The sequence below is a fragment of the Haematobia irritans genome, chromosome 3 (assembly GCF_050003625.1).
Source record: "Haematobia irritans isolate KBUSLIRL chromosome 3, ASM5000362v1, whole genome shotgun sequence".
Taxonomy (NCBI): domain Eukaryota; kingdom Metazoa; phylum Arthropoda; class Insecta; order Diptera; family Muscidae; genus Haematobia; species Haematobia irritans.
Genome location: NC_134399.1, coordinates 45,308,212 through 45,380,300, shown reverse-complemented (window position 1 = coordinate 45,380,300; position 72,089 = coordinate 45,308,212). Strand labels below are relative to the sequence as shown.

General features: G+C 36.7%; 2 protein-coding genes across 2 annotated transcripts; both read right to left on the bottom strand.

The window, feature by feature from the left end:
- Nucleotides 1–5,560: 5,560 nt before the first annotated feature.
- Nucleotides 5,561–13,590, bottom strand: LOC142230881 (uncharacterized). The gene is made up of 4 exons (XM_075301502.1): nucleotides 9,991–13,590; nucleotides 9,020–9,557; nucleotides 6,143–6,561; nucleotides 5,561–6,025 (listed from the first exon to the last, which is right to left on the bottom strand). The coding sequence occupies exons 1-4, from the start codon at nucleotides 13,588–13,590 to the stop codon at nucleotides 5,561–5,563; spliced, it is 5,022 nt and encodes a 1,673-aa protein (XP_075157617.1).
- A 21,376-nt stretch (nucleotides 13,591–34,966) lies between these two features.
- LOC142230078 (endocuticle structural glycoprotein SgAbd-5-like) lies at nucleotides 34,967–58,579 on the bottom strand. Its single transcript, XM_075300706.1, has 2 exons — nucleotides 58,311–58,579; nucleotides 34,967–35,240 (listed from the first exon to the last, which is right to left on the bottom strand). Exons 1-2 carry the CDS (start codon nucleotides 58,433–58,435, stop codon nucleotides 35,054–35,056), a joined length of 312 nt encoding a protein of 103 aa, XP_075156821.1. The 5' UTR covers nucleotides 58,436–58,579; the 3' UTR covers nucleotides 34,967–35,053.
- Between the last annotated feature and the right edge of the window lie 13,510 nt (nucleotides 58,580–72,089).

The following is a 72,089-nucleotide window of genomic DNA, read 5'->3' as shown; positions in this document are numbered from 1 at the left end:
GCTTTGACATTTCATCATGAATAGACTTACTAACGAGCCACAACGTCGAATTTTCAGTGAATGGGCCCTAGAAAAGTTGGCAGAAAATCCGCTTTTTTATCGACAAATTTTGTTCAGCGATGAGGCTCATTTCTGGTTGAATGGCTACGTAAATAAGCAAAATTGCCGCATTTGGAGTGAAGAGCAACCAGAAGCCGTTCAAGAACTGCCCATGCATCCCGAAAAATGCACTGTTTGGTGTGGTTTGTACGCTGGTGGAATCATTGGACCGTATTTTTTCAAAGATGCTGTTGGACGCAACGTTACGGTGAATGGCGATCGCTATCGTTCGATGCTAACAAACTTTTTGTTGCCAAAAATGGAAGAACTGAACTTGGTTGACATGTGGTTTCAACAAGATGGCGCTACATGCCACACAGCTCGCGATTCTATGGCCATTTTGAGGGAAAACTTCGGAGAACAATTCATCTCAAGAAATGGACCGGTAAGTTGGCCACCAAGATCATGCGATTTGACGCCTTTAGACTATTTTTTGTGGGGCTACGTCAAGTCTAAAGTCTACAGAAATAAGCCAGCAACTATTCCAGCTTTGGAAGATAACATTTCCGAAAAAATTCGGGCTATTCCGGCCGAAATGCTCGAAAAAGTTGCCCAAAATTGGACTTTCCGAATGGACCACCTAAGACGCAGCCGCGGTCAACATTTAAATGAAATTATCTTCAAAAAGTAAATGTCATGGACCAATCTAACGTTTCAAATAAAGAACCGATGAGATTTTGCAAATTTTATGCGTTTTTTTTTTAAAAAAAGTTATCAAGCTCTTAACAAATCACCCTTTATCACAAGTGATTATTCCAATTTATTTTAGATTGGATTTGCGGCTCACGTTTTCTTCAAAATTGTCTTCGCACGAGTTGAAAGGAAATCGTAGACATAAGTTAACGAAAGTACGACAGACGAGCCAGCACTATAATTCTCAAATGATGCCCAATTCTCATACAGATAACATATGATCACAAAAATCATACCGATACCTATATGTCACGAACAGAAACGAAGTTTATGAGTTCGCTCTCCGTTAAAGAAAACTGAAGATTTGAATTGATATTTCTTTAAGGAAAAATTTATTCCGCAACAAGGTACACACGATTTTCATTTTGCGCGTCAGTCGTGTGTTGATTGTTTCTTGGAATGGACGGAGAATACGGAATTACTTTGTTTTGTGTTTTATTTATTCAGAAGTGGCACGTGGTTTTATGTGAAGACAAAAAAGGAATGTATAATTGAAAATAAATGTACCTGCTTTTTGTTCTGCATTTTGCTATATGGTATCATTTATTTTTATTTGCAGTTACATGATGTCTGCATTTGTACATTTGATGGGCACGATGTAAATATGGAATAATTACCTATTGTTGAAATTGAAATAAAATATTTAGGGTGTGTAAAAATATATGATGTTTGCTTGAATGGCATTATAAATACAAATAAACAATGAATTAGTTTATAAATAAATAAAAACAACTAAATAAAGTTAATTTTGTGTTTTCTTTTCTCAAGTGGCGTCCTTTTTTCGACGACGAAAAAAGTTTTTTCATAAAGATCAAAACATTTTAGGTTGTGACCATGTTCTTTTAACTAGAAGAAAAACATTTTGAATGAATCGTGACCATTGTATTTTCATTCAAACAAAATTCTTTTCATCAATATAATAACATTTTAGATGAGGACAATTATATTTTTCTTAGAACCATGTTCACTGAGCTAACATGGTTGCAGGTGAAAATGTTACATGGTCGTCGCAAAAATAGCTCCTATCATATTATTTGTTTGAATTTGTATTCATTAAAAACGCTTTTCTCCTAGTTAAAAGAACATGGTCACAACCTAAAATGTTTTGATCTTTATGAAAAAACTTTTTTCATCGTCGAAAAAAGGACGCCACTTGAGAAAAGAAAACACAAAATTAACTTTATTTGTTTGTTTTTATACCCTCCATCATAGGATGGGGGTATATTAACTTTGTCATTCCGTTTGTAACACATCGAAATATTGCTCTAAGACCCCATAAAGTATACATATTCTGGGTCGTGGTGAAATTCTGAGTCGATCTAAGCATGTCCGTCCGTCCGTCCGTCCGTCCGTCTGTTGAAATCACGCTAACTTCCGAACGAAACAAGCTATCGACTTGAAACTTGGCACAAGTAGTTGTTATCGATGTAGGTCGGATGGTATTGAAAATGGGACATATCGGTTCACTTTTACGTATAGCCCCCATATAAAGGGACCCTCAGATTTGGCTTGTGGAGCCTCTAACAGAAGCATATTTCATCCGATCCGGCTGAAATTTGGTACATGGTGTTGGTATATGGTCTCTAACAATCATGCAAAAATTGGTCCATATCGGTCCATAATTATATATAGCCCCCATATAAACCGATCCCCAGATTTGGCTTGCGGAGCCTAAAAGGGAGGTAAATTTCATCCGATCCGGCTGAAATTTGGTACATGATGTTGGTATATGGCCTGTAACAACCATGCAAAAATTGGTCCACATCGGTCCATAATTATATATAGCCCCCATATAAACCGATCCCCAGATTTGGCTTGCGGAGCCTCAAAGAGAAGAAAATTTCATCCGATCCGGCTGAAATTTGGTACATGATGTTGGTATATGGTCTCTAACAACCATGCAAAAATTGGTCCATATCGGTCCTTAATTATATATAGCCCCCATATAAACCGATCCCCAGATTTGGCTTGTGGAGCCTCTAAGAGAAGCAAATTTCATCCGATCCGGCTGAAATTTGGTACATGGTGTCGGTATATGGTCTCTAACAATCATGCAAAAATTGGTCCACATCGGTCCATAATTATATATAGCCCCCATATAAACCGATCCCCAGATTTGGCTTGCGGAGCCTAAAAGGGAGGTAAATTTCATCCGATCCGGCTGAAATTTGGTACATGATGTTGGTATATGGTCTCTAACAACCATGCAAAAATTGGTCCACATCGGTCCATAATTATATATAGACCCCATATAAACCGATCTCCAGATTTGGCTTGCGAAGCCTCAAAAAGAAGCAAATTTCATCCGATCCGCCTGAAATTTAGTACATGATATTGGTATATGGTCTCTAACAACCATGCAAAAATTGGTCCACATCGGTTCATAATTATATATAGCCCCCATATAAACCGATCCCCAGATTTGGCTTGCGAAGTCTCCAAGAGAAGCAAATTTCATCCAATCCGGTTGTAATTTGGAACATGGTGTTAGTATATGATCTTTAACAACCGTGCCAGAATTGGTCCATATCGGTCCATAATTATATATAGCCCCCATATAAAACGTTCTCCAGATTTGACCTCCGGAGCCTCTTGGAGGAGCAAAATTCATCCGATCCGATTCAAATTAGGAACGTGGTGTTAGTATATGGTCGCTAACAACCATACCAAAATGGTTGCCACTAGAGCCAAAAATAATCTACCAAAATTTTATTTGTATAGAAAATTTTGTCAAAAATTTTATTTCTATAGAAAATTTTGTCAAAATTTTATTTCTAGAGAAAATTTTGTTAACATTTTATTCGGTTCATCATAAAATTTTCATCATTGTCAAAATTTTATTTATATAGAAAATTTTGTTCAAATTTTATTCGGTTCATAATCATGGTTGCCACTCGAGCCAAAAATAATCTACCAAGATTTTATTTCTATAGAATATTTTGTCAAAAGTTTATTTCTATAGAAAATTTTGTTAAAATTTTAGTTCTGTAGAAATGTTTGTCAACATTTTCTTTCCATAGAAAATTTTGTCAAAATTTTTATTTCTATAGAAAATTTTGTCAAAATTTTATGTCTACTTTGTCAAACTGAATTATATACGTATTGGATCGATCTTTTTTGATTTAATATATACCACGTATGAACTTACATACAATTTAGAAGATGGTGTTAGGAGGTTTTAAGATACCTTGCCATCGGCAAGTGTTACCGCAACTTAAGTAATTCGATTGTGGATGGCAGTGTATAGAAGAAGTTTCTACTCAATCCATGATGGAGGGTACATAAGCTTCGGCCTGACCGAACTTACGGCCGTATATACTTGTTGTTTATTTATAAACTAATTCATTGTTTATTTGTATTTATAATGCCGTTCAAGCAAACTTCATATATTCGTACACACTCTATTTTATTTCAATTTCAACAATAAGTAATTATTCCATATTTACATCGTGCCCATCAAATGTACAAACGCAGACATCACGTAACTGCAAATAAAAATAAATGATACCATATAGCAAAATGCAGAACAAAAAACAGGTACATTTTTTCAATTACACTTTCCTTTTTTTGTGGTCACATAAAACCTCGTGCCACTTCTGAATAAATAAATTAACACAAAACACAAAAAATCCGTATTCTCCGTCCATTCCAAGAAACAACAACACACTACTGACGCGCAAAATGAAAATCTTGTGTACCTGCTCAATGTTTTTATAAAATTCTTTTCGCTGCAAAAAAGTTAAAAAATTAAATGGTCACGAAAAAAATGTAAATGGTCTTTATGGCCATGTAATGGTTCTAGACATTTCTATACTCAACCTATAAAAATACTTTTTTCCCTGTAAAAATGTAAAAAAATGGATTGGTCAGGAATATGATTTTCCCGACCTGTTTGGGCCAACTCTTGCCTTGGTCGCACTCACCAATAGTCGAACCGGCACACGTCTATCGATATTAGAACTGCGCAAGTGGATTTTTGCCGCCGGGCTTGATCTGACAACTCACTAAAAATCCAGCAGCAGTATTCGAGACACTAATTTTTGTTTCGATACAAATATAAAAACTCAATAGTTTCAATATTAATTCCCTTTATTTACACTGTAAATTGTATACTGTTTTTAGCTTAGCTTTTGTTAGCTTCTATGAAAATACTAGGATTTAATTCGGCTCCTTTCACAACCACGACAATTTTTCGAATGAAAAAACAAGAGTAAAAAAAGAAACAAAAAAACTTCACTAGAAAAGCGAGAGGGTCAACACGTCCACACGCCGTAATCGATAACTTTTTTGATCGAGCCATAATTAGCGGTCGACGTGACGTGTGGACATGCCGCCCCCTTGCATCACTGTGCAAAGACTTCAATTAAATTAGCAGCAATTCAGTTAAATCGATTTAAGAAAAGAAAATTAAAGTTCATGATGTAAACAACCGGACTTATGTCTAAGTAATTGTAACCAAAAATTTTGAAATTCATGTACTGATTATGATGGAAGATTATACTAATAACACACTGGCCCTCGCTCTAGTTGATTGGTTCAGCCTCGACCTCCCCAAAGAATGATGTCCCAAAGATAGTTCGTTGAACGAAATATCCGTTTGAGTCTTGCTCCGGCAAGCCTAGGTATACGAGCCTTGAGACATCTGCTCCCAACACAATGTTGCATGGGTACGGAATGTAAAACCTGTAGTCTGCCAATTCTGACGGGCCATGCTTCTCCTTAATGGGTCCACCGATTATTTGGACTGTCGGACTGACCATGGCCTCCTCTATTCGCCGTGCCAAATGAATCGTGGCAGTTCTAACGCAGTCATGAACCCCTGACAACTGGACAGGCGTTCAGTACACTTTTTCCACGCCATGGGGAAGCTTGTTGTTGGTGTATAATAACTCGATGAGATGGTCGGGTCTAGAAGTACCCGGACCAAGTTGCGCTCTGTTGGCGTATTGTCGCTTGTCATTATTGCCCAAGCCGTCATTTGAAGCCAACACGTTGGGTATGTTTCCTCTGGCAAATGCAGTAGCGTGTGGTGCAACATAGCACATCTGAAGCACACAGATTTACTACGGCAACCCTCAAGCTCATGTGATAGTCCTAAGCAGTTTTTACACGCAGATTTGCCTGTAATAAGACTTCTTTTCTCTATTGGGTTCATCGCGAGAAAACGGCGGCATCGTCGCAAAGGATGTCTCGAGATACACAAGGGGCACAGATAATCGTCGTCGAAGTTCATCTGTGAAAGGTGAGATACAGCATTTACAATCAAGCATAGGGTTAAAATCAACTAGTTGTGGGCCAGATAAAATGTTTGATTATGACTATTTTATTCTTGTGAGCGTGGTAGAAGTACAAGCTTGTGGACGGGACGGGTAATAATACCGCTTTGAGTTCTAACATCAACCACCCGAACGTGATTGTCCTTCCCTGGATACAGTCTTACTACTCTTCCCAGACGCCAGTCTGTTGGGCCAATCGATTCTTGACGTATTACCACGAGGTCATTAAGGGCCAAATTGTCTTGAGGTGACTTCCACCGAAAACGCTTTTGAAGCTCGGATAGATATTCCGTCTTCCAACGGCGACAAAACTCCTGTTGGATTATCTTCACTTTTCTCCAGCGATTAAGAAGCGCAGTCTTAGAAGGTATTTCCTCAGACTCTGCTGGGGCCAACAACGAAGTGCCAATCAAAAAGTGGCCTGGGGTTAGAGCGGACAAATCTTCTTGATTGTCCGATACAGGCGAAAGTGGTCTCGAGTTGAGACAGCATTCTATTAAAGCAAGTATTGTGGCAAATAGCTTTGGACCATTCAAATCCCCTGGACCTGATGGAATTACTCCGGCGGAGTTACAAGCTGTAACTGACAAAATTATCCCCTGGTTGTCGGTGATATATAAAGGATGTATCAACTTATCATATATCCCAGGAAAGTGAAGGGAAACAAAAGTCGTCTTCATACCTAAAGCGGGAAGAGCCTCTCACTCGAGGGCGAAGGATTTCCGACCAATCAGCTTATCCTCATTCCTACTTAAAACTCTGGAGAGGATGATAGATATTTATCTTAGAACTAGCATCGATTCAAGTTTGTTCTCGAAACGACAGCATGCATACTCGAAGGGCAGGTCTACTGAGACCGCACTACATGAACTAGTCAGCTTTATTGAAAGCTCACTATCTGTCAAAGAATACACAATCGTGGCGTTTCTAGACATCGAAGGGGCGTTCAATAATGTCCATCCGAGCTCGATATTAAATGGACTGACAACTCTGAATGTTGATCCATGTATACTCAGGCTGTTAGACGAACTGCTAATGAAGAGACGTATTTCAGCCACACTAGGACAAGCAAACATACAAAAGTATGTGAACAGAGGCACTCCCCAAGGAGGAGTTCTATCACCTCTTCTTTGGAATGTTGTTATAAATAGCCTTCTGGTTACTCTAGAAAAAGAAAGGATAAAAGTGGTGGCATACGCAGATGATGTAGCTCTGGCAGTCAGGGGAAAATTCCCATCCACAATCAGAGATATTATTCAGAGGGCCCTCCGGATGACTGAAAAATGGGCGAAAGACAATGGTCTTGGGGTAAATCCCGCAAAGACAGAATTAGTCATGTACTGCAAAGATCGCAAAACTCCCACGGTTAGGCCTATTTCCTTAGGGGGTATTGAAATTCCCTTTGGTGATTGTGCAAAATACCTTGGCGTTATTTTGGACAGGAAGCTGAACTTTAAGCTTAATATTGAAGAAAGGGCGAGGAAGGCAACTGTAGCTTTGTACTCGTGCAAAAAGGCAATAGGAAAAAAGTGGGGACTAAAACCAAAAATTGTGCATTGGCTATACACGGCAGTGGTTAGACCTATAATGCTATATGGTGTTGTAGTCTGGTGGCCGGCACTTCAGAAACCGACTGGTTTAGATAAAGTTCAGCGTATGGCGTGTTTGTGTATTTCAGGCGCATTCAGCAAGACAGGAACAAATTCCCTTAATGTCATGCTGCATCTATTGCCTTTAGACATTTTGGCCAAACAGTCAGCTGCAACAACGGCTGTGCGGTTGCGCGAACTATCGCTGTGGTCGGAAAAAGGTTACGGTCACAGTTCTGTCCTCAAAACAATGTCAGATGTGCCTAACGTAGTGGATTACACTTTGGCGAGTCCACTTTTCGACAAAAAGTTTGAGACTCTAATCCCCAACAGTGAGGCGTGGTGCACACAGACCCCGGGGAATAAAGAATATATAGATTTCTACACTGATGGCTCCAAATTGGATGGACAAGTGGGTTTCGGAGTATATTCTAATGATTTGGAACTTCAAATAGCGAAAAGATTACCTAATCACTGTAGTGTTTTTCAGGCTGAAATATTAGCAATAAGAGAGGTGGCGAATTGGCTGAGAAGTAATGTTCCAAAAAATGTGGGCATTAATATATACTCAGACAGTCAACCTGCAATAAAATCCTTGGACTCTGTGTTCCTCAACTCGAAAACGGCCATCGATTGCCGCAAATCTCTCAATGAGATGGCTGAGCAGTACAATATTCACCTAATATGGGTGCCTGGCCATAGGAACATACCGGGGAACTGCGAAGCCGATGAGTTGGCAAGGCTAGGGACTACCTTACATATTCCAGGGGAACTAGAATTTGTTGGTATGCGCCCCTAGCTACCTGCAAGCTCATGCTGCGTGAGAAGGCTGTTATGATGGCAAATGTTCGATGGGAGAATTGCAAGGGTTGTAACGACACCAAGCAAATATGGCCCCATTTCAACTTAAACCGCACACTAGATATGCTAATGTTCTCGAGACGTCAGATATCACTCCTGATATCTGCTATAACGGGTCGCTGCCTGATAGGCGATTTTGCAAAAACTATTGGCGCGAAGTATAATGACTATTGTATGAGCTGTCATGATGCGGAGGAAAAAGAATCAATTAAACACCTCTTGTGTGAGTGTCCTGCATTTTGTGTAAAGCGCAAGCAACTTTTAGGAGCATATAGCTTCAGATTACTGGCGGATCTGGAAAACGTTAACTTAAGCAGTCTGCTAATGTTTTTGGAACAATCTGGTTGGTTCAACAAAGAAAAATAATCAAGAAGGTTCAGCGGTTAAAACTAGAAGTGCCCATATGTAATAGGTACTTTTAGTTAATGTGGTATCACAATGGACTGAATAGTCTAAGTGAGCCTGAATCTTAATCGGGCTGCCACTTTAATCTAACCTAACCTAAGTATTGTGGCAAATTCCTCAAATATGTGGCGTATCTGTCGAGATATTTTCTTGAGGTGTGTTTTGCAGCTTTTAACGCCAGCCTGAGCTCTGAAACAATTTTTCTGAGATTGATCTGCAGCTCTCGGGCAGCTCCGACAAAGTTCCGCCCATTATCTGAATACATTTTATGCGGACAGCCGCGACGCGCCACGAATCGGGAAAACGCCGCTAGAAATGCTGAGGTAGATAGATCTGTAACTGGCTCCAAATGTATCGCTTTGGTGGTGAAGCAGACGAACGAGCAGACATAGCCCTTCATCAATCGGCATTCGCGTCCTTGAAACGTCTTAAGTTCATATGGGCCAGCGAAGTCAACCCCTGCAATGGCGAACGGACGATGGAAGGTTGTCCTATCTTCCGGGAGAGGTGCCATAATCTGTCCCTGCCTTTGATTTCTCGTTACAACACACTGTCGACAATTATTAATGCGGGTTTTCACTAACAATCTTCCGCGAATAATCCAGCACTCTAATCGGCTAGTGGCTAGAGTTAACTGTATCCCGCCATGAAGGGTCAGTGTATGGATAAAATCAATGTAAAGTTGAGCCAATTTGCTTTTGTAAGCCAAAATAAATGGGAGCCTCTGTTCATAAGACAGTGCTGTAGTAGAGCCTAAGCGACCATTCGCTCTCACTACTCCGTTGTTGTCTATGAAAGGGGTTAACGAAAGAAGAGAGCTATCTGAAGGAATCCTTTTCTTTTTCTCAAGGCAACTATATTCCAAAGGAAAATGAAGTTTCTGCGACATTACAATTAAACGTCGCTTTGAGTGAGTCAACTCCGCAGTAGACAGACGACTTTCGAGATGGGTGAACGCTATTTATGAACCTATAAATGTATGCTAACACTCGCATAGCTCTAGCTAGGCATGAAAACCTATCCAAGAAGTTTTCATCTTCTGACGACCTAGCAATATGAACTTTCACCCTTTTAGCATCAATGGACGTCTCCGGTACCTCCTGTGTTGTGGGCCAATACTGTTTTTCTTTTCGTAGCCACGAAGGACCTTTCCACCATAATTCACACCCCTTGATCTCTAAAGGGGTCAGCCCCCGGGTTGCCAGGTCGGCAGGATTTTCTGATGTATTGACATGCCCCCAACCTTTATGCACTTTTTCATGTATTATGGCAACCCTATTTGCCACAAATGTGGTCCAGCAGTGAGACGGTTTTCTCAGCCACGATAAAACTATTGTTGAGTCAGTCCTGGGAAAAAATGCACATTGATGTATTTGTAATTGAGGTAGTATAGCATCAGCCAACTTAGCTAATAACAACGCTCCGCAAAGCTCCAACCGTGGGACAGATAATTTCTTAATCGGTGCTACCTTAGACTTCGAAACAAGTAGATGCGTATAGATATTCCCTTCCACTTCTATTCTAATATATACCGCAGCGGCATATGCTAATTCCGAAGAATCCGAAAAATCATGGAATTCGACTATACAATTTGGAGAATAGTGAACCCACCGTGGAATCATTATCTTATCTATTTCACCGTAATCTGACACAAATCTTTTCCACTTTACAAACGTTAAAGGCCTAATGGGATCATCCCAACCGATTTTGTCGAGCCACATCAACTGCAGCAGAATTTTGGCTTTTACTAAAACTGGTGAGAGCCATCCCAATGGGTCAAATAAACGAGCTATGGCTGATAGCACCTCTCTTTTCGTAAAGCTTTCCTTTTGGGGCAATTTCTCCGTCACAAAATAGAAAGAATCAGCCACCGCGTTCCATCGTAAACCCAACATTTTTGTTGTGCTTTTTTCTCCAAAATCCAAAAATTCTTTACTAAGGAGATGATCGAGGGGCAAATCTTTCAAAATATTAATATCATTGGACGTCCACTTCCTAAGTTGGAATCCACCTGATTTCAATATACCGATCAATTGATCTCGAGCCTCTACTGCGTCTTCTAATGTATGTGACCCCACTAAAGAATCATCTACGTACATATTATATTTCAGAATTTTTGAACCCATAGGATATTTTTCCTTCTCATCTTCTGCTAATTGCAAAAGCGCACGTAGGGCCAAAAATGGCGCACAGTTGACGCCAAACGTCACTGTCTTCAAATGATAGTCGCAGATCTCATCATCCGGAGATGACCTATACAAAATTCTTTGATATGGGACATGTTTCGGGTTGACAATCACTTGCCGATACATCTTAGAAATGTCTGCATAAAAGACAAATTTGAACATGCGCCAATTCAAAATTAATGATACTATATCTGATTGCAACACTGGGCCAGTAAACAGTGCATCATTCAAACTCTTTGCGTTTGCTGAGGGACACGATGCATTAAATACCACCCTCAATTTCGTTGTGGTGCTTTCCGGTTTAAAGACACCATGATGGGGTAAATAAAAATAACCTCCACTATCACTGTCACTTGGTGGCTTCACCATTTCCATGTGTCCCAGGGCCAGATATTCATGCATCACATCGTCATACATTTTCTTGAGTTTCGGTCTACGACATAGCGATTTTTCATTCCGCAGGAATTGACTAAGTGCCACATACCTGTTAGAACTCTTTGACGACGACAATGGATTGTCAGGACGAAAAGGCAAATCTACCATATATCTCCCTTCCGGAGTTCTGACAGTATTAGAGCTATATATATGCTCACAAATCTTGTCCTCATCTGAGACAATCAACTTTTTCGGGACTTCCTCCACTTCCCAAAAAGTTTTCAGTTGGTCATCAATGGACACTCTGGTGCAAAGCGAAACATTGACCTTCCGACGGGATCCCGATACCCAACCAAAAACTGTCTCTTGGGCCACCAGTGAACCGAGAATACCGTGTTCCACTCCCTTGAGTAGAATCAACGGGTATAAATTTCCCCCTAGGAGAATATCCACTGGGCCAGTTCGATAAAAATGTGGATCCGCAAAATCCAAATTTGGAAGCTGATCATTCGCCACATTTCCAAAAGAGTGTGTCGGCACATTGCCGGTAACATCCTGTACAACTAAAGCGTCTATATCAATCGAAAACTTTGGCTGAGTTATAGAGCCAATCTTAAAAAAGGCAATTTCAGAACATTTTGTTAAAAATTCTCCGCCTAATCCCATAATATCTGCAGAAACCGCTTTCGTTGGCAACTTCAACAATTTCTGAATTCTTCTTGAGACAAAAGTTTCATCAGAGCATGGGTCAATAAGTGCTCTAGCTTTATACGAAGCCCCATCCCTTAAAATATTAACCCACGCTGTCGCTAGCATGGTCTTATTTGACACCGAAGTGTGATATGCTCTCACGTTCTCAGACGTCGAAGGTATTTCAGCGGACTGTATATTCTGATTTTGGGAAGATTGAGCCATATCTATATTCGATGTCTCATTTTGCTGTGTCGCCTTAGGGATATGATGCAGAGTATGATGCGAAAAATTACACTTCGAACAAGAATCCCTATTCGAACATTTCGCCACCTTGTGGCCAAGAGTCAAACAATTGAGACAAAAACCATTTTTCTTCGCTACTGCCAACCTAGCTTTGGGATCCATTGCGACAAATTTGGGGCAAGATTTCAAAACATGGTTGCCCCTACACAATATGCACCTAATGTTAGTCTTCATATGGTGGACTTTAAGTTGCTTAGCCTTATCTGTATTGTTGTATATCTGACGGTGAGATGAATCTCCTATCATGTCTGTAACACTCTCTAAAGTGTGAAACCTCTCTATAAGAAATTTACTGAGATCATCCCATTTTGGGAGTTCCATCTTCCTCTCAATGGATTGCTCCCATAATGACAATGTGAGACGGGGCATCTTCGATGAGCATTGAAACACAAATATGGGGTCCCAAGAATGCACGTCTATGTCATACAGCTTGAGAACTGATATACAATTCGTAATGTCCTTGTGTAGTTGTCTGAGTCCACTTGCCGACTCTTGGGTACAATGAGACAAATTGAACAAAACTCTCAACTGATTATTTATCAATATTCTTTTATTTTCATATTGGCTCTTGAGATTCGCCCAAGCTATCTCAAAGCCTTCCGATGTCAATGGGACATTTCTATTGATATCTCTCGCCTCCCCAGCAGTTTTTTGAAATAAATGATATAATTTCTCAACTGGGCTGAGCTTCTTATTGTTTATGTATATCGCGGTAAAGAGATCGCGAAAGCTGGGCCACGCCATATAGTCACCCTGGAACACTTGTGTATCGCATGGCGGTACACTAACAGAAGACGACGGTGTCTTTTGGCTTACAGGTGTTGGGGCAATCTTCAATTTCCATTCACCTATTAAAGTCATACAGTTCATATATTTGGTCTGAGCCTCTGTTCTACTTTTCATAATAGTGGCCTTATTTGTTTTTGTCAATTCTGCATCGGCATTACAGTTCTTCAAAGCGTCTTTCCACTCTGACCAAAGTTCCTGAATTTCATTCCGCTCCGCCTCTATGGTAGTCTCATTGTACTTGCTAGTGTCTGCACTTTTCATTCTAGCTTCATACAATGAAACCTCCTCACATAGACTAAGAAAATCCTCCAATAAACCCATATCAATCGAAAATAAATTGAACACAATCACACTAAAAAACTGGAACCAGGGATTCCTTTAAGGGTCAATAAAATTATCCAATAATCCCAAATAGCGAAATTAATTCCAAAGAAACCGAATTTCAAATAAATAATTTCTCTGACAATTGCATTAGCTTTGTCCAGGTTAAAAATTACATGTCGTGGGGCATATCAATATTAGTATTCATTTAATGCGATATGAATAAATCTATTTGTTCTCATCAAAAATCCTACACTTGATAAATAATCCGCACAAACGAATGTATGGGACAATTCAAATCAATCACAATAAATAGTTGTTTTGTTTTTATCTCCAGCTTATTCAACCCACATATAATAATCGTCGATTCAACTTCTCTAATTTTCTTCTTTTCGCAAGTGGGTACAAATCCACCAATTACTCTTGTGTTTTTCTGTTATATGCCGTTCTCTTAAAATGTGTAAGCTGTCACCTCATAAAACTACGAGACCATTCGATAACAATTAATCTGCACATGTATGTACCTGTGTGCGCCAACTCCAAGAGACAGACAAACAAAACAAACACATTCGTATATATTTATGTGCGCTGCGAAATAGCGGCTGCTGGCTGCGCAGTCACCAATCAAATATGTAAACAACAGAAAGACAAAATGCAAATTGTCAGGGACAAATAACGGATCATCCAATGATATATATGACGAATATCTTCTTCGACAATTTTGTTTCTATTCCAGGCTAACCTCCAAATAAAATGAGGGCTTCCAATAAATCTCAGAGTCAAATCAAACACTTTTCTTGGGCCAATTCGTCATATAGAAACAATGAGTACGTACCTTGAAGCTTTTGGTCGCTAATTTCTTTCGCGGATCGTAAGGACCAATGTTTGGGCCAACTCTTGCCTTGGTCGCACTCACCAATAGTCGAACCGACACACGTCTATCGATATTAGAACTGCGCAAGTGGATTTTTGCCGCCGGGCTTGATCTGACAACTCACTAAAAATCCAGCAGGAGTATTCGAGACACTAATTTTTGTTTCGATACAAATATAAAAACTCAATAGTTTCAATATTAATTCACTTCACTAGAAAAGCGAGAGGGTCAACACGTCCACACTCCGTAATCGATAACTTCTTTGATCGAGCCATAATTAGCGGTCGACGTGACGTGTGGACACGACCATTTAATGGTTTCAAATTCTATCATTTAAATGATAAAACATGTTTGCGGTATTTGAGAACCATTCAAATGCTTATTGCCACCATACATTTTTCTCCGCTCGAAAACTATTTTTACAAAGACAAAATACATGGTTTTCGCGGCAATTACATGCTCTAGATAAGCATTAAATGGATGCGGCAACCATGTCCAAACATGGTTTTTCAGTGCGTGTGCGTGCCATAACTGCTGATTTGGTAAATAAAACTATATTATTATTAAATTAAATTATTTATGCTTTATATTATTTTTCATTTTTATACCCTAAACCACATAGTGGTCAGGGTATAATAAGTTTGATCGGCCATAAAATGTGCCTACCAGAAATATTGATTTTAGACCCCATAAAATATATACCGATCGACTCAGAATCACCTCCTGAGTCGATCTAGCGCTTGGTGTCCGTCCGTCCGTCTGTCCATGTATTTGTTGTTCACAGGATTCCGGTCGCAATTATTAACCGATTTGGATGAAATTTGGTACAGGGAGTTTTTTGGGCACAAGGACGAACGCTATTAAATTTGGAAGAAATCGGATCAAATTTAGATATAGCTCCCATATATATCTATCGCCCGATTTCGACAAATGGGGTCACGTTGCGCGTTTTTTCAAACGGATCGTCACCAAATTTGGCAAAAGGTAATATTTTCCATTGCCCTTCAAGTCTGCAAAATTTCATCCAAATAGATATAGCTCTCATATATATGTATCGCCCGATTTCATCACAAATTTGGCCACAAAACCTTTTTTTTATCAACCGATCTTACTCAAAGTTGGCTAAATATAATCTTCTATAGTACTAACTATATGTGCAAAAAATCATCGAAATCGGTTCAGATTTAGATATAGCTCCCATATATATGTATAGCCCGATTTTCCCAAATTTAGCCATAGAACCCTTATTTATTAACCCATCTTACTAAAAGTTGGCTAGATCCAGTCCTCTGTAGTACTAACTATATGTGCAAAATTTCATCGAAATCGGTTCAGATGTAGATATAGCTCCCATATATGAATAACCCGATTTTGAAAAATTCGCCCCTAATAACCTTATGTTTGACCATACAGGCCTCATTTCTTAACTGTTCTTACTCAAATCTTGCACAAGGTAACCTTTTGTGGTATTAATCAAACCCGCAAAATATTATGCAAATTGGTTCAGATTTAGATATAGCTTCCATATACATGCATCGCTCGATTTTCCCAAATTTGGCCATAGTACTCTTATTTATTAACCAATGTTACTCAAATTTCAAATTTTGATGTACTAGCCGATCGTACTTATACGTACTTGTAGGTCGTACATAAGAATATTGCTCGATTTTTACAAATTTGTATTTATTACCCACACTAATTTGGCGATTTTCTCTTTTTGTATACCCTAAACCACATAGTGGTCAGGATATAATAAGTTTGATCGGCCAAAAAATGTGCCTACCAGAAATATTGATTTTAGACCCCATAAAATATATACCGATCGACTCAGAATCACCTCCTGAGTCGATCTAGCGCTTGGTGTCCGTCCGTCTGTCCATGTATTTGTTGTTCACAGGATTCCGGTCGCAATTATTAACCGATTTTGATGAAATTTGGTACAGCGAGTTTTTTGGGCACAAGGACGAACGCTATTGAATTTGGAAGAAATCGGATCAAATTTAGATATAGCTCCCATATATATGTATCGCCCGATTTCGACAAATGGGATCACGTTGCGCTTTTTTTCAAATGGATCGTCACCAAATTTGGCAAAAGGTAATCTTTTCCATCGCCCTTCAAGTCTGCAAAATTTCGTCCGAATCGGTTCAGATTTAGATATAGCTCTCATATATATGTATCGCCCGATTTTTCTAAATTTGGCCATAAAACCCTTATTTATCAACCGATCTTACTCAAATTTGGCTAAATATCGTCTTCTATAGCACTAACTATATGTGCAAAAAATCATCGAAATCGGTTCAGATTTAGCTATAGCTCCCATATATGTACCGCCCGATTTTTCTAAATTTTGCCATAAACCCCTTATTTATCAACCGATCTTACTCAAATTTGGCTAAATGTAGTCTTCTATAGCAGTAACTATATGTGCAAAAAAATCATCGAAATCGGTTCAGATTTAGATATAGCTCCCATATATATGTATAGCCCGATTTTCCCAAATTTGGCCATACTAAAAGTTGGCTAGATCCAGTCCTCTGTAGTACTAACTATATATGCAAAATGTCATCGAAATCGGTTCAGATGTAGATATAGCTCCCATATATGTATCACCCGATTTTGAAAAATTCGCCCCTAATAACCTTATGTTTGACCATACAGGCCTCATTTCTTAACTGATCTTACTCAAATCTTGCTCAAGGCAACCTTTTGTGGTATTAATCAAACCAGCAAAATATTGCAAATTGGTTCAGATTTAGATATAGCTTCCATATATATGCATCGCTCGATTTTCCCAAATTTGGCCATAGTACTCTTATTTATTAACCAATGTTACTCAAATTTCAAATTTGGATGTACTAGCCGATCCTACTTATACGTACTTGTAGCTCTTACATAAGAATATTGCTCGATTTTTACAAATTTGTATTTATTACCCACAGTAATTTAACGATTTTCTCTTTTTTAATAATGGGCACAACTATCTCCGTATACTAACTCCGTAGGTGCAATATCAACACAGCCACTGTTGCTAGAAGTAGGGGAAATTCCCTATATGTAGGGTTTTTCTAATATTTAGCCTCTTGTAGGGACGTAGGGCCACAATGTAGGACATTTGCATTCAACACAATTTGTAATAATTTTTACATTTTGGTGGCTCTAGAGGAGGAAATTAGAAGCCGGCAAGGCTTGATCTTTAACAATGTGTGGTAAACTTTATTCCGGTAGAAAATTTTGTCAACATTTTATTTCTATAGAACATTTTGTAAAAATTGTATTTCTATAGATTTTTTTTCAAAATATTATTTCTTATTGTTGTTTTTTTGATCTCAGCTTAAATCCATGCATTGACTAAACTACAAGTGTAGCTTAACCAACAGAGGAAAAGTATGCTTGTCAAATTTATTTGGGCAAAGCCCTATAGACTGCAAGATGGTTGGATGTACAGCTGTTTCGGAATTACCACATTCCTCATCAGCATCCTCTACTTGCAGCAGTTGGTTAAGCTACACTTGTAGTTTAGTCAATGCATGGCTTTAAGCTGAGATCAAAAAAACAACAATAACGATTGAAGAGAAGCCAACAATAACAAACAAAACGAAAAAATATTATTTCTACAAAAAATTTTCTCAAAATTTTATTTCTGTGGAATTTTGTCTCAAAATTTTATTTCTATAGAATTTATTGTCAAAATTTTATTTCTATAGAAAAATTTCTCACAAAAATGTGTTTATAGAAACTTTTTCCAAAATTTTATTTTTATAAAGATTTAACAAAAAAGATAACTAATTTGGGTAGAATTCTACCAACTGTGGCAACCGTGGTCGTAATACAAATTTATATTCTAAGTTATATACGTTGCATATTCATGTTTTAAGATAATAAAGTACTTAGAACCATTTTGGTTTTGTAAAATTTTTTAAATTTAACGAAAAATATAGTAGGGAAAATTGTTTGGGAATGTATAGGAAAGTAGGGAACTTTTTTTTGTCATTGTAGGGTAAACATAACATTTTCCCTGGCAACACTGACTATGAGCTATAGTCAGATTGACACAAAGCACCCATAGACATGTACCCCTTAATTTTCTTAAATATGCAACTGCGGTTTATCTCCCAGACCTATATGTTACCCCACCAATGCTTATGATTACTAATTCTGTAATGGTGGTTTAGGGTATGATATAGTCGGCCCCGCCCGACTTTCTACTTTACTTACTTGTTTTATTAATAAAATGTATTTTGTACTTTAATCAATTACATATATTATAAATATGTATATGTAACTACACCCAGAGAAGGAATATGATCACCTCAAACATATTCCAAGAGCAAAATGTTACATTTTTGTCGCAACCATGTTATTTTATCGAAAATTATATATCGGTTTTCGGAAACCATTTTATGTTTGGCGAGAACACAACATTTTTGCGATAAACATGTTACGTGGTCACCATCCAAAAATAATATTTTGCTCTCGAAACATGGTTGAGGTGATCATATTCCTTCTCTGCGTGTACTTCTTCATCTAAGATAATTTGTTAAAAACATATGAATCAATTTTTATTTTATGGGTACTAAATAGGTTTAAATTTACACTTGAATTAAGCGCACATTAAGATTAACATAAGTACAAATCGCACTAAATTAAAGCGCATATGAAATAACATCGAATCCGGTTCGGGATTAATTCAAGTAAAGGGTGATACGGTCAAAATTTGGTCAAGGGAAAACGCGTGTAAATCGGTGAAATCGTTTATTTAAAAAATCAAATTAAATTTCTTTTTCAAGTTCAATTAGTATAAAATTCAGGAAAAATATTCAGTTAGGCTTTCGCTTTTCCAAATCCGAATTGCCGGGCTTCACGCTTGACACCTGCCATCAGATTTTGTACAGCCAACTTGTCCACCTTCTTCGCCGCAGAAAGCCAGTTTGCCTTGAACTGCTGCTCGTCCTTAGCAGTTTTTTTGGTCTTCTTTAGGTTCCGCTTGACAATAGCCCAGTATTTCTCAATTGGGCGGAGCTCTGGCGTGTTGGGAGGGTTCTTGTCCTTGGGAACCACCTGCACGTTGTTGGCGGCGTACCACTCCATGGCCTTTTTACCGTAATGGCAAGATGCCAAATCTGGCCAAAACAGTACGGAGCAACTGTGTTTCTTCAGGAAAGGCAGCAGACGTTTATTCAAACACTCTTTCACGTAAATTTCTTGGTTGACAGTCCCGGAAGCTATGAAAATGCTGCTTTTTAAGCCACAGGTACAGATGGCTTGCCAAACCAGGTATTTCTTTGCGAACTTTGACAGTTTTATGTGCTTGAAAATATCTGCTACCTTTCCCCTTCCTTTTGCCGTATAAAACTCTTGTCCCGGAAGCTGCTTGTAGTCGGCTTTGACGTAGGTTTCGTCGTCCATTACCACGCAGTCAAACTTCGTCAGCATCGTCGTGTACAGCCTCCGGGATCGCGCTTTGGCCGTCGTATTTTGTTTATCATCGCGATTTGGAGTCACTACCTTCGTGTAAGTCGATAGCCCGGCTCGTTTTTTGGCTCGATGCACGGTTGTAGACGATACACCCAGCTTATTTGCGGCATTTCGGAGAGAGAGGTTAGGGTTTCGCTTGAAACTACCGGAAACTCTCTTTGTCGTCTCAGCGGCTTCCGGTTTTCGATTTCCCCCCGATCCAGACTTCCTGCCTGTCGACAAACGTTCCCCAAACACTTTAATTACATTTGTAACGGTTGATTTGGCAACTTTTAGCGATTTTGCCAGCTTTGCGTGCGAGTAGCTCGGATTTTCGCGATGCGCGAGCAAAATTTTGATACGCTGCTCTTCTTGCTTGGACGGCATTTTGACAACTGAAGAGTGAATTCCAAAATCAAAATAGGAGCAACATTCTGATATTCCTATTCAACCGTCGAACGGAACGGACGTGTTTTTTCAATAGCGGATAAACTCATAGTAATAGGTACCTACTACGAATTTCAAGTGTGGTGGGATATTAAGCCACCATGCAGCGAAATTCCAAGTCATCCACTGGGTTGCTAACTTCAGGGCCCAGTGGACGGGTATCGACTGGAGTTATAAATCTGGGCAATGACCAAGAGTTAGGCCCAATTAGTCGACCTGTAGACGGGTCGACAGGTGGCGACACTCTGACAAGTCGAACTTTTTCTAAGGTAACGACATCAAAAGGAGGTAATCCCTCACGAAAGAGATTCAAGGAACGCAGAAATGCTTTGTTTATCCTAAAGAAGTTAGGATCAGTCGACCCAAGCACGTTGTCGCCTAAACAAAGCGATTCCTTAAAATGGGCTCAAGGAATTCTTGAGACTGAAAAAAGGGAACTATCGCCGGATGAGCTGCCATCCTCCAAAAGGGATCAAAGATCGTTTGCCTCAGTTGCTAAAGATAGCCTTGTGATGGCTATCATTAATAAAGGAGCATTGGACGGTATGGTTCCAAAGCAAAAATGGGGGGAAATTGAGAATGCTCTATCTGTCGTCTACTCACAGGTACTGGAAAAGTTTCCCGGCCCAGATCCTCGACACCAAGAGGCTGGTTGGTATCAAGGACGATTTAAGCTAGTCGCATTTGAGGACCAGAGGTCTATAGAATGTTTTAAAGCTGCTCTGATACTAATTGGTGAAGTTTGGGAAGGAGCTGCTCTAGAGTTAGTCGAGAAGAAAGACATACCGGCTAGACCTAGAGCACATGCCTGGATACCTGCAAACCCTTCTGACCCTGAATCTATTTTAAATAGACGGAAACGATGCAATCCAGATCTTCCAACAGCTGATTGGAAGGTTGGCCGTTTGGATGAAGTGGATGGACCAAGACGGCATGCAGTGTTTATATTGAACACTCAGTCTTTGCCACATCTGGCAAAGTCCCAGGGCCGTGTATGTTATGGCTTTCATTATATCCAAATGAAGGTGTATAAAAACGATCAGCTAAAGGATTCAGAAATGGACAAGCCTCTGTCTGAATCAGAAGTAAGCGGATCCTCTTGCGAAGTCGAGGGAGATACCAAAGTTGAAGACATGGATAGATACCGTATGCGTGAGGAGGCTTCTATTGCCTCAGAACTCACCAAAGTCGAACCTATGGTTATTGCGAGAGTCACCGATATCTCTGAAGAGGACATTCTTGATGACTCGATCGAAGCGGCTGATGTGACGGTTGTTGAAAATCTCGATGGTCCTACGGATCCTCCAGATAAATCTTCATCATTGTAAGGCTGCATGTGCTGCCTTAAAAGTTCTCCTGATGAAAGGGGACATAGATATAGTTCTTATTCAAGAACCATATGTTTACAAAAACAAAATATGTGAATTAAGTACTCCGGGGTTCAAACTATTGCAGTATACTGGTAATGATGTAAATCGAGCCTGTATAATTGCTAAAAACGAGCTCAATTTGTTTCTGCTTCCCTCAATGTGCAATACAGACACTGTCGTTGCAAGTTTAGAAATAGCCAAATGCAAATATTGGGTATCTTCGGTCTACATGGGACATGACAGGGAGATGCCTCCATATGCCGTTAAGACCTTAGTGGAGGAGTCACTGAAAACAAAGGCGAAACTCATTATGGGATGCGATGCGAATGCACATCATAGTATATGGGGAAGTAGTGATACTAATGCAAGGGGAGAGTCGCTAATAGAGTTTATTTTGCGTACTAATCTGGTAGTTTGCAACAAGGGAGATGTCCCAACCTTTGTCACTAAAAACAGGCAAGAGGTTTTGGCCATCACCTTGGCCTCGCAAGAACTAAATGAAATGATATCTGAGTGGCAGGTTTTAAGTGAACACAGCTTCTCAGATCATCGCTACATCAGTTTCAAATTTGATGTTCATATCACCAAGATCATATTTCCGCCAAATGTTAGGAAAGCTGGCTGGAATAGGTATAGGGAATCGTTCAATATGATGATACCGGAAATAACAGAGACAAATATGAGAAATGTGCAAGATATCGAACACACAGTGGAGCAGATTACTAAGGCCTTCAACATCTCACTGAAAGCTGCATGCCCTAGAGGAAAGCCAAGGGGGAAACATCGACCACCATGGTGGTCTACGGAATTAAGTAATATGAGGAAATCCTGCAGGAAGCTCTTTAACAAGGCAAAGTCCACCAGAGCCCCTGAGGACTGGGACGCTTACAAGAAGAATCTGAGAGGATACAAGCGAGAACTGAGAAAGGCTCAGCATAACTCTTGGAATGCTTACTGCAGCAGTATTGAGAATACGTCCGAGGCTTCCAGACTACGGAAGGTTCTAGCATCCACCAACTCCGCTCCAGGTTTCATTAAAACATCGGAGGGCAATTGGACAACGTCCAGTAAGGAGACGCTGGAGGTACTATTGGACACACATTTTCCTGGAAATCAGACGGTTGAACCATGTACTGGCGGTGCCACAGTTGCTCAGCGGTCGTTTCCTGTCGAGGAAATTGTATCGGAAACTAGAATAAGATGGGCGCTAAATAGCTTTGGACCATTCAAATCCCCTGGACCTGATGGAATTACTCCGGCGGAGTTACAAGCTGTAACTGACAAAATTATCCCCTGGTTGTCGGTGATATATAAAGGATGTATCAACTTATCATATATCCCAGGAAAGTGGAGGGAAACAAAAGTCGTTTTCATACCTAAAGCGGGAAAAGCCTCTCACTCGAGGGCGAAGGATTTCCGACCAATCAGCTTATCCTCATTCCTACTTAAGACTCTGGAGAGGATGATAGATATTTATCTTAGAACTAGCATCGATTCAAGTTTGTTCTCGAAACGACAGCATGCATACTCGAAGGGCAGGTCTACTGAGACCGCACTACATGAACTAGTCAGCTTTATTGAAAGCTCTCTATCTGTCAAAGAATACACAATCGTGGCGTTTCTAGACATCGAAGGGGCGTTCAATAATGTCCATCCGAGCTCGATATTAAATGGACTGACAACTCTGAATGTTGATCCATGTATACTCAGGCTGTTAGACGAACTGCTAATGAAGAGACGTATTTCAGCCACACTAGGACAAGCAAACATACAAAGGTATGTGAACAGAGGCACTCCCCAAGGAGGAGTCCTATCACCTCTTCTTTGGAATGTTGCTATAAATAGCCTTCTGGTTACTCTAGAAAAAGAAAGGATAAAAGTGGTGGCATACGCAGATGATGTGGCTCTGGCAGTCAGGGGAAAATTCCCATCCACAATCAGAGATATTATTCAGAGGGCCCTCCGGATGACTGAGAAATGGGCGAAAGACAATGGTCTTGGGGTAAATCCTGCAAAGACAGAATTAGTCATGTACTGCAACGATCGCAAAACTCCCACGGTTAGGCCTATTTCCTTAGGGGGTATTGAAATTCCCTTTGGTGAATGTGCAAAATACCTTGGCGTTATTTTGGACAGGAAGCTGAACTTTAAGCTTAATATTGAAGAAAGGGCGAGAAAGGCAACTGTAGCTTTGTACTCGTGCAAAAAGGCAATAGGAAAAAAGTGGGGACTGAAACCAAAAATTGTGCATTGGCTATACACGGCAGTGGTTAGACCTATAATGCTATATGGTGTTGTAGTCTGGTGGCCGGCACTTCAGAAACCGACTTGTTTAGATAAAGTTCAGCGTATGGCGTGTTTGTGTATTTCAGGCGCATTCAGCAAGACAGGAACAAATTCCCTTAATGTCGTGCTGCATCTATTGCCTTTAGACATTTTGGCCAAACAGTCAGCTGCAACAACGGCTGTGCGGTTGCGCGAACTATCGCTGTGGTCGGAAAAAGGTTACGGTCACAGTTCTGTCCTCAAAACAATGCCAGATGTGCCTAACGTAGTGGATTACACTTTGGCGAGTCCACTTTTCGACAAAAAGTTTGAGACTCTAATCCCCAACAGTGAGGCGTGGTGCACACAGACCCCGGGGAATAAAGAATATATAGATTTCTACACTGATGGCTCCAAATTGGATGGACAAGTGGGGTTCGGAGTATATTCTAATGATCTGGAACTTCGAATAGCGAAAAGATTACCTAATCACTGTAGTGTTTTTCAGGCTGAAATATTAGCAATAAGAGAGGTGGCGAATTGGCTGAGAAGTAATGTTCCAAAAAATGTGGGCATTAATATATACTCAGACAGTCAACCTGCAATAAAATCCTTGGACTCTGTGTTCCTCAACTCGAAAACGGCCATCGACTGCCGCAAATCTCTCAATGAGATGGCTGAGCAGTACAATATTCACCTAATATGGGTGCCTGGCCATAGGAACATACCGGGGAACTGCGAAGCGGATGAGTTGGCAAGGCTAGGGACTACCTTACATATTCCAGGGGAACTAGAATTTGTTGGTATGCCCCTAGCTACCTGCAAGCTCATGCTGCGTGAGAAGGCTGTTATGATGGCAAATGTTCGATGGGAGAATTGCAAGGGTTGTAACGACACCAAGCAAATATGGCCCCATTTCAACTTAAACCGCACACTAGATATGCTAATGTTCTCGAGACGTCAGATATCACTCCTGATATCTGCTATAACGGGTCGCTGCCTGATAGGCGATTTTGCAAAAACTATTGGCGCGAAGTATAATGACTATTGTATGAGCTGTCATGATGCGGAGGAAAAAGAATCAATTAAACACCTCTTGTGTGAGTGTCCTGCATTTTGTGTAAAGCGCAAGCAACTTTTAGGAGCATATAGCTTCAGATTACTGGCGGATCTGGAAAACGTTAACTTAAGCAGTCTGCTACTGTTTTTGGAACAATCTGGTTGGTTCAACAAAGAAAAATAATCAAGAAGGTTCAGCGGTTAAAACTAGAAGTGCCCATATGTAATAGGTACTTTTAGTTAATGTGGTATCACAATGGACTGAATAGTCTAAGTGAGCCTGAATCTTAATCGGGCTGCCACTTTAACCTAACCTAACCTAACATTCTACACACACACACACCTTCAAAATGAGGGGTGTTCAGGTTTTTTAAATGCAAAATTGAAAGAAATACGTCAAGTTTATATTGACCAAATTTTGACCGTATCACCCTTTACAGATCATTCTTGGATCACGCATAGTGGGATTTTATTCAAGAATAAAAAAATTGACCTAATCCTTGATTCCACTTAAAACAAGTTCATTTTGGCTCAAATTAAGCGCTAATTGGGTTTAATATAAGCTTAGGAAAATGCCCCATTTATAATGGCTATAGGATTTGTTATTTCACAAAGCCGATACTGACTGAACATGAAGTAATTAATATATTGAACGGGAGATATGAGGATGGCTGGAAAAATTTAGTGCGATATTTGATATCAGCAATTAATTACAAAAATTTGATATTGTCAGAATATTCATAAATACTTTCAATTATAAATATTTTAGTTGTATACTTTGTATTTGTAACTTGGAACCAAAGCTTACATTTTAACCGCCGACTGACGACGCTTTAAGTCAAAGTCGTAATAACAAAATATTGAATTGAATTCATCAATAAAAGATTACCTACTACTACTACTACTACTACTACTACTACTACTACTACTACTACTACTACTACTACTACTACTACTACTACTACTACTATAAGCTTAAATGCATAATGGATTGAATCAAGTGTGGATTAGGATTAAATAGAGCTTCACGAGGCTTGAATCAAGCACTTCCCATACCCAGCAAAAAAATTTGGAAGTTCTTCCAAAGGCACAACTTTAAAAGCACTTCCAGAAGATGCACTCCCAATGATGTTCTTTATTTTAACTACCCAGGAAGTTCTTTTAATACAATTTTTTATAACTCGTTTTTTTCATACTTTTATTGGGTAATTTTAACTTTTTTTGTTTCAAATAGGTTAAAAACAGAGTAAGAATTCAAAAAATGGTACAAATCGATTAAATTTTGTCGAAAAATATGCTAAATCCCATCTGAAAAAATTGTGAATTTTTGAAAATATTTGAGGTCAAACGTTTCTGATAAGCTTTAGAATTCATTAAAAATTAAAAAAAAAAATGTAAAAATTATTTATTTGACAATATATCACAGAATTTTTTTAATTTACATCCAAACCATTGAATTCGGATCACATCTAAAGAAGTGATGCAAATTCATTTCAACGGCTGTTGAAATGGAGGACTTCCGCCCTATGACAAGCCCATGTTAAATTCATCGCTTCTGCGTCAATTTTGCACCACTTCCGGATCCAAAAAGAACATTTTCATTACTTTTTTGGCGACGCTTTTTTTGCTGGGTACTTAAATGAAGCACAAACACGATTGAAAAAAGTTAAGAATTCTGTACCTAATATTTTCGGGATTAAATTAAGAATTTTCTTCTTGGATGTAGAAACCCGTACTTACCGTACTTTTGACACCGCTACGGCTTGAATCAAGTAAACTTTTCTCTATTAATTTTTTGGGTGCAGAGGCAAATTTTTTACTCCGATTTACCTGAAATTTTGCACAGTGAGTAGAATTAACATTCTTAGCGTCCGCGGCAAGTTTGGTTGAAATCGGTTCAGATTTATATATAGCCCTTTTTATATGTTTTTTCCGATTTGGGCAAAAATATCCGCCTTGTCCTTGTAAAATCGTTACTACTAAGTCAAAAAACTGTGAAAATGACCCAAAATGTTTTATATCTCAAATACAAATCTATCGACCGATAACTCATGTACACGCAAAGAAGGAACATGATCACCCCAACCCTGTTCCAAGAGCAAAATGTTACTTTTCACAGAAAACATGTAGCATGTTTGTTGAAACCAGGCAGCGTTGCCAATTTAGCTTTTTTCCCGCTAGATTTGGCTTTTTTTGAAGACGTTTAGCGGGAAAAAAATGCATTTAGCTTATAGCTTTTTTTCTGGCTTTTTTTCATGACCCTTTTAGCTATTTTTGGCTTTTTTATTTTCGGCATGTTCCTATTGAAATATGGATAAAACTTCGTTTTTATCTAATTTCTACTTAAAGTCGAGTCTGAATTTGAAAATTTAAGTTTTCGTTAGCACGTTTTTAAAGCACTGTGATAGCTCATGAAGAAAAAGCTGAGAAAACGAATAAATTCAAATTTGACTCGGAATCAATACAAAAATCATTAGTGTACAAAATCTTTGGAACCGAACATAGAAATAATTAAGGAAATAAAGTTTTGAATGTGGTATTATTTTTTTTAACACCAAAAAAATGCAATAAAAAATTCGTAGTGATAGGATCAAAACAAATCTGCTATTAATGGGATGGATTTACATTTACGAAAATTGGACAACAGTAGGTTTGAGAAATTTTCGAATAAAAGTTATTCATTATAAACTTGCAAGACAGTTATAATGGGGTTTATTCTCTTGGGTAAAATTAGGAGAAGTGTACACGTTCACGAATTTATCATTAATTCAGTTAAAACGAAATATATAGATATTTTCTAATGCAGTCCTATGTGACATTTTCTAATGCAGTTCTATGTGACATGATTAACCAACTGACAATTGCAAGTTCACTGAGAAAAATGTTTTTACAAGGAAATATAAACGAAGGACTTCCAGTAAAAATTTGTGATAGTAATCAAAATGTATCGAGTACGCCAACAGAGCTAATATGACTTAGATTTTCTTACAGTCTCACAGAAATGGAATTAAATTGAATACAATTAAAATATTATGCTTTTTAAGTGAAATAAAGCCTTTACGTTTGTTAAATTTCAATCAAAAATGTGACTTTTGATACAAAAAAATTTAGCTTTTTTCTAGCTATTTTTTTAAATTTTTTAGCTTTTTTTGGCTAGTTTTTTGGACAAATCTAGCGGTTTTTGGTGAAACAATTCTGGCAACGCTGAAACCAGGGCTGTGGAGTCGGAGCCGGAGTCTGAAGATTTTGCTGGAGTCGGAGTCTGAGCAGGAGTCGTAGAAATTTTGCCCGGCGAAACAGACTTTGAAAAACACTTCCTATCTTTGTAACTAAAGAAATATTTCGATAAATTAGATTCCATTAGGGTTTTTATCGAACAACGAAAAACGAATTAATGGATTTCAGACCATTATTTATATAGTGAAATTTCACGGTGATATAAAAAGTAGGTTTTACTAGAATATGGGCTGAATTAATTGAATTGTATTGTCTATTTTTAACATATTAAAATATCGATTTTTGGCCCTTTATGTACTCTTGATAAAGGTACAATTTTAAGGTAATATAGCAGTAGAACCTAACGTTCTATATTTTTTTTTGACAGGCATGTTGAGTTCGAAGATGGGTCATACCGAACAACTTTGTGACATAGTACCTACATATAAACCCATCTTCCGATTTGTTTTAAGAAGTTTTTCCCAGTCTAAAATTTTCATAAAATTTGTCAGAAATTTAGAATTATTTGAGATCCATAAATAAATGCGGACATTTCCCGTCGGCCCAGATTTTGTATGTGGAGATAATTACTTGAGAAATCTCCATATACACCCGATGTCCTTGGAAGCTGTAATTTTAAATTAAACCTTTGCCAACGTGCCATCTGAGCCGGTCTTTTGGGAGAATGTTTGTTTCATCCAAGCCACTCGAAATTCTTTACATTAAATTAATGGCCTCTAATGTCCATAACTGATAGACCATTTATAAATCGATATATTACCATTTTATTTCTATAGAAACAATATTCGTAACTGTACAGCTATTCCTGTCATCTGTTTTTATACCCTCCATCATAGGATGGGGGTATATTAACTTTGTCATTCCGTTTGTAACACATCGAAATATTGCTCTAAGACCCCATAAAGTATATATATTCTGGGTCGTGGTGAAATTCTGAGTCGATCTAAGCATGTCCGTCCGTCCGTCCGTCCGTCCGTCTGTTGAAATCACGCTAACTTCCGAACGAAACAAGCTATCGACTTGAAACTTGGCACAAGTAGTTGTTATCGATGTAGGATGGTATTGAAAATGGGACATATCGGTTCACTTTTACGTATAGCCCCCATATAAAGGGACCCTCAGATTTGGCTTGTGGAGCCTCTAACAGAAGCATATTTCATCCGATCCGGCTGAAATTTGGTACATGGTGTTGGTATATGGTCTCTAACAATCATGCAAAAATTGGTCCATATCGGTCCATAATTATATATAGCCCCCATATAAACCGATCCCCAGATTTGGCTTGCGGAGCCTAAAAGGGAGGTAAATTTCATCCGATCCGGCTGAAATTTGGTACATGGTGTTGGTATATGGCCTCTAACAACCATGCAAAAATTGGTCCACATCGGTCCATAATTATATATAGCCCCCATATAAACCGATCCCCAGATTTGGCTTGCGGAGCCTCAAAGAGAAGAAAATTTCATCCGATCCGGCTGAAATTTGGTACATGATGTTGGTATATGGTCTCTAACAACCATGCAAAAATTGGTCCATATCGGTCCTTAATTATATATACCCCCCATATAAACCGATCCCCAGATTTGGCTTGTGGAGCCTCTAAGAGAAGCATATTTCATCCGATCCGGCTGAAATTTGGTACATGGTGTCGGTATATGGTCTCTAACAATCATGCAAAAATTGGTCCACATCGGTCCATAATTATATATAGCCCCCATATAAACCGATCCCCAGATTTGGCTTGCGGAGCCTAAAAGGGAGGTAAATTTCATCCGATCCGGCTGAAATTTGGTACATGATGTTGGTATATGGTCTCTAACAACCATGCAAAAATTGGTCCACATCGGTCCATAATTATATATAGACCCCATATAAACCGATCTCCAGATTTGGCTTGCGAAGCCTCAAAAAGAAGCAAATTTCATCCGATCCGCCTGAAATTTAGTACATGATATTGGTATATGGTCTCTAACAACCATGCAAAAATTGGTCCACATCGGTTCATAATTATATATAGCCCCCATATAAACCGATCCCCAGATTTGGCTTGCGAAGTCTCCAAGAGAAGCAAATTTCATCCAATCCGGTTGTAATTTGGAACATGGTGTTAGTATATGATCTTTAACAACCGTGCCAGAATTGGTCCATATCGGTCCATAATTATATATAGCCCCCATATAAAACGTTCTCCAGATTTGACCTCCGGAGCCTCTTCTTGGAGGAGCAAAATTCATCCGATCCGATTCAAATTAGGAACGTGGTGTTAGTATATGGTCGCTAACAACCATACCAAAATGGTTGCCACTAGAGCCAAAAATAATCTACCAAAATTTTATTTGTATAGAAAATTTTGTCAAAAATTTTATTTCTATAGAAAATTTTGTCAAAATTTTATTTCTAGAGAAAATTTTGTTAACATTTTATTCGGTTCATCATAAAATTTTCATCATTGTCAAAATTTTATTTCTATAGAAAATTTTGTTCAAATTTTATTCGGTTCATAATCATGGTTGCCACTCGAGCCAAAAATAATCTACCAAGATTTTATTTCTATAGAATATTTTGTCAAAAGTTTATTTCTATAGAAAATTTTGTTAAAATTTTAGTTCTGTAGAAATGTTTGTCAACATTTTCTTTCCATAGAAAATTTTGTCAAAATTTTTATTTCTATAGAAAATTTTGTTAGAATTTTATTTCTGTAGAAAATTTTGTCAAAATTTTATGTCTACTTTGTCAAACTGAATTATATACGTATTGGATCGATCTTTTTTGATTTAATATATACCACGTATGAACTTACATACAATTTAGAAGATGGTGTTAGGAGGTTTTAAGATACCTTGCCATCGGCAAGCGTTACCGCAACTTAAGTAATTCGATTGTGGATGGCAGTGTATAGAAGAAGTTTCTACTCAATCCATGATGGAGGGTACATAAGCTTCGGCCTGGCCGAACTTACGGCCGTATATACTTGTTATTTTTTATAAAATGCCTATATAGATTAATACCAGGATTTTACTTCTTAAACATCTGGAATCCTAATTATTCCTTGTTTTTATAAATACATATTATGGAGATTCTTGTATCTAAACATATTTTGATGTGGTCTCTATATTGTCTTGTGTCGTATTTTAATTTATTGGCCTGGCATTAAAATGTAGAGTTCTTTACATCCCAAAAATGCTGAGATTTGTCGTCGAGCCGTATAAAAATTTAAAATTAGGGTTCTTTAGGACATATAAACACATATGGCAAAATAGAATACTTATATCGGTCGATTTTTGGAAGACTACACCTTAAACTTACAATTAGAATATTGCTAAAATGAGATTTAGGTACATCACCTGGAGTCGACTCCGGAGTCGGAGTCGACGCTAATAAGAAATGCTGGAGTCGGAGTCGGAGCCGGAGTCGAGCAAAATTGACTCGACTCCACAGCCCTGGTTGAAACCACGTTATTTTCTCGGATATTATGTATCTGATATCGGAAAACATGTTATGTTTGACGAGAAAAGAATATTTTTGCTACAAAAATGCACATGGTCGCCGTGAAAAAATAACATGGTGCACTTGAAACATGTTTGAGGTGATCTTTAGATTTAGATTTAAATTGAATAATTTGAGTGCATAATATAGTCGGCCCCGCCCGACTTAAGACTTTTCTTACTTGTTAAAACTTGTTTGTTGTTATGGCAACAAACTAGATTTCATAGAATTTGGTCAAAATTTAAAGACGTAACAATTTTTTTCTAGTTGTATTTGTTGCATCTTTTACACTTCAAGTTTACACGCACAGAAAAAACATGTTTGAACATGGTTGCCGCATCCATTTAATCCTTATCTGGAGTAGGTAATTGTCGCGAAAACCATGTATTTTGTCTTTGTAAAAATAATTTTCGAGCGGAGAAAAATATATGTTGGCAATAACCATTTAAATGGTTCTCAAATGCGCAAACATGTTCTATTATTTAAATGATAGAATTTGAGACCATTACATGGTCGGGAAAATCATGTACATTAATTTTTTTACTTCTTTCCAGAGAAAACAATTTTATAGAGTTACGTATAGACATGTCTTGAACCAGTACATGGACATAAAGATCATGTACATTGTTTTCGTGACCATTTAATTTTTTTAATTTTTTGGAGCGAAAAGAATTTTATAAAAACATTGAGCATGTACACATGATTTTCATTTTGCGCGTCAGTCGTGTATTGATTGTTTCTTGGAATGGACGGAGAATACGGAATTACTGTGTTTTGTGTTAATTTATTTATTCAGAAGAGGCACGTGGTTTTATGTGAAGGAAAGTGTAATTGAAAAAAATGTACCTGTTTATACCCTTCACCACTACTGTGGTACAGGGTATAATAAGTTTAGTGGTCATAGACCCCTCTTTTAGTATACCGATCGGCATCGAATTAAATTCTGAGCCGATTTAGAGATGTCCGTCTGTCTGTATATGTAATTTTATGCACAAAGTACAGCTCGCAATTTAAGTCCGATCGTCCTCAAATTTGGCATAGGGCCGTTTCTTGCGATAGAGACAATCGCTATTGGTTTTGGAAAAAATCGGTTCAGATTTAGATATAGCTGCCATCGGTTCAGATTTAGATATAGCTGCCATATATATTTATCCCCGATTTGGTCATAGTTAGCGTGTTTATCAATCGATTTTCTTGAAATGTCGTACATCCAAATATTTTATGAATCTCGAAAATCTTGCAAAATATCAGCCAAATCGGTTCAGATTTAGATATAGCTCCCATATATATCTTTCGTCCGATTTAGACTCATATGACCAAAGAGGCCAAAGTTTACTACCGATATTCGTGAAATTTTGCACAGAGGGTAGAATTGACATTCTACCAATGCTTGGTAAATTTGATTGAAATACGATTAGTTGTGTTGGTAATTGTGCCAAATTTGGTTGAAATCGGTTCAGATTTAGATATGGCTCCCATATATATCTTCCGTCCGATTTGCACTCATATGACCAGGTGGGCCAAAGTTATACTCCCATTTACTAAAAATTTCGCATAGATAGCAGAATTATTATTCTAACTATACATGTCAAATTTAGTCAAAATCGGTTCAGATTATATATAGCTCCCATATATACGTACACCAGAGTTGGGGAAATATGGTAGACTGTTACACATTTTAGACCCATTTTCAATGGAAGTTTCCTCCAATTAACTGGATAGTGTTAGCCGATTTAAATTTTAATTCTAGAGCTTTTGTAGAAGTAAAAACAAAATTGTCTCATTTATATAGCTTCCAGCAAATGTGAAGTAGTTGAGACGGTAACACAAATTTTGGCATACATAGGGGTGAAGGGTATAATATGGTCGGCCCCGCCCGACTTTAGACTCTACTTACTTGTTTTTGTTCTGCATTTTGATATATGACATCATTTATTTTTATTTGCAGTTACATGATACCTGCGTTTTTTCATTTGCACGACGCAAATATGGAATGATTACTTATTATTGAAATAGAGCCAAAATAGAGTGTATAAATATATGTGATGTTTGTTTGCGCAACATTATAAATAAAAATAATGAATGAATTACTTTATAAATAATAAAAAAAAATAAAGTTAATTTTGTGTTTTCTTTTCTCAAGTGGCATCCTTTTTTCGACGACGAAAAAAGTTTTTTCATAAAGATCAAAACATTTTAGGTTGTGACCATGTTCTTTTAACTGAGAAAAAATATTTTTGACGAATGCCATAATATTTTAGATCGTGACCATTGTCTTTTAATGGAAACAAAATTCTTTTTATCAATATAATAACATTTTATATGAGGACAATTTTATTTTTTCTTAGAACCATGTTCACTGAGCCAACATGGTTGCTGGTGAAAATGTTACATGGTTGCCGCAAAAATAGCTCCTATCATATTATTTTGCTCTTCAAATATGATTGTGACAATCATGTTTCTTCTCTGCGTGTACCAAGCAAGTTGTTGTTATTGGTTAGCACCAGGGTTGGCCTGTCACAAAATGTGACTTTTGCGACATACATTTGCGACGGTATAATACGTATGTCGCAAAAGTCGTAAACCTACTGTAGAAAACCAAATTTTGAATAGAAGAAATCCTGAACATTTTTTAATTTAGTTTGACAGCATTCGCTGTGAGTTTCTCCAGAAATTTGTGAAAGTTTTCCCATGGTCAAGCCTATTTTCTTATGTGGTATCGAAATTCCCGTTGGTGAGTGTGCAAAATACCTTGGGGTTATATTGGACAGGAGACTGAACTAAAAGCTAAGAAAGGACGAGAAAATCCACGGTTACCCTGTACTCGTGCAAAAGGCAATAGGGAAAATGTGTGGACTAAAACCGAAAATTGTGAACATTCCTAAGAATTGAAACTTCTTCACACATACCATCGTCTTGGATATCATCGAATTCGCTGCCTAGCTGACGCGACTAAAGTATTTTCAGTTTGCGACTTTTGTTACTTTTTCTACATTTTCGACGCGTATGTGACGTTTACGACGTTTACAACTTTGCGACAGTCGCAAACCTAAAAAAGTTTGATACAGATAATCTCTGGTTAGCTCGGAAGGAAATACAGAATACTTGGTTGGTGACTATTTCAATTATGTATATTACCTATTTTGAGAAATGTCCGTAATTAGATAGTGAAACGATCATATACTTTTTAGTAGGCTGTTTATTTATGTATGACTTGCGATTTTTACACTTCGAGATTACTTTGTAAGTTTTGCGTTATCTGTTACTTTTAACTTTCTACGACCGGATGGAATCCATTTTCATCAGCTGTATATGTCACTCTATGTACTTTTCCATCGGGATCCGTAAATTCGTATGATCCAGTTTTTACCACAGCTTGGACTGGACCATCTTCCCCTTGAAGGTCCTTCAGCTGGCCTGTTTCGTCTTGCTTTGTGCCGTCAGATAAGGAAAATCTGAAGTACAAAAAATAAAAGAAGCCATTATTGAAAATTGAGTTGGGAAATAATAACACAAATCTACACAGAAAAAAGTGTCTCGTAAATTTAAGAAGATTTTTACAATAATTTATTACAAGAATTTTCCAGAATTCTAGTTCATTTTTCGTATCTTCAACGAAAATTAACTACTCGAAAGGAAATTTTACAAATTCTAAGTAGCAACCGTTTAGTTCATGGCCTACAAAATACGATGGAAATTTCCTTAAAAAAATTTCTTAACTGGTAGTTAAAAATTCATTTGTCATGCTATAAAACTACTTGTGAAATGTAAATTACTTTCTAAATAATAAGTGCAATTTACTAAAAGATTTTTTTGTTTGAGAAAATATTTTTTTACGAAAAATGAACTTGAAAGTGGATAGCAATTTCTTACTGACAATTCCTATAGCTAATAATTATTGGTAGAAATTTACCCAATGAAATATCTTTAGTTCACATGTAATTAAATTTATAGACATTTTCGTCAAAAATGGTAGATAGCATTTCATGAAAATTTTGCAAATTTAAGTTAAACGTTTCATCGTTCATAAACTGGTGTGCCTTTACGAATATTATTCTTAGAGTAAATTGTCGGTAGATGCGATGAACTAATGCATAGTACAGAGATCTTTATCGGCATAGTGGAATGTGATTAATGTAAAGATGATGTTATTTGAGTTTTGTTGTGTATACATGAGCGTGGGTTTGTTTTTATTTTTGTTCATTTAGTGGTTTGTGTGTGTGTGTGTTTGTTATTCGCGGATGGTTTATTTGGCTGGATGAGGTGTTGTTTTCAATAAAGGCACATGTGTTTTTGTTGTTGTATGAATGTTTTGGCTTTGCTTGGTTTTGTTTGGCATGCTTCAGTGGTATACTTGGCTTTGGCGTGGGGTGTTGCATCTTTTAAGCAGGTATGCAACAAGGGAATATAAACGAATGGAATATTTTGGATTTTTGAGGCCTATATTGGTGTTTGTTTATTAAACCTTTTAAATGAAAGTTATTAATATTTTATCGGTACTTTAGAACAAAGTTATTAAGAATATTTATGAAAATATGTTAAAATTGAAAGTGTATTGAAATTTGTATTATTCAATGTAAAAAAATAATATTTAATTCCAGATGAATTGGGAAAATTTTTGTTATATCCCAGCGTATAGTTTAGTCATAAATTGGTAAGTATTTTTTTAATATGACTTTCTTTTAAAAAGAATATTTTTTATGTATATTATTATTTGTTAATTATTTTTTTTTTTTGGAAACCAGTTTAATGTTTTTCTTTGTTGTAAAAGCAATATTTAATTTCAGAGCAACTCAAGATGGATTCGAACAAATTTAAAAAAGTTTTCTTTTAAAAATTGGCTTTCTTTCAACTAGAATATTTAAGTTTTTATGACCTTTTTATCATCAAAATTACAGGTTTTTAATACATTATTTTAGTATTTCTTTAATCAACATTTTTGGAAACCAATGTAATATTTTTAATGTAAAAAACTAATATTTAATTTCAGAATAACCCCTTAAAAATTTGGAAAATTTTTTAGTACTCCTTTGCTTGTAATTTAATAGTGAATTGGTAAGGATTCTTTAACTTTCTTTTAACCCTGTACAGTCATCCTTATATTTTGTACATTAACTTCATCCTTCGTCATTTTGACTACGGCTGATTTCAAGACGCTATAATTTTCATCGTGAGCAAAAAAGTGAACCAAACTTGAATTTATTTTCTTATTCAATTTGGTTTTAAGTAGTATAAATCAAAAATTCATAAAACGGTCGAATTAGTATAACTTAAATTTACCATTTCCCAATAGACTAAAATGCATTTTAAATCGAAAATGAAATTACGTGTCGTCATTTTGACGAATGATGACTGTCTAGGGTTATCAAGAATATTTGGTTTTTTATGCATATTATTATTTTTTTTCATTAGATTTTTTGAAAACCTATTTAATAATTTTATTTAATGTAAAAAATAAATATTTAATTTCAGAGTAACCCAAATAAATTTGGACAACTTTTTATATTTCCCCTCAGCGTACAACTTAATAGAGAATTGGTAAGTCTTATACTAAAACTTTGGCTTTCTTTCAACTAGAATATTTATTTTATTATATCCTTCACATCGATAACAACACAGTTTTATTAGTTTATTTAGAATACTTCATTATTTCTCTATTTGTTTCAGGTACAAATTTTATGAGATACGTTTTCCAAAGAAAATTTGAATTCCTTACACCATTTGATAAAATGCCCCCAAATATAGTAAGTTACAAGCTAAAATGAAGAATTAAAGATTATATTTCATTACATGGTGTTCATTTTTAACAATTTTCATTATAGTTTCCATTTTTTCCAGCAAGATATGTGAAAAAATTACCTACGATGAATAAAAAAAGGATAAGTCAAAATTTCCAAACAGCGGGTTCAAATGAACTACTCTCTGTTCCACGTGGTCATAATTTTTATTCACAAAAAACATTGTATTAAGAACTTTCATCATAAGTTGTTATAATAAAGTACTTTTGCTAAAAGAAAGTATAATTTTAATTTATGAAAATGTTCTTAATAGTAAAACGGTTTGTTGTTCCTTTAATTATTTAATTTCTCTGTACTGTGGAATGATTGATTTATTTATAGTTTAGCCGTCGACATTTTAAAGGGACTTTTAACCAATTTTTATTATCGGGTTTCCCACAAAATAAGCAAGTAAATCAAAATAATACTGACTTCTTAACTTGGTAGGGGTATATAAATCTTATGGTGTTGTAGAAATGAACTAAAATACAATGTTATAGATGAACTAAAATTTAAGAGAATTATAAACTAGACAAGTTGAAAAAAATCTTAAGGGCTAAATCATGGTCAATATTACTACAGTTTACTTCATTTTGCAATGGAAAAGGGTTCACTGTTTTTTTTAGTGTATGTAGAACCAAATAAAAAAGTTATGGAGCCACTGTGGTGCAATGTTTAGCATGCCCGCCTTGCATACACAAGGTCGTGGGTTTAATTCCGGCTTCGACCGAACACAAAAAAAGTTTTTCAGCGGTGGATTATCACACCTCAGTAATGCTGGTGACATTTCTGAGGGTCTCTAAGTGGTTTCACTGCAATGTGGAACGCCGTTCGGGCTCGGCTATAAAAAGGAAGTCCCTTGTCATTGAGCTTAACATGGAATCGGACAGTATTCAGTGATAAGAGAGAAGTTCACTATTGTGGTATCATAATGGCCTGAATAGTCTAAGCGAGTCTGGTACATCGTGCTGCCACCTATCCTAACCTAACGCAAAACCTAGAGTGCCAACACGCAAAGAAAAAAAACGTTTGGAAAACGTGTACCGCAAACGTTTTTCTTTTGTTAGAGTTTTTTGAATTTCTTCGAAAAGTATACAGTTTTATCACCAAAAAAAAATCGTTTGTTACTAAATGTTTACTTTTTTAATAAAAAAAGTTATTTTTGAACCAACAATACAGTTCATTTCGTTTATATCAAACTCTGTTCTTTTCTGACTTTAGGTTTTTAATAAGACACATTTTACAGTTCATTGTAAAAATTTAATATAGTAGAATGTAATGTTGAAAATTTTTTCGGAATCTTCCGACCATATCTGGAATATATGTAAAAAAAAAAACTTTGGTCGAAGCAGGGATCGAACCCACGACCCTTGGCATGCAAGTCGGACGTACCAACCACTGCTCCACGGTGCCCAACTAATTGTATTTTTCTGTTAAATAAACTTTGTTTAATCGGCTCGTGGGGGCGCCGCAAGCTATGCTATATAAATATAACTTATATGGGTAATTGTCTATTGATGACAATAACGGCTACATAGCTCAGTTGATAGTGTGTTGGCTTACAAATTGCATGGTCCGCGGTTCGAATCTCCGTCCAGGCGAAAGGTAAAAAAAAATTTTAAAATTTATAAAATCGTATAATTTCCTCTACATTGTTTGTATTACAGAAAAAGGTGCTAATAACCAAAAACTTCGTGGAAGTGAGAAAGATGTGAGGGAAAATGCAATTAGCCAGAAAACATTTTTTTTTTTTGAGTTAGGCTTTATGAAATTGTTTTTACATCCTGGAAAAGAATAAACGTTTATCACAAAAAGTATATACTTTTCTTCCAAATACACTTCCTTTCAACGAAAAGCAAATGAGAAACGAACTTTGTTTGTCTAAAATTTCGTTTGGGAGGAAAGAATTTTTTTTTGCGTGAACGGCTTGCATACAAAGGGACCTGGAAGCAATCCCAGTTTCCATTGAACACCTAAAACATTTTCAGTGTTGCATGTCCATAAATTTTATTTATTTATTTATGCCCTCGTAGGCAGCTCGAAAACTTCTTAGCCTAGCACAAAAAGCGCGGTATAAACAGAAAAAAGTGTTTTGGAAACGTCCATCTCTTTTATGAACACACGTTAAATTTTGTTTCGATTTGGCAACTCCTTCATATAGAAACAGGTGTTCAAAAAATCAATTTTTTTACAATGGAAAAATTAGAAATGCGTGCTGTCATTAAATCTATATATATAAAATTCAATCTATGTTTGTTTATTTGTTTGTTTGTTTGTATGTTCCGAGTTGGCTCCGAAACGGCTGAACCGATTTACTTGAAACTTTCAGAGATCGTAGGGGGCGTTCATGTGGTGAAAATAGGGAACCTCATTTTTTGACACCTGGTCGCGGAGGGGGACCTCCCCTTCGTCGGACTTTTTGAAAATTGGACCAAAGTTGACCGATTTGCTTGAAATTTTCATTGAAGATTGGGGTTGGCATCTAGACAAAGATCCGCTACTTTTTATTTCGATATTTGGTGGCGGAGGGGGAACTCCCCTTTGTTCGACTTTTTTTAAAGTACAGTGAAAAAACTAAAATTCTTTAAATTATCTGAGATTTACAGAGAACATGTGGTAAGGTTATGGAATTAATATGGGGTACCCGATGATTTCATATGTGGATGGGGAGGGGGACCTCCCCCTTGCCCTACTTTTTGAAACTTGGAACAAAATTATGCGATTTGCTTGAAATTTTCATTGAATGTTGGGGTTGGCATCTAGACAAAAATCCGCTACATAATTTTTCGATATTTGGTCGGGGAGGGGGACCACCCCTTTGCCCGATTTTTTTTTTAAATACAAACAAAACTAAACTCCCCCGACTGAAATTTTACGGAAAAAATGGGTTAAGAGTTACTTGAAATTTACAGAGGACTGTGGAGAGGTTACGATATTAATAGTTGATACCTGATTTTGTGATATTTGGACGGAGGAGAGGCCGCCCTTTTAGGCTTATAAGTTGCTTGACATATTCTGGGACGTTTACAAAAGATACGCTACATCACTTTTCGATATTTAGTCGGGGAGGAGGTCCTCCTCTAAAACTGCAAAAAACAACAATTCTTAAGTTTTCTTGAAATTTACATAGGCAGTGGGGGAAGTTTATGAACGAAGAGGCAACCTTCCTTGCCCCACACTTGAAGGAAAGTTTCAAGAATTTTCAGGGAAGGTTAGGGGTGCTATTCACTACGGTGTTTGTCGATATTGTATCGGGGAAAGTGACGTCCCTTTAAAACAATAGAGCAAAATTTAAACATCGCCGATCTACTTGAAATTTACAGGGAACGTGGGAGGAGGTGATTAAATTTATACATGATTTTTAAATTAGTATATGATTTTTCGATATCTGGTTGGGGAAGGGGTTAAATTGAAATAAACTTTGTCGATTTACTTCGATAGAATTTATAGGGACCATTGAGTAGTTGCGAAATTAATATGGGGTACGTGATAGTCCGATATCAGGTCGGAGTGGAGCGAAGGTGGGGGGAGGGTTCCCTTTTGTCCGTTTTTGTTTTTCTTAAATTGAAAATAGAGGGTTGTCCGTAAATGGGAACTCGGTACATAATTTTATGATTTTTGGACAGGCTTCTGCCAGATTTTCTTTTTAGTAAAGAACTTAAATTTACATGAAATTGGCAGCCAACGTAGAGGGTGCATCATTTTCCAACATTTTAGCAAATGTTAATGTGGTAAAATTTTTTACTATTTTTGCTTTTTCCGATTTATTGGATGGGAAACAGTAATTCTTTGTATGTTATTATAATATAGTGCTTAATTTTCAGATATATTGAGGAGAAGGATAACTTTTCTTGACAAACCACACTTAAAATTCACAAGAAAGATATTTGTATTTGTACCTATAAACGAAAAATGAAGTAGTCCGATTTGTGTAAAAGAATTCAAATCTTTTCGAATTTGTTTTCAGCGCGAAGGATATAGTTGACTAAGTTAACGCAAAATATTCCTCCAAATATGCTTCGGAAGGCGCAGCGAAGCGGGCCGGGTTACGCTATTATATATATATATATATATATATATATATATATATATATATATATATATATATATATATATATATATATATATATATATATATATATATATATATATATAAAGGGTGATTTGTTAAGAGCTTGATAACTTTTTTAAAAAAAAAACGCATAAAATTTGCAAAATCTCATCGGTTCTTTATTTGAAACGTTAGATTGGTCCATGACATTTACTTTTTGAAGATAATTTCATTTAAATGTTGACCGCGGCTGCGTCTTAGGTGGTCCATTCGGAAAGTCCAATTTTGGGCAACTTTTTCGAGCATTTCGGCCGGAATAGCCCGAATTTCTTCGGAAATGTTGTCTTCCAAAGCTGGAATAGTTGCTGGCTTATTTCTGTAGACTTTAGACTTGACGTAGCCCCACAAAAAATAGTCTAAAGGCGTCAAATCGCATGATCTTGGTGGCCAACTTACCGGTCCATTTCTTGAGATGAATTGTTCTCCGAAGTTTTCCCTCAAAATGGCCATAGAATCGCGAGCTGTGTGGCATGTAGCGCCATCTTGTTGAAACCACATGTCAACCAAGTTCAGTTCTTCCATTTTTGGCAACAAAAAGTTTGTTAGCATCGAACGATAGCGATCGCCATTCACCGTAACGTTGCGTCCAACAGCATCTTTGAAAAAATAAGGTCCAATGATTCCACCAGCGTACAAACCACACCAAACAGTGCATTTTTCGGGATGCATGGGCAGTTCTTGAACGGCTTCTCGTTGCTCTTCACTCCAAATGCGGCAATTTTGCTTATTTACGTAGCCATTCAACCAGAAATGAGCCTCATCGCTGAACAAAATTTGTCGATAAAAAAGCGGATTTTCTGCCAACTTTTCTAGGGCCCATTCACTGAAAATTCGACGTTGTGGCTCGTTAGTAAGTCTATTCATGATGAAATGTCAAAGCATACTGAGCATCTTTCTCTTTGACACCATGTCTGAAATCCCACGTGATCTGTCAAATACTAATGCATGAAAATCCTAACCTCAAAAGAATCACCCTTTATATATATATATATATATATATATATATATATATATATATATATATATATATATATATATATATATATATATATATATATATATATATATATATATATATATATATATATATATATATATATATATATATATATATATATATATATATATTTAATATTTTGTATATTTAATATAAAGTTCTTCAGCTTTGTCTTCATATATATCCATACGTGTTCAATTTGATTCATGTCTGGGCTCTGAGGAGGGTGAGGTAACACTTTTTTGGTTGTGTATAGCAAGTCTTCCTTGCTACCCACTCAATGCCAAATAGACTCCAGGCTATAGAAAACGATAAAGGCTACCATACAAAATATTAAAAAGTTGTAATATTTAGTGTTTAAGCCGATAATTATACCCACCACCCTTGCATGGTGACGGGGGTATAATAAGTTTGTCATTCGTTTTGTAACACATCGAAATATCGATTTCAGACTATATAAAGTATATATTCTTGATCAGGGAGAAATTCTAAGACGATATAACCCAGCAAAAAAAGCGTCGCCAAAAAAGTAGTGAAAATGTTCTTTTTGGATCTGGAAGTGGTGCCAAAGTGACGCAGAAGCGATGAATCTAACACGGGCTTGTCATAGGACGGATGTCCAACATTTCAACAGCCGCTGCACTGAATTTGCATCACTTCTTAAGGTGTGAGGTGAATTCAGTGTTTTGGATGGGAATTAAGAATTTTTGTGATATATTGACAAATAAATAATTTTTAAATTTTTTTATGATTTTTAATGCATTATAACGCTTGTCTGGAACGTTTGTCATCAAATATTTTCAAAAATTCGCAATTTTTCTAGAAAGGATTTAACTTTTTTTCGGCTAAATTTATATAATTTGTACAATTTATTGATTCTTAATATGTTTTTAACCTATTTGAAAATATGAAAATATAAAAGTATGAAAAAAGCGGGTTATAAAAAAAATTGACTCAAATGAACTTCCTGTGCAGTTAAAATAAAGAACATCTTTGGCAGAGCATTTTTGGAAGTTCTTTTTAAAGTTGTGTCTTGAGAAGAACTTCCAAATTTTTTTTGCTGGGTAAGCATGTCCGTCTGTCCGTTGTAATCACGCACAGTCTTCAATAATGGAGCTATCGTCCTGAAATTTGGCACAGAATCGTCTTTTGTCTGCACGCAGGCCAAGTTCGAATATGGGGTATATCGGCCCCTGTTGTATAGAAACCGTAGTTTTTATCCAATTTGCCTGAAATTGGAAATCTAGTGGTATTCTAGAACCATTGCATGTTGTGATATAGCACCCATATAGACCGAACTCCGATTTTATTTCTTGGGCTTCTGGAATCCGTGGAAATCTAGAGGTATTCTAGAACCACACACAAAAATTTTTTTTCTGATTCAATCATGAAATTAATTGATCCAATTAAGTATTAATTGAAATGTCTTCAATCACAGAAATGATAGTATCAATTAAAAAATTAATTGAAGGTCAATTAAAAAGTTAATTGATCCAATTAAAAATTAATTGATACTATTATTTTTGTGATTGATTTTTGTTTCAATTAAAAAAAATTGTTGAATCAATTAAATTTTTAATTGAATATTTTTAAAACTCAATTAAAATTTTAATTGGAAAAATTTTCGTGAAATTTTTTTGTGTGCCGAAACTGGTGAGTATCGGACCATGTTTTGGTATAGCCCCAATAAAGACCGATCTCCCGATTTTACTTCTTAGAACCCATTGTTTTTATCCAATTTGCATGAAATTGGAAATCTAGCGCTATTCTAGAGCCATAGAGAGGTATGCCGAAAATGGTGAGTATCGGTTCATGTTTTGGTATAGCCCCCATATAGACCGATTTCCCGATTTTACTTCTTGGTCTTCTAGCAGTTTTTATCCAATTTGCCGGAAATTGGAAATCTAGAGGTATTCTAGGACCATAAAGAGGTGTGCAGAAAATGGTGAGTACAGGTCCATATCCTGATATAGCCCCATATAGACCGATCTCCCGATTTTACTTGTTGGGCTTCTAGAATCCGTAGTTTTTACCTAATTTGCCGGAAATTGGAAATCTAAAGGTATTCTAAGATCATAAAGAGATGTGACGAAAATGGTGTTTATCGGACAGTGTTTTGATATAACCCCCATATAGACTGATCTCCCGTTTTTTTTCTTGGGCTTCTAGAATCCGTAGCTTTTATCTAATTTGGCAGAAATTGGAAATATAGAGGTATTTTAGGACCATAAAGAGGTGTACCGAATATATTGTATATCGTTACAGTTTTTGATATAGCCCCCTTATAAACCGGCCCTCTGATTTGGGGTCTAGATTCTGCAACTACAATTAGATGTGGTGAATATTTTGTGTACCCCTTCATGTTTTTGGCCTATTAGACTGATCTCCCGTTTTAACTCATAGGGTTTATAGAAATTGTAGATTTTATCCCATTTGCCACAAATACAAAAAAAATACTGTCATTTTAGACCCACGAAAAGTGTATACGATTTAGTACTGCTATATAGATATATATGGATATATATATATATAAATAAATATAAATATATATATATATATATATATATATATATATATATATATATATATATATATATATATATATATATATATATATATATATATATATATATATATATATATATATATATATATATATATATATATATATATATATATATATATATATATATATATATATATATATATATATATATATATATATAAAGGGTGATTCTTTTGAGGTTAGGATTTTCATGCATTAGTATTTGACAGATCACGTGGGATTTCAGACATGGTGTCAAAGAGAAAGATGGTTAGGTTAGGTTAGGTTATGTGGCAGCCCGATGTATCAGGCTCACTTAGACTATTCAGTCCATTGTGATACCACAGTGGTGAACTTCTCTCTTATCACTGAGTGCTGCCCGATTCCATGTTAAGCTCAATGACAAGGGACCTCCTTTTTATAGCCGAGTCCGAACGGCGTTCCACATTCCAGTGAAACCACTTAGAGAAGCTTTGAAACCCTCAGAAATGTCACCAGCATTACTGAGGTGGGATAATCCACCGCTGAAAAACTTTTTGGTGTTCGGTCGTAGCAGGAATCGAACCCACGACCTTGTGTATGCAAGGCGGGCATGCTAACCATTGCACCACGGTGGCTCCCAAAAAAAGAGAAGAGAAAGATGCTCAGTATGCTTTGACATTTCATCATGAATAGACTTACTAACGAGCAACGCTTGCAAATCATTGAATTTTATTACCAAAATCAGTGGCAGAAAATCCGCTTTTTTATCGACAAATTTTGTTCAGCGATGAGGCTCATTTCTGGTTGAATGGCTACGTAAATAAGCAAAATTGCCGCATTTGGAGTGAAGAGCAACCAGAAGCCGTTCAAGAACTGCCCATGCATCCCGAAAAATGCACTGTTTGGTGTGGTTTGTACGCTGGTGGAATCATTGGACCGTATTTTTTCAAAGATGCTGTTGGACGCAACGTTACGGTGAATGGCGATCGCTATCGTTCGATGCTAACAAACTTTTTGTTGCCAAAAATGGAAGAACTGAACTTGGTTGACATGTGGTTTCAACAAGATGGCGCTACATGCCACACAGCTCGCGATTCTATGGCCATTTTGAGGGAAAACTTCGGAGAACAATTCATCTCAAGAAATGGACCGGTAAGTTGGCCACCAAGATCATGCGATTTGACGCCTTTAGACTATTTTTTGTGGGGCTACGTCAAGTCTAAAGTCTACAGAAATAAGCCAGCAACTATTCCAGCTTTGGAAGACAACATTTCCGAAGAAATTCGGGCTATTCCGGCCGAAATGCTCGAAAAAGTTGCCCAAAATTGGACTTTCCGAATGGACCACCTAAGACGCAGCCGCGGTCAACATTTAAATAAAATTATCTTCAAAAAGTAAATGTCATGGACCAATCTAACATTTCAAATAAAGAACCGATGAAATTTTGCATATTTTATGCGTTTTTTTTTTTAAAGTTATCAAGCTCTTAACAAATCACCCTTTATATATATATATAGGAGTTAAAACGGGAGATCAGTCTCATAGGGGCTATGCCAAATAAATATTCAGGGAGAGAGGGTATCGTAGCCCTCGTTTTTTATACAGGAGTTTATAAATATTTATGACCCGTTATGAAAAAAGTTTCGTGTGATAATTAGGGAACAAATTTACACCGGATCGAATTAAATGAATTCCTCCGGAAGTAAAGACTGGGGATCGGTTTATATGGGGGCTATATATAATTGTGGTCCGATATAGACCACGTTTTGAGTGGTTGTTACAGCACTGAAAAAATAGTGAACCCACCAGGAAAAAATTTCGGTTAATTTTAGAAAATTTTGAATATTTTTAGAAAATTTTAACTAAACAGTATAACAAACGCTGACACACGCCGATGTTATAAAAATAAGTAAATATTATTCAACAAATTCAAGAAAATTTATTAGACATAATTAAGTTTTTTCACTTGTTAAAGAAAATTTTGTAGTTTGAAGGAAAAAATTGGAGTTCAAAATTGCAAGAATGTCTTTAGTGACATACGAAGTTCATGATGAACGCATTTGTAGTAAAATTTACAAATTTAAAGAAATATTGAACTATTTTGTAGAAGACACGAATTTAGTTAATCTTTATCCTTCATTTGTGTATATTTTTTTCCTCGGTTTTAGTTAATTTAATTAACGTACACAAAAAAATATTAGTGTAGAGGAAACTTTCTCCAAACGTAATAATTCCATGAACTAAACGAAAGTTAAATTGGCTTTAGTGAAATATAGAGTTCACTTTTTTTTGAGTGAGGGAATATGCTAATATCGCGTACCAAGTTTCAACCTGACCGTATGAAATTGACACTATAGATTTCAAATTTCAGGAAAATTGTATAAAAACTACGGTTTCTAGACGCCCAAGAAATAAAATCGTGAAGTCTGCCTTTATGGGGGCTATACGAAAACATGGACCGATAGGCACCATTTTCGGCACACATTTTGATGGTCCTAAAATACTCCTAGATTTCCAATTTCAGACAAATCGGATTGAAAACACGGTTTCTATACGCCGAAGAAGTAAAACAGGGAGATCGGTCTATATGGGGGCTATACCACCGGATGGGCTGATACACCCCATATTCGCCACACCTATTTGTGGCCCTAAAATACACCTAGATTTCATATTTCAGACAAATCCGATTGAAGATACGGTTTCTAGAAGCCCAAGAAGTAAAATCGGGAGATCGGTCTATATGGAGACTATACCAAAACATGGACCGATAAACACCATTTCGGCACACCTATTTGTGGTCTCTAATACCTCTAGATATTCAACTTCAGGCAAATCGGATAGAAAATATTTTTCTATAAGCCCAAGACCCAATATCGGGTGGTCGCTTTATATGGGGGCTATATCAAAACATGGACCCATATAGCCCATCTTCGAACTTGACCTGCTGCAATCGAAAAACGAATCTGTGCCAAATTGCAGGACGATATCCCCATTATTAAAAGCTGTACGTTGATTACAACAGACAGACAGACGGACATTGTTATATCGTCTTAGAATTTCTGCCTGATTAAGAATATATATATTTTATATAGTCGGATATCGATATTTCGATGTGTTACAAACGGAATGACAAGCTTATTATACCCCCATCACTACTCTATGGGGGTAGGTATATTCATAATTTCTTTAATTCAAAATTAGGTTTTCTACACTAGGGAGCCACCGTGGTGCAATGGTTAGCATGCCCGCCTTGCATACACAAGGTCGCGGGTTCGATTCCTACTTCGACCGAACACCAAAAAGTTTGTCAGCGGTGGATTATCCCACCTCAGTAATGCTGGTGACATTTCTGAGGGTTTCAAAGCTTCTCTAAGTGGTTTCACTGCAATGTGGAACGCCGTTCGGACTCGGCTATAAAAAGGAGGTCCCTTGTCATTGAGCGTAACATGGAATCGGGCACCACTCAGTGATAAGAGAGAAGTTCACCAATGTGGTATCACAATGGACTGAATAGTCTAAGTGAACCTGATACATTGGGCTGCCACCTAACCTAACCTAACCTACACTAGGTTTACGACTTTTTTGACATACGTATTATACCGTCGTAAACGTATGTGGCAAAAGTTACAGTTTGCGACAAGCCAAATATATCTCCTATTTTTGAACGCTGCTTAGCGTTGTAGTCATGATACAAAAAGTCAACAAATTCCAACTTGAGCTTAGTCCAAAAAAGTTTCTTCATGAAATATACCAATTTTTAAGACAAATCATATAACTATAAGGGCGAAATACGCATTCGTATTGTTGAGGAGAGGAAATCATTGGCGTTGCGACAATATTTCTTTTTCTGTGTCGACCATATATTTCTTTTATTTTATCTAAATACATACACTGAAAAAACAGTGAACCCACCAGGAAGAATAATTTCGGTTAATTTTAGAAAACCTTGAATATTTTTAGAAAATTTTAACTAAACAGTATAACAAACGCTGGCATCACGCAGGTGTCATAAAAATAAGTAAATATTTTTCGACAAATTCAAGAAAATTTATTAGACATAGTTAAGTTTTTTTACTTGTTAAAGAAAATTTTGTAGTTTGAAGGAAAAAAGTGGAGTTCAAAATTGCAAGAATGTCTTTAGTGACATACGAAGTTCATGATGAACGCATTTGTAGTAAAATTTACAAATTTAAAGAAATATTGAACTATTTTGTGGAAGACACGAATTTAGATAATCTTTATCCTTCATTTGTATATAAAGGTGATTTGTTAAGAGCTTGATAACTTTTTTTTAAAAAAAACGCATAAAATTTGCAAAATCTCATCGGTTCTTTATTTGAAACGTTAGATTGGTCCATGATTTACTTTTTGAAGATAATTTCATTTAAATGTTGACCGCGGCTGCGTCTTAGGTGGTCCATTCGGAAAGTCCAATTTTGGGCAACTTTTTCGAGCATTTCGGCCGGAATAGCCCGAATTTCTTCGGAAATGTTGTCTTCCAAAGCTGGAATAGTTGCTGGCTTATTTCTGTAGACTTTAGACTTGACGTAGCCCCACAAAAAATAGTCTAAAGGCGTCAAATCGCATGATCTTGGTGGCCAACTTACCGGTCCATTTCTTGAGATGAATTGTTCTCCGAAGTTTTCCCTCAAAATGGCCATAGAATCGCGAGCTGTGTGGCATGTAGCGCCATCTTGTTGAAACCACATGTCAACCAAGTTCAGTTCTTCCATTTTTGGCAACAAAAAGTTTGTTAGCATCGAACGATAGCGATCGCCATTCACCGTAACGTTGCGTCCAACAGCATCTTTGAAAAAATACGGTCCAATGATTCCACCAGCGTACAAACCACACCAAACAGTGCATTTTTCGGGATGCATGGGCAGTTCATGAACGGCTTCTGGTTGCTCTTCACTCCAAATGCGGCAATTTTGCTATTTACGTAGCCATTCAACCAGAAATGAGCCTCATCGCTGAACAAAATTTGTCGATAAAAAAGCGGATTTTCTGCCAACTTTTCTAGGGCCCATTCACTGAAAATTCGACGTTGTGGCAGATCGTTCGGCTTCAGTTCTTGCACGAGCTGTATTTTATACGGTTTTACACCAAGATCTTTGCGTAAAATCTTCCATGTGGTCGAATAACACAAACCCAATTGCTGCGAACGGCGACGAATCGACATTTCACGGTCTTCAGCAACACTCTCAGAAACAGACGCAATATTCTCTTCTGTACGCACTGTACGCATTCGTGTGGTTGGTTTAATGTCCAATAAAGTAAACTGAGTGCGAAACTTGGTCACAATCGCATTAATTGTTTGCTCACTTGGTCGATTATGTAGACCATAAATCGGACGTAAAGCGCGAAACACATTTCGAACCGAACACTGATTTTGGTAATAAAATTCAATGATTTGCAAGCGTTGCTCGTTAGTAAGTCTATTCATGATGAAATGTCAAAGCATACTGAGCATCTTTCTCTTTGACACCATGTCTGAAATCCCACGTGATCTGTCAAATACTAATGCATGAAAATCCTAACCTCAAAAGAATCACCCTTTAAGTTCAATATGAACTAAATCAAATGAAAAATTTGATGATTCCCAAAAATCGTAAGAATGAACTACTGTATTGTTAAAATGGACATGATATGGAGCCAATGATTTTTATACCCACCATCATAGGTGATGGGGGTTGTTTGCAGGCAGGCCAAGTTCGAAGATGGGCCAGGTTTTGATATTGGCTCCATATAAACCGACCCCCGATTTGGGGTCTTTTGCTTCTAGAAACCTATTTTATATCTGATTTGCATGAAATTGGAAATCTTGAGGTATTTTAGGAACACAAATAGATGTACCGAATCGGTCCATTTTTGGCATAGTCCTCATATAGACCGATCTTCCGATTTTACTTCTTTACGGATAGTTTCTATCCGTTTTCCTTGAAACTGGAAATCTGGAAGTATTTTAGGGCAGTTTATAGCTGTGCCGAATATGGTGCGCATCGGTCTATGGTTTGCTATAGTCCCATATAGACTAATCTCTGGATTTTACTTCTTGGTCTTCTAGAAACCGTAGTTTTTATCCAATTTACCTGAAATTTGAAATCTAGACGTTTCTAGGACCATAAATAAGTTTTCAGAAAATGGTGTACATCGATCCATGTTTTGGTATAGTCCCCATATAGACCGATCTCCCGAGTTTACTTCTTGGGCTTCTAGAAATCGTAGTTTTTGTCCAATTTGTTTGAAATTTGAAATGTAGAGGTTTTCAGGGTCATAAATAGGTGTTCCGAATATATTGTGTACCGGTACAGATTTTGATATATCCCACTTATAAATGCGCCCTACGTTTTGGGGTTTAGATTCTGTAGGTTTTTCAAAATAACCATTAGGTGTACTGAACTTAGTGTGTATCACCGATGTTTTTGGCATAAAATCCATATAGACTGACATAGGCGTATGAAGGCCTAATTGTCTAGTTATTTTGATGTCTGATTTTTTATTCATTTTTATAGAATAAAACATTAATTAAATCTATAAGTTCAGTTTATTAATTTATAGCTAGGGGCTATAGTCATTAAGCAATACAGACACTGTCGTAGCCAGTCTAGAGATATCGAAATGCAAATACTGGGTATCTTCGGTCTACATGGGACATGATAGGGATATGCCTCCATGTGCCGTTAAGACCTTAGTTGAGGAGTCACTGAAAACAAAGACAAAACTCATTATGGGATGCGATGCAAATGCACATCATAGTATTTGGGGAAGTAGAGATACTAATGCAAGGGGAGAGTCGCTAATAGAGTTTATTTTGCGTAGTAACCTGGTAGTTTGCAATAAGGGCGGTGCACCAACCTTCGTCACCAAAACCAGACAAGAGGTTTTGGACGTCAGATTGGCCTCTCCGGAACTGAATGATAAGATATCTGAGTGGCAAGTTTTGAGGGAACATAGCTTCTCAGATCATCGCTACATCAGTTTCAGATTGGATGTTCGTACTTCAAAGACTATATTTCCGCCAAATGTTAGGAAAGCTGATTGGAATAGGTATAGGGAATCGTTCAATATGATGATACCGGAAATACCAGAGACAAATATAAGCACTGTGCAAGATATCGAACACACAGTGGAGCGTATTACTAAGGCCTGCAACATCTCACTGAAAGCTACATGCCCTAGAGGGAAGCCAAGGGGGAAAACTCGACCACCAGGTGGTCTACGGAGTTATGTAATATGAGGAGATCCTGCAGGAAGCTCTTTAACAAAGCAAAGTCCACCAGAGCTCCTGAGGATTGGGACGATTACAAGAAGAATCTGAAACGATACAAGCGAGAACTGAGAAAGGCTCAGCATAACTCTTGGAATGTTTACTGCAGCAGTATTGAGAATACTTCCGAGGCTTCCAGACTACGGAAGGTACTAGCATCCACTAACTCCGCTCCATGTTTCATTAAAACATCGGAGGGCAATTGGACAACGACGGTTGGACCATGTTCTGGCGGTGCTACAGTGGCTCAGCGGTCATTTCCTATCGAGGAACTTGTATCGGAATCTAGAATAAAATGGGCGTTAAAAAGCTTTGGGTCATTCAAATCCCCCGGACCTGATGGAATTACTCCGGCGGAGTTACAAGCAGTGACTGACAGAATTATCCCTTGGTTGACGGTGATATATAAAGGATGTATAAACTTAGCATATATTCCAGAAAAGTGGAGGGAAACAAAAGTCGTTTTCATACCTAAAGCAGGAAAAGCCTCTCACTCGAGTGCGAAGGATTTCCGACCAATCAGCTTATCCTCATTCCTACTTAAGACTCTGGAGAGCAGGTCTACTGAGACCGCTTTGCTAGTCAGCTTTATCGAAAGCTCACTATCTGTCAATGAATACACAATCGTGGCGTTTCTAGACATCGAGGGGGCATTCAATAACGTCCATCCGAGCTCGATATTAAATGGACTGGCAACTTTGAATGTTGATCCAGGTATACTTAGGCTGCTAGACGAACTGCTAATGAGGAGACGTATTTGAGTCACACTAGGACAAGCAAACATGCAAAGGTATGTGAACAGAGGCACTCCCCAAGGAGGAGTTCTATCACCTTTTCTTTGGAATGTTGCTATAAACAACCTTCTGATTTCCCTAGAAAAAGAAAGGATAAAAGTGGTGGCATACGCAGACGATGTGGCCCTAGCAGTCAAGGAAAATTCCCATCCACAATCAGAGATGTTATACAAAGAGCCCTCCGGATGACTGAGAAATGGGCGAAAGAGAATGGTCTTGGAGTAAATCCTGCCAAGACAGAATTAGTCATGTACTGTAAAGATCGCAAAACTCCCAGGATTAGGCCCATTTCCTTAGGGGGTACTGAAATTCCCTTTGGTGAGTGTGCAAAATACCTTGGCGTTATTTTGGACAGGAAGCTGAATTTTAGGCTTAATATTGAAGAGAGGGCGAGAAAAGCCACGGTAGCTTTGTACTCGTGCAAAAAGGCAATAGGGGAAAAGTGGGGACTAAGACCAAAAATTGTGCATTGGCTATACACGGCAGTGGTTAGACCTATAATGCTATACGGTGTTGTAGTCTGGTGGCTGGCACTTGAGCAACCGACAGGTTTAGATAAAGTTCTGCGTATGGCGTGCTTTTGTATCTCAGGCGCATTCAGTAAGACAGGAACAGATTCCCTTAATGTATTGCTGCATCTATTGCCTTTAGACATTCTGGCCAAACAGTCAGCTGCAACAACGGCTGTGCGGTTGACGTATTTATAATGAGGAGACGTATTTGAGTCACACTAGGACAAGCAAACATGCAAAGGTATGTGAACAGAGGCACTCCCCAAGGAGGAGTTCTATCACCTTTTCTTTGGAATGTTGCTATAAACAACCTTCTGATTTCCCTAGAAAAAGAAAGGATAAAAGTGGTGGCATACGCAGACGATGTGGCCCTAGCAGTCAAGGAAAATTCCCATCCACAATCAGAGATATTATACAGAGAGCTCTCCGGATGACTGAGAAATGGGCGAAAGATAATGGTCTTGGTGTAAATCCAGCAAAGACAGAAATAGTCATGTACTGCAAAGATAGCAAAACTCCCAGGGTTAGGCCCATATCCTTAGGGGGTATTGAAAATCCCTTTGGTGAGTGTGCAAAATACCTTGGCGTTATTCTGGACAGGAAGCCGAATTTTAGGCTTAATATTGAAGAAAGGGCAAGGAAAGCCACGAAAGCTTTGTACTCGTGCAAAAAGGCAATAGGAAAAAAGTGGGAACTAAAACCGAAAATTGTGCATTGGCTATACACGGCAGTGGTTAGACCTATATCTTAATGCTATATGGCGTTGTAGTCTGGTGGCCGGCACTTGAGCAACCGACAGGTTTAGATAAAGTTCTGCGTATGGCGTGCTTGTGTATCTCAGGCGCATTCAGTAAGACAGGAACAGATTCCCTTAATGTATTGCTGCATCTATTGCCTTTAGACATTCTGGCCAAACAGTCAGCTGCAACAACGGCTGTGCGGTTGCGCGAGCTATCGCTGTGGTCGGAAAAAATGTACGGCCACAGTTCGGTTCTCAAAATAATGCCAGATGTGCCTAACGTAGTGGATTACACTCTGGCGGAACCACTTTTCGACAAAAAGTTTGAAACTCTAATTCGCAACACACGTAGTACACTGATGGCTCCAAATTAGATGGACAAGTGGGTTTCGGATTATATTCTAAAGATCGGGAACTTCGAATAGCGAAAAGATTACCTAATTATGTTTTTCAGGCTGAAATATTAGCAATAAAAGATGTGGCGAATTTGCTGAGAAGTAATGTTCCAAAAATTGTGGGCATTAATATATACTCAGACAGTCAACCCGCAATAAAATCCTTGGACTCTGTGCTCCTTTACTCGAAAACGGCCATCGACTGCCCAAATCTGGCTGAGCAGTACAATATTCGCCTAATATGGGTGCCTGGCTATGGGAACATACCGGGGAACTGTCAAGCAGATGAGTTAGCAAGGCTAGGAACTACCTTACATATTCCAGGGGAACTAGAATCTGTTGGTATGTCTCTGGCAACCTGCAAGCTCTTACTGCGTGAGAAGGCTGTCATGATGGCAAATGTTCGATGGGAGAATTGCAAGGGTTGTAACGACACCAAGCAAATATGGCCCCATTTAAACTTGAACTGCACACTAGGTTTGCTAGTGTTCTCAAGACGTCAGATATCACTCCCGACATCTGCTATAACGGGTCGGTGCCTGATAGGCGATTTGGCAAATACTATTGGCGCGAAGTATAATGACTATTGTATGAGCTGTCATGATGCGGAGGAAATGGAATCAATTAAACACCTCTTGTGTGAGTGTCCTGCATTTTGTGTAAGGCGTAAGCAAATTTTAGGGGCATATAGCTTCAGATTACTGGCGGACCTGGAAAACGTGAACTTAAGCAGTTTGTTAATGTTTTTGGAACAATCTGGTTGGTTCAACAAAAGCAAATAATAGAGAAGGTTCAGTGGTTAAAACTAGAAGTGCTGTAATAGGTACTTTTAGTTAATGTGGTATCACAATGTACTGAATAGTCTAAGTGAGCCTGAAACTTAATCGGGCTGCCACTTTAACCTAACCTAACCTATAGTCCCCCCCCACAGGTAAATTGTCCGGCTACGCTAATGTAGACTGATCTCCCGATGTAACCCCTTGGGTTTATATAAACCGTAGTTTTTTATCCGAGTTGTCCGAATTTGTAACGGATTCAGTTTTTTTCGGTGTAGATGCTACAGCATTTACTACAGCACCATGCCGTGTAAAAATGTAAAATTTCATTTCAGTAAAAAATAACGAATTCTGCACATGAATGTATTTTCTTACACTGAAAAAATAGTGAACCCACCAGGAAAGAAAGTTTTAGCTAATTTTAGAAAAATAAAAATAGATAAATTTTAACTGCTCCTGAGTCGATATAGCCATGTCCGTCTGTCCGTGAACACATTTTTGTAATCAAAGTCTAGGTCGCAGTTTTAGTCCAATCGATCAAATTTGGCACAAGTATGTATTTTGGCTCAGAATAGAACCCTATTGATTTTGGAAGAAATCGGTTCCGATTTAGATATAGCTCCCATATATATCTTTCGCCCGATATGGAGTAATACGGTCCCAGAAGCCAGAGTTTTACCCCAATTTGGTTGAAATTTTGCACTAGGAGTACAATTAGTAGTGTCAGCAAGTGTGCCAAATTTTATTGACATCGGTTCAGATTTAGATATAGCTCCCATATATATCGTTCGCCCGATTTACACTTATATGACCACAGTGGCCAATCTTTTACTCCGATTTAGTTGAAATTTTGCACAAGGAGTAGGATTAGCATTGTAGCTATGCATGTCAAATTTGGTTGAAATCGGTTCAGATTTTGATATAGCTCCCATATATAGCTTTCGCCCGATTTACACTCATATGACCACCGAGGCCCGTTTTTTGCTCCGATTTAGTTGAAATTTTGCACAGGGAGTGGAATTAGCATTGTATCTATGCTTGCCAAATTTGGTTGAAATCGGTTCAGAGTTAGATATAGCTCCCATATATATGTTTTTCTGATTTCGACAAAAATGGTCAAAATGCCAACATTTTCCTTGTAAAATCGCCACTGCTTAGTCGAAAAGTTCTAAAAATGACTCTAATTTTCCTAAACTTCTAATACATATATATCGAGCGATAAATCATAAATAAACTTTTGCGAAGTTTCCATAAAATTGCTTCAGATTTAAATATTTTCCATATTTATACCCTTCACCACTACTGTGGTACAGGGTATAATAAGTTTGTGCATTTGTATGTAACGTCAAGAAGGAGTAATCATAGACCAACTTTTTAGTATACGGATCGGCTTAGAATTAAATTCTGAGTCGATTTAGCGATGTCCGTCTGTCTGTCTGTTGATGTATTTTTGTGTGCAAAGTACAGCTCGCAGTTTTAGTCCGATTGCTTTTGAATTTGGTATAGGGTCCTGTTTCTGCTCAAAGACGATCCCTATTGATTTTGGAAAAATCGGTTCAGATTTAGATATATCTCCCATATATAGCTTTCGCCCGATTTACACTCATATGACCACAGAGGCGAATTTTTAAGTACGATTTAGTTGAAATTTTGCACAGGGAGTAGAATTAGCATTGTAGCTATGCGTGCCAAATTTGGTCGAAATCGGTTCAGATTTAGATATAGCTCCCATATATAGCTTTCGCCCGATTTACACTCATATGACCACCGAGGCCCGTTTTTTGCTCCGATTTAGTTGAAATTTTGCACAGGGAGTGGAATTAGCATTGTATCTATGCTTGCCAAATTTGGTTGAAATCGGTTCAGAGTTAGATATAGCTCCCATATATATGTTTTTCTGATTTCGACAAAAATGGTCAAAATACCAACATTTTCCTTGTTAAATCGCCACTGCTTAGTCGAAAAGTTGTAAAAATGACTCTAATTTGCCTAAACTTCTAATACATATATTATCGAGCGATAAATCATAAATAAACTTTTGCGAAGTTTCCTTAAAATTGCTTCAGATTTAAATGTTTCCCATATTTTTTTTACTAACATTGTGTTCCACTCTAGTGCATTAGCCAACTTAAATTTTGAGTCTATAAATTTTGTAAAAGTCTATCAAATTCTGTCCAAATCGAGTGATATTTAAATGTATTTATTTGGGACAAACCTTTATATATATAGCACCCAACACATTTGACGGATGTGATATGGTATCGAAAATTTAGATCTACAAAGTGGTGCAGTGTATTATATAGTCGGCCCCGCCCGACTTTAGACTTTCCTTACTTGTTTTTTCCTCTGTTTTAGTTAATTTAACTAACGCACGTAAAAAATTATTAAAGCCATGGAAACTTTCTTAAAATGTAATAATTCCATAAACTTAAATTTTTAAGTAAATTGGCTTTAGTGAAATATAGGGTTCACTGTTTTTGAGTGTAGCTCTTTCGCACTGGTTTCTTATCCGATCTTATCCATGTTTAAGTTTTTGCATTAAACAATATATCATGTTGGATAAATTGCACTTCACTTTTTTACGACATCGCAAGTTTTAAAGTTAAAGTAAATTCACTAGGTCTCACCTAAATTTGTAGTTGCCTGTTCCATCATTGTCGTTTTCTAACTCGACAATTTGGACATCTTGTTGGGGTTTACATAGAACCGATGTGAATAGAACGCTGAACACGAGAAATGCAATTATCTTCATGGCTCCTCTCTTCCTTCTTACTGTTCAAATAATAAATGCGAATTCACTCTTCCGTACAAAAAAGCTAACACGAAAAAATTCGAAGATCTATAGCTATTCAAACTTTAAGTTATTCTTTGCAGATGATGACTGACGACATCATTGGTAGCAATTCTGCTTTTATATGGCAAATGAATCGCTGATTTTTTGTAGAAGGTAAAATCAAGTTTTCGAGTTTGTGCATCATTTAATTACAAAAGCATCGTCGCCAAATTACAGAACGCTAGAAGACTTGTAACGAATTCAAATACACCCAAAGGAAATATGCACACACACTCACACATGTAAGCCACGCCAGCACAAATGTTTTCGACATTAAATTCGAAATTTGCAATCACGATAGAATAGAATCATCGTTAGGTAAGTGCAAATCGATGACATATTAATCATGCAAGCCAGCCAATACCACTGGCAAGGCTTTTGGTGTTTTTAACAAAGGGCATTGGATAGATACATTCCGAAACGTTGGGAAGTATGAACTTAACTGCACATATAAAAACGTTAATTAAAATTCGTTTTATTTTATTATGAAACTATTTTCAAGTATATCAATGTAATTACGATTTCTAAATATATTTTGAGTTGAAAACTATTAAGGGGTTACTTCCAACAAAATCAGTTTCTGAAAGTTAAAGGCATGTTACACATTTGTTAAGAAAAAATAATCTGTAACTCTCTTTCAAACATTTTCTCAAAATAAATGTTTAGCCCATAGATCTTATAATACATAGATGAGCCATGGGTGTCAAACTATGTTCCGAAGATTAAGAATAAACAAGAAAAATAAGAATACGTTTACAATCTTTTTCGTTTTCCTTTTGTAGTTTGCCAATTTTACACAAAATTAGAACGTTTATGATGCAACAGAGGATTTATAAATAAATTAATATATTAAAAGTTAATATTTGAACAAAAAATTGTGACTAAAACCCCGAAAATACGAAATTTAATTTTGAGCAGCATTGCTCTTTACGGACAACACAAAAGCAAATGCACGAAAATTAATGTTTGGGACTGACTCTTTCGAAAAAAATCAAAACGAAATGTCAGAAAATTAATTTTTGGAACTGACACATTTTTTTTAAAGAGAATAGTGGATCATCTATGTATTATAAGGTCTTTGGTTTAGCCTAGAACTCATGTTGAGAATGTTTGGAGAAAATGCTGTTCTCAATCAAAAGCAGACATTAGGTTCCTTCAACAATGGAATTAAACACATTTGCAACAATTTCAAATACAAACTAATTCGAAATTGAGACAGATCGTAATGCTAACATTGAAAACAAATATGTACACTGTCGAACATGTATACATACACCCAAAATAATCGTTTCTGTAACATGTACTTCCAATCACATTTTGCTTCAAGCAAGTAAATGTTTTGGTATTGCCCAAACATTTATATTTTTGATTTCTTCTAACATATAATATGTTTGAAAGCATATTGGTCTAAACAATATAATGCTTGAGCTGTCCAAGTTCCAAACATTTTGTATTTTTCCATCCAAACTCAATAATGTTGTCTTTCCAAAAACTATATTTTTTTGGATATTGCCGAAACAATATTATTGGATATTGGAGAAACATTATTATGTTTGTTTTATGTGAACATATAATATGTTTGGAATCATTTTGAGTCCAATCCAGAATCTGGTATAGTCTTCATAGGTAAAATCTTAAAAGTTATCTTCGGGAAGTGTTTGGGAGAATATATGTCATCAAACCCCCTGACATTTCATAGGAAACAATAATATTTGATTCATGATGGTGGGTATTTAAGATTCGGCCCGGTCGAACTTACTGCTGTATAACATGTATATAAGTTATTTTTATATAACATAGTTTGTAAATTTTTGCAATGAAACTTCGAAATGTGTGTTATTAAAGATTTACAGTGCTTGATATAAACGAAATCGACTGAGTTTTTGGATCAAATATTTTTTTTTTTTTTTTGCAAAAATAAAAATTTTGTAACAAAAAAACGTGTTTGGTATAAGAGTTTGAAATTTTCGAAGAAATTCAAAAACATACTAAAGCAAAACGTGAAGTGGAGTATATATATAAATATTTTCTATAGTTAAGGATAACCATTCAAAAGCACATTATATTTAAATTTTAAACAATAATTTTACAACCAACACATACACATATTTAGGAGTGAACAATTTTTTTGCTAGCTAACACCACTTTAATTGCATTCAAAATTTATCGAAATAAATATGAATTTTTATTAACGAATAATTTTGTACTTAATTTTTTTTTACCTTTAGGGCCGGTATAAAGTTGGCATTATCGCGCTAAAATGGTCGTGTTTCCACGGCTACTTTTCTTTAATAATTTATTTTAAAGAAAATAAACCTATTCAATTGTTGCTTTGGATCATTCCCCACCAAGTTATAATGCAATTCGCCCAGAAAAGTTGTAATGTTATTCTGGTTTTACTGATTCGACTTTTGCCGCTAAAAGTTCGAGTTTAGCAGCTAAAATCGTAATTTTTTCACTAAAGTGACAACTTAATCAGTAAAAAGCCATAAAATTATACATATTTGTTGCAGATTTCATTATAACTTGATGGGGAATAGGTTAGGATAAAGTGGCATCCCGATTAAGTTTCGGACTCACTTAGACTATTCAGTCCATTGTGATACCACATTCAACTAAAAGTAAGTATTACATATGGGCACTTCTAGTTTTAACCACTGAATCTCCTCAATTATTTTCTTTTGTTGAACCAACCAGATTGTTCCAAAAACATTAACAGACTGCTTAAGATAACGTTTTCCAGGTCCACCAATAATCTGAAGCTATATGCCCCCATAAGCGTAGGAAGGCCTCTGGGGAGGGAGCTTAGACCCCCCCCCCAGAAAAATTTTAGCCCCCCAGAATTTGAAAACCTATTTACGATTTTACATTTTTATAAAAATTAAACAAGTATATACTCGTGCAAAGCACAAAGTTCCACTAAAGACTTTCATGCACAATCGAATTACTTGGGTTGTGGTATTTATGATATTTATGAAATAAAGCTGTGGTTGAACTTATGATTTAGTTGAATAAGAAATAGTAATTGATATTAGAACTATTCTTTCATAAATTAATATCTTAATAATGCTGCAAAAAAGCGTCGCCAAAAAAGAAGTAAAAAAGTTTCTTTTGGGTCTGGAAGTGGTACAAAATTGGCGGAGAAGCGATGAATGTAATATGAACTTGTCATAGAACGAATGTCCACCGTTTCAACAACCGTTGCAATGAATTTGCATCACTTCTTAAGGTGTGATCTGAATTCAGTGTTTTGAATGTGAATTAAAAATTTTGTGATATTTTCCCAAATAAATAATTTTTATACTTTTTTTATGATTTTTAATGCATTCTAAGCTTGTTTGAAACGTTTTTTCAAATATTATCGATTTTTCTATAATGGATTTAGCATTTTTGAGGCAAAATTTGAATACTTTGTACCATTTTATTTATTCTTACTCTTTTTTTAAAATATTTGAAAAAAGAAAAAAAAAATTACGCATTAATTTGGACCACAGGTACCAGTTCTGTAATAGGTCCGACAGTGGCAATTTGCACCAATTTCCCGTAGGGTACTTTTAGTTGCTTTATTATAAATTGATTCTCGAGTTATTTTGATGTCTATTTTTTATTCAATTTTATGAAATAAAACATTAGTTGAACCTATAAGTTCAGTCTATAAAGTTTTAGCTAGGGGGGCTATATCCCCCCCTAGGAAAATTGTCTAGCTACGCTAATGTATGCCCCTAAAATTTGCTTACGCCTTACACAAAATGCAGGACACTCACTCAAGAGGTGTTTAATTAATTCCTTTTCCTCCGCATCATGACAGCTCATACAATAGTCATTATACTTCGCGCCAATAGTTTTTGATAGGCGATTTGGCAACCCGACCCGTTATAGCAGATATCGGGAGTGATATCTGACGTCTTGAGAACACTAGCAAATCTAGTGTGCGGTTCCAGTTTACATGGGGCCATATTTGCTTGGTGTCGTTACAACCCTTGCAATTCTCCCATCGAACATTTGCCATCATGACAGCCTTCTCACGCAGTAATAGCTTGCAGGTAGCCAGAGACATACCAACAGATTCTAGTTCCCTTAGTTCTAGTTTTCGAGTTAAGGAACACAGAGTCCAAGGATTTTATTGCAGGTTGACTGTCTGAGTATATATTAATATCCCAAAGCGAATTATCACAAAGTTTGTATTCCTTAAAATGGATTATTAAAGAAAAGTAATCGTGAAAAAATTTTAGCGGATAAACTCGAACTAATACCCACCTATAATGAAAAATAATTTTAGCGGCAAAACTCTTAAAGCCCGCTTTTATTTTTGAAAGTATCCGTCAACTCCTCTTGGACTACTTATTAATAAAGAGGAACTAAACTTTGTTTTTATAGATTTTACTTTTTAATTTTCACTGTTTCCCCCTTTTTTATTTTACTGTCCCGACTCTAAACAGAGTATTGTGCCCTTTCGTTATTTTTTATGAAGATCCCTTTGTAATTTTTATATTTTCACACTGTGGAACAGGGTATTATAAGTTAGTGCATATGTTTGCAACACCCAGAAGGAGACGAGATAGACACATGCTGTCTTTGGCAAAAATGCTCAGGGTGGGCTCCTGAGCCGATATAGCCATGTCCGTCTGTCCGTGAACACATTTTTGTAATCAAAGTCTAGGTCGCAGTTTTAATCCAATCGACTTCAAATTTGGCACAAGTATGTGTTTTGGCTCAGAATAGAACCCTATTGATTGTGGAAGAAATCGGTTCAGATTTAGCTATAGCTCCCATATATAATTCGCCCGATGTGGACTTATATGGCCCCAGAAGCCAGAGTTTTACCCTAATTTGCTTTAAAATTTTGCACAAGAAGAACAATTAGTACTATAGTCAAGTGTGTCAAATTTTAGTGAAATCGGTTTAGATTTAGATATAGCCCCCATCAAGGCCGTAGCCAGGATTTTAATTCGGGGGGGGGTTCAACTTAAAAAAAAAAATATTCATATAATCTCATGTGTAGAAAATTTTATTTATGCATAGGTATGCATACAATATTTTTATTCCCACCACCATAGAATGGTGACGGGGGTATAATAAGTTTGTCATGTGTTACAAACACATCGAAATATCGATTTCCGACTATATAAAGTATATATATTATTGATCAGGGAGAAATTCTAAGACGATATAACGATGTCTGTCTGTTGTAATCACGCTACAGTATTCACTAATGAAGCAATCGTGCTGAAATTTAGCACAAACTCGTCTTTTGTCTGCAGGCAGGTCAAGTTCGGAGATGGGCTATATCGGTCTAAGTTTTGATATAGTCCCCATATAAACCGACCTCCCGATTTGGGGTCTTGGGCTTATAGAAATCGTAGTTTTTATCCAATTTGCCTGAAATTTGAAATCTAGAGGTATTTTATGACCATAAAGAGGTGTGCCAAAAATGGTGAGTATCGGTCCATGTTTTGGTATAGCCCCCATATAGACCGATCTTCCGATTTTACTTCTTGGGCTTATAGAAACCGCAGTTTTTATTCAATTTACCTGAAATTGGAAATCTAGAGGTATTGTAGGACCAAAAATACGTGTGCCAAAAATTGTGAGTATCGGTCCATGTTTTGGTATGGTCCCCATATAAAACAACCTCCCGATTTGGGGTCTTGGGCTTATAGAAACCTATAGTTTTTATCCAATTTGTCTGAAATGGGAAATCTAGAGGTATTTTAGGACTATACTTGTGCCAAAAATTGTGAGTATAGGTCCATATTTTGGTATAGCCCCCATATAGACCGATCTCCCGATTTTACTTCTTGGGCTTATAGGGTGATTTGTTAAGAGCTTGATAACTTTAAAAAAAAAAAAAACGCATAAAATTTGCAAAATCTCATCGGTTCTTTATTTGAAACGTTCGATTGGTCCATGACATTTACTTTTTGAAGATAATTTCATTTAAATGTTGACCGCGGCTGCGTCTTAGGTGGTCCATTCGGAAAGTCCAATTTTGGGCAACTTTTTCGAGCATTTCGGCCGGAATAGCCCGAATTTCTTCGGAAATGTTGTCTTCCAAAACTGGAATAGTTGCTGGCTTATTTCTGTAGACTTTAGACTTGACGTAGCCCCACAAAAAATAGTCTAAAGGCGTCAAATCGCATGATCTTGGTGGCCAACTTACCGGTCCATTTCTTGAGATGAATTGTTCTCCGAAGTTTTCCCTCAAAATGGCCATAGAATCGCGAGCTGTGTGGCATGTAGCGCCATCTTGTTGAAACCACATGTCAACCAAGTTCAGTTCTTCCATTTTTGGCAACAAAAAGTTTGTTAGCATCGAACGATAGCGATCGCCATTCACCGTAACGTTGCGTCCAACAGCATCTTTGAAAAAATACAGTCCAATGATTCCACCAGCGTACAAACCACACCAAACAGTGCATTTTTCGGGATGCATGGGCAGTTCTTGAACGGCTTCTGGTTGCTCTTCACTCCAAATGCGGCAATTTTGCTTATTTACGTAGCCATTCAACCAGAAATGAGCCTCATCGCTGAACAAAATTTGTCGATAAAAAAGCGGATTTTCTGCCAACTTTTCTAGGGCCCATTCACTGAAAATTCGACGTTGTGGCTCGTTAGTAAGTCTATTCATGATGAAATGTCAAAGCATACTGAGCATCTTTCTCTTTGACACCATGTCTGAAATCCCACGTGATCTGTCAAATACTAATGCATGAAAATCCTAACCTCAAAAGAATCACCCTTTAGAAACCGCAGTTTTTATTAAATTTACCGGAAATTGGAAATCTAGAGGTATTGTAAGACCACAAATACGCGTGCCAAAAATTGTGAGTATCGGTCCCTGTTTTGGTATGGTCCCCATATTAAACGACCTCCCGATTTGGGGTCTTGGGCTTATAGAAACCGTAGTTTTTATCTAATTTGTCTGAAATTGGAAATCAAGAGGTATTTTCGGGTCATAAAGAGGTGTGCCGAAAACGGTGAGTATCGATCCATATTTTAGTACAGCCCCCATAAGAACGATCTCCCGATTTAACTCCTGATTTGCCTGAAATTGTAAATATTATGGTATTTTAGGCTCACAAAAACGTGTATCGGATTAAGTTTTTATCGGTCCATTTGGTAATGCCTCCATATAAACAGACTTCACTTCTTCAGGGTGTAGAAGGCGCACTGATCATGAAAATTGGTTGAAACTCAATGTAAAATTTCCAGATTTTACTTCTACAGATTTAAGATTTCAAATCAAGACGTTATTTTATAATTTTCTTGCACACTTACAAGAGATTACAAGATTACAAGAACCAAACAAAAATGGTTCTTATAAATCCAGAATCTGATATAGTCCTCATAGGTGAAATCTTTAAATTTATCTTCGGGAAGTGTCCTCAAGTCCTCAAGCCCTCCTGAAATTTCAAAGGAAACCCTAATATTTGGTTCATGGTGGTGGGTATTTAAGATTCGGCCGAACTTACTGCTGTATATACTTGTTATAATATTAAATTGAGCCGACGGGCTTTTTGGGCAGCAAATAAATGAATGACTTCTTCAGTCGGCACATTTATTCGGCGATGAACCGACATTAATGCCAATCCTTTGAGTCTACTCTCGCTAGTCGAATTTCTAAGATACGTCTTTAATCTCTTCATTGTTGAAAATTAACGTTCGGATGAGCACGTAGTACCTGCAGGGATGGAAAATGCAGTTCTATAGTACTTTTTTCAAACCTTTTTCACCCCGGTCAGTACCATAGTACCCCCGCGAATGATTTAGTACCTTTTGTGTAGACATTTTTGAGTCGATATCAGATTTATGGTACAATAGCTTTGACAAAATATTTTAATATATCGAGAAATTACAAATTACAAATATGGCAAAACAGACCATGTGGGAAAAAAATCTATTTCGTAAAAGACATAGTCAAAAACAGGATTTTATTGAACTTCAAAAATGTTTTAGTCGAAAAACGAATGCGATTCTACATTATCGATTTTTTATTTCGGTAGAAAATGTTGTCAAAATTTTATTTCTATATAGAATTTTTGCAAAATTTTATTTTTATAGAAAATTTTGTCAAAATTTTATTTAAATTGAAAATTTTGTAAAAGATTTATTTCTATAGGAAATTTTTGCAAAATTTTATTTCTATAGAAACAATTTTGCAAATTTTTTTTCTATAGAATTTTTTTTGCAAAATTTTATTTCTTTAGAAAATTTTTGCAAAATTTTATTTATATAAAAAATGTTGTCAAAATTTTATTTTCTTTAAAATTCAGTCTCTTGACAATAATATTCCAGTGAAATTTTTGTTGAAATTTAGTAAAAAGTACCTTTCCGATCAAAAACTACCTTTTTTGTACTTTCCTAAAAATTGTATTTTCCATCCCTGAGTAACTGGCAAAGTGACCAAAATTTTTAAAAGAATATGCACGTTTGGAAATATCTCTTTATTGCTTCCATCGCTAAATTAGGCAGGTTCTTTTCGCAGGTTTTGCGCCATTTCATTTACACATGTGTGTTTGGCTGTTTCGTTGTTGTTCTATGGCCAAACAAAGCGAGTCATGTTCACAAAAAGAACAACAAACACACATAAAAAGCAGATATACATTTTCCAAAAATGAAATTTGTGGTGCGAGAACAAAAACAATTTGTTATTTTCGACCGTCGTTTGACGGACTTTTCAACTAGTATTCTATAATTTGTGCAAGTTTTATAGGTAAGCGTTTTTCAAAATAAAACCTCCAGCATTTCTTCAACATCTTCGAAAAGATGTTTCTATGCAGCTAAAAATATATATTTATTTATATAAAAATATTCATTCATTTCGGGGGGGGGGTTTGATCCCCCTCATCCCCCCCCCCTGAATACGGCCTTGGCCCCCATATATATCTTTCGCCCGACATGGACAAATACGGTCCCAGAAGCCAGAGTTTTACCCCAATTTGATTGAAATTTTGCACTAGGAGTACAATTAGTAGTGTAGTCAAGTGCGCCAAATTTTATTGAAATCGGTTCAGATTTAGATATAGCTCCCATATATAGCTTTCGCCCGATTTACACTCATATGACCACAGAGGCCAATTTTTAACTACGATTTAGTTGAAATTTTGCACAGGGAGTAGAATTAGCATTATAGCTACGCGTGCCAAATTTGGTTGAAATCGGTTCAGATTTAGATATAGCTCCCATATATAGCTTTCGCCCGATTTACACTCATATGACCACAGAGGCCAATTTTTAACTCCGATTTAGTTGAAATTTTGCACATATATATATATATATATATATATATATATATATATATATATATATATATATAAAGGGTGATTCTTTTGAGGTTAGGATTTTCATGCATTAGTATTTGACAGATCACGTGGGATTTCAGACATGGTGTCAAAGAGAAAGATGCTCAGTATGCTTTGACATTTCATCATGAATAGACGAACGATCTGCCACAACGTCGAATTTTCAGTGAATGGGCCCTAGAAAAGTTGGCAGAAAATCCGCTTTTTTATCGACAAATTTTGTTCAGCGATGAGGCTCATTTCTGGTTGAATGGCTACGTAAATAAGCAAAATTGCCGCATTTGGAGTGAAGAGCAACCAGAAGCCGTTCAAGAACTGCCCATGCATCCCGAAAAATGCACTGTTTGGTGTGGTTTGTACGCTGGTGGAATCATTGGACCGTATTTTTTCAAAGATGCTGTTGGACGCAACGTTACGGTGAATGGCGATCGCTATCGTTCGATGCTAACAAACTTTTTGTTGCCAAAAATGGAAGAACTGAACTTGGTTGACATGTGGTTTCAACAAGATGGCGCTACATGCCACACAGCTCGCGATTCTATGGCCATTTTGAGGGAAAACTTCGGAGAACAATTCATCTCAAGAAATGGACCGGTAAGTTGGCCACCAAGATCATGCGATTTGACGCCTTTAGACTATTTTTTGTGGGGCTACGTCAAGTCTAAAGTCTACAGAAATAAGCCAGCAACTATTCCAGCTTTGGAAGACAACATTTCCGAAGAAATTCGGGCTATTCCGGCCGAAATGCTCGAAAAAGTTGCCCAGAATTGGACTTTCCGAATGGACCACCTAAGACGCAGCCGCGGTCAACATTTAAATGAAATTATCTTCAAAAAGTAAATGTCATGGACCAATCTAACGTTTCAAATAAAGAACCGATGAGATTTTGCAAATTTTATGCGTTTTTTTTTAAAAAAAAGTTATCAAGCTCTTAACATATATATATATATATATATATATATATATATATATATATATATATATATATATATATATATATATATATATATATATATATATATATATATATATATATATATATATATATATATATATATATATATATATATATATATATATATATATATATATATATATATATATATATATATATATATATATATATATATATATATATATAATGTTCCGAGTTGGCTCCGAAACGGCTGAACCGATTTACTTGAAACTTTCAGAGATCGTAGGGGGCGTTCATGTGGTGAAAATAGGGTACCTCATTTTTTGACACCTGGTCGCGGAGGGGGACCTCCCCTTCGTCGGACTTTTTGAAAATTGGACCAAAGTTGACCGATTTGCTTGAAATTTTCATTGAAGATTGGGGTTGGCATCTAGACAAAGATCCGCTACTTTTTATTTCGATATTTGGTGGCGGAGGGGGAACTCCCCTTTGTTCGACTTTTTTTTAAAGTACAGTGAAAAAACTAAAATTCTTTAAATTATCTGAGATTTACAGAGAACATGTGGTAAGGTTATGGAATTAATATGGGGTACCCGATGATTTCATATGTGGATGGGGAGGGGGACCTCCCCCTTGCCCTACTTTTTGAAACTTGGAACAAAATTATGCGATTTGCTTGAAATTTTCATTGAATGTTGGGGTTGGCATCTAGACAAAAATCCGCTACATAATTTTTCGATATTTGGTCGGGGAGGGGGACCACCCCTTTGCCCGATTTTTTTTTTAAATACAAACAAAACTAAACTCCCCCGACTGAAATTTTACGGAAAAAATGGGTTAAGAGTTACTTGAAATTTACAGAGGACTCTGGAGAGGTTACGATATTAATAGTTGATACCTGATTTTGTGATATTTGGACGGAGGAGAGGCCGCCCTTTTAGGCTTATAAGTTGCTTGACATATTCTGGGACGTTTACAAAAGATACGCTACATCACTTTTCGATATTTAGTCGGGGAGGAGGTCCTCCTCTAAAACTGCAAAAAACAACAATTCTTAAGTTTTCTTGAAATTTACATAGGCAGTGGGGGAAGTTTATGAACGAAGAGGCAACCTTCCTTGCCCCACACTTGAAGGAAAGTTTCAAGAATTTTCAGGGAAGGTTAGGGGTGCTATTCACTACGGTGTTTGTCGATATTGTATCGGGGAAAGTGACGTCCCTTTAAAACAATAGAGCAAAATTTAAACATCGCCGATCTACTTGAAATTTACAGGGAACGTGGGAGGAGGTGATTAAATTTATACATGATTTTTAAATTAGTATATGATTTTTCGATATCTGGTTGGGGAAGGGGTTAAATTGAAATAAACTTTGTCGATTTACTTCGATAGAATTTATAGGGACCATTGAGTAGTTGCGAAATTAATATGGGGTACGTGATAGTCCGATATCAGGTCGGAGTGGAGCGAAGGTGGGGGGAGGGTTCCCTTTTGTCCGTTTTTTTTTTCTTAAATTGAAAATAGAGGGTTGTCCGTAAATGGGAACTCGGTACATAATTTTATGATTTTTGCACAGGCTTCTGCCAGATTTTCTTTTTAGTAAAGAACTTAAATTTACATGAAATTGGCAGCCAACGTAGAGGGTGCATCATTTTCCAACATTTTAGCAAATGTTAATGTGGTAAAATTTTTTACTATTTTTGCTTTTTCCGATTTATTGGATGGGAAACAGTAATTCTTTGTATGTTATTATAATATAGTGCTTAATTTTCAGATATATTGAGGAGAAGGATAACTTTTCTTGACAAACCACACTTAAAATTCACAAGAAAGATATTTGTATTTGTACCTATAAACGAAAAATGAAGTAGTCCGATTTGTTTAAAAGAATTCAATATATATATATATATATATATATATATATATATATATATATATATATATATATATATATATATATATATATATATATATATATATTTTTGCACAAGGGGTATATATATATATATATATATATATATATATATATATATATATATATATATATATATATATATATATATAAATATAATAAGTTTGTGCATTTGTATGTAACGCCAAGAAATATTGGTCATAGACCCATCTTTTAATATCCCGAGCGGCTTGGAATTAAATTCTGAGTCGATTTAGCGATGTCCGTCTGTCTGTCTGTCCGTCCGTCCGTCTGTCTGTATATGTAATTTTGTGCACATTTAAGTCCGATCGTCCTCAAATTTGGCATAGGGCCGTTTGTTGGGACAGAGACAATCGCTATTGGTTTTGGGTCTGATTTAGATATAGCTGCCATATATATTTATCCCCGATTTGGTCATAGTTAGCGTTTTTATCAACCGATTTTCTTGAAATACCGTACATCCAAATATTTTATGAGTCTCGAAAATCTAGCAAAATATCAGCCAACTCGGTTCAGATTTAGATATAGCTCCCATATATATCTTTCGTCCGATTTAGACTCATATGACCACATAGGCCAAAGTTTACTACCGATCTTCGTGAAATTTTGCACAGATGATAGAATTGACATTCTACCAATGCTTGGTAAATTTGATTCAAATTTAGATATAGCTCCCATATATATCTTTCGTCCGATTTGAACTTATATGGCCACAAAAGTCAGAGTTTTGCTGTGATTTGCTTCAAATTTTGCACAAGGGGTACGTTTAATAGTATCGCTAAGTGTGTCAAATTTTGTTAAAATCGGTTCAGATTTAGATATAGCTCACATTTATATCTTTCGCCCGATTTGGACTTATATGGTCTCCAAAGCCCGATTTTTGCCCTGACTTACTTCAAATTTTGCACAAGCGGTACTTTTAACGATACTATTGTATGTGCTAAATATGGTCAAAATCAATTCAGATTTAGATATAGCTCCCTTATATATCTTTCGTCCGATTTGAACTTATATGGCCTCAAAAGCCAGGGTTTTGCCGTGATTTACTTCAAATTTCGCACAAGGAGTACGTTTAGTAGTATTGGTAATTGTGCCAAATTTGGTTAAAATCCGTTCAGATTTAGATATGGCTCCCATATATATCTTCCGTCCGATTTGCACTCATATGACCAGGGGGGCCAAAGTTATACTCCCATTTACGTGAAATTTCGCATAGATAGCAGAATTATTATTCTAACTATACGTGTCAAATTTAGTCAAAATCGGTTCAGATTATATATAGCTCCCATATATACGTACACCAGAGTTGGGGAAATATGGTAGACTGTTACACATTTTAGACCCATTTTCAATGGAAGTTCCCTCCAATTAACTGGATAGCGAATTGAAAATACTTAAAATATTAAAATTAAAATAATTTTTTG

Bases quoted from the DNA above. Each gene is read 5' to 3' on its own strand.
- LOC142230078 (XM_075300706.1), bottom strand. From the start codon at position 58,435: ATGAAGATAATTGCATTTCTCGTGTTCAGCGTTCTATTCACATCGGTT. The intron at 35,241-58,310 runs GTGAGACCTAGT...TTTGTACTTCAG, and splicing joins ACAGGCAACTACAAATTTAG to ATTTTCCTTATCTGACGGCA.
- LOC142230881 (XM_075301502.1), bottom strand. From the start codon at position 13,590: ATGGGTTTATTGGAGGATTTTCTTAGTCTATGTGAGGAGGTTTCATTG. The intron at 6,562-9,019 runs GTTAGGTTAGAT...TTGCTTTAATAG, and splicing joins GAATTTGCCACAATACTTAG to AATGCTGTCTCAACTCGAGA. The intron at 6,026-6,142 runs GTACTTCTACCA...CACCTTTCACAG, and splicing joins CCCGTCCCGTCCACAAGCTT to ATGAACTTCGACGACGATTA.